We start from the raw sequence: 72,089 nt of genomic DNA on the forward strand, positions 1-72,089 counted from the left end.
TGATTTCTTTGAAAATTAATGTAATGTATATCATGAATTAAATAATCATATTTACTTTCCACCGGATATAAATAATTTAGAAAATCATATTTACTTTCTATAGGATATGAATGAGATATTTATATCTTTTTATTTATCCTAAAATATTGGTCTTTATTGAATTGTAGCATGTAAATACGTTTATGTTTATGTTCTATTTTTTTTTTTTTTTTTTTAATCGTTGTTGTTGTTAACAATTTGGTGTTTATAGATTTATTTTAAAAGTTAGAATAATTTAATAGTAGTTTTGGATTTATTAATTATTATTATTATTATTATTATTATTATTATTATTATTATTATTATATAAAAATTTAATGATAAGTTAATAATATATTTTAATAAAAAAAATTTAATTAAAACATATAAAAATATTCAAGTCACTGTCTATGCAAATGTGACTGTAAATAAGAATTTGTCGTTGTAAATAAATATGGTGTTTGGATTTTACGTATTTTTCTATCTATAACTTTATATTTAATACTTTTTATAGCTAATAAAATGTATTTTACTATGTTTATGTTTATGCATTATTAGTCCTCTCTCAAACATTACCTTTATTTAATTGGAATAAATTTTATGTAAGCTAATCACATCTTGAAATGCAAACTTCGACCCATTAACGTAATATATAAATTTTTTTTGGCTTTCATCTTTTTAATGTACAACCTAACAAATTGTAATAAATGTGTTCCATATATATTTAAGGTGTAATATACCTTAATATGTATTATTCTATACACATTAATAAATCACAATTTTTTTCCTTTAATTTTTTTTAAGAGATCATTTAATTTTAATTTCATATATATATATATATATATATTTTTTTTTTCATTTCATAAATTGTTATGGTATTTCATCATCTTAGGCTATTTACTTTTTCTTTTTCTCCATTCTTATTGTTTTTTATATTTTTATAGTTATTCCATGTCTTATTCTTCTTGATTCCCTTTCTGTTTTTTTTAACTGTTTATTTCAATTTCATAATTAGAATATTGATTTTTATTGGATCGTTTCTCATGTAAATGTTTATGTCTATTTTCACAATAATTATTAGGTAGATTGTAGATATTTAACCTCAAAATATTCTTAATAATATAAACAAATCAAAAGATGTGATTTATTTCTAAAGCAGTTAAGTTTTTTTTACCTTTTAATTAAATTTATTAATTTAAAAAAATGTCATATGAATCTCCATGGTTAAAATTTGTTTTCTTTTTATAAATAATGAAAATTATTTAAAATAAAGTTATAGATAAATTAATTTTTATGTTTTTTACCTTTTAATTAAATTCATTAATTTAAAAAGTGTCATATGAATCTCTATAGTTAAAATTTGTTTTCTTTTCATAATTAATGAAAATTATTTAAAATAAAGTTATAGATAAATTAATTTTTATGTTTTTTTTCTCCATTTCAAATATTTATGATGAAATAAGTGTTTTGATGTTTATCATAATACCAATCAAAATTTATCATCCATTTAATATATAGAGCTTAGGTTCATGTTTTAGTTTTATTTTTTATATATTATTTAAAATAATTTAATAGTTATTTAGATTTATTTCAAAATTAAAATAAGTTAATAATAATTTAAATTTATTAGTTAATATTATTAAATATATATATATATATATATATATATATATATATATATATAATTATTTTAATTAAAAAATAATAATTAAAATACGTAAAAATAATAGAATCAATGTTTATGGAAATGTGATGGTAATTCAGAGTTTATACTTCTAATTAAGTATGTGTTTGGAGTTGCTGTATTTTTCTATTTGTGACCATAGCACACTTAATTTTTTTAGGTTAATAGAATGTATTTTATTATTTTTATACACTATTTGTCTTTTTCCTAGAGTGTTATTTCATTAGTTTCTTTTCTTGGAATAAATATTAGTCGAATTCATCACATCTTGCAATTTAAACTTCAATCCATTAATATGGTGCATAAATAGTTTTATTTAAACTTCAATCCATTAATATGATGCATAAATAGTTTTATTTAAACTTCAATCCATTAATACGGTGTATAAATAGTTTTTTTGTTTGCAATTTTTGTGTGTTATAATAAAACTTCCCAATATATTTTTGAAAATATTTTAATATGTCCTATATATATATACACACATTTATACATATACATTTTATTATTAAAAATATATATTAAATTTTGAACACCATTTAATTTTAATTTTAAATTTTTGTTTATATTTTAACTTTTTTTCATTATACAAAACTCTTATCACACCATTGTATGCTTTATGGTTTTTTTCCTTTTCTTCATTTTTAATTTTTAATAATTTTATCAAATTTTTCATCTCATGTTTCCTAATTCTCTTTCTTTTACTCATGTTTCTTTTTTCTCCCCATTCTCAATTGTAAATAATTTTATCAAAATTTTAATATCTTATCTTTTCTGATTCTCATATTTTACTCTTTCAACTTTAAAACTATTAATTTCAATTTGGCAACATTATTATTCAATATATAACTTTAACTCTCCATCCAAATATATATAATTTTCTACTAATTATTATTCTATTTCCTATTTATCATTTTTACAATTTCTATTATTTTAATTATACTTTTCCGTTGTTAATATTCATGAGACTTCTCACTTTAATACCAAAAATATTTATTTTATTAAATTTTAAAATACATTTTACATTCATATAAATCAAAATAGAATATTAAAAAACTATATATATATATATATATATATGTTCATTATTTATACATTCCCTTTTAAAATAACATATAACTTTTTTTGGAATTTAATATATATGTACATTAAATTTGGAAATTTTAAAAATCTTTATAAATTCGTATTTTATATTTTGATTATATTTTCCGGATTTAAATAAAATTTAAACATTAAACACAAAACCTTGAAAATTAAATTAATATTTTGAATATTTACGCAAGGAAATATATCTTTATATTTTTTAATTTAAAATTTAAAATATAAATCATATAATAAAAATAATAACACCTTTATATTTTTTAACTTAAAATTTAAAATATAAACCATATAATAAAAAATGACACGAAATTAAATTATATAAATACTATTAAAATAGATTATAAGATTCAGCTAAAATATCCACCCATTCACAAAGTTCATACATCGATTTCTGACAAAAGGAATCCTAAAATCGTATCTACGGTTGCTTAGCCTTCAATTTTTTTTACCCATTCGTGCACGGTATATGTCACTCTACCAAAACAATTTATAGAAAACTTAATAAATTTAAAATAAATATAATAAAATAGTAAACCCAATCACTATGTGAAATAGATGATTAAAAAGGTCATTAATGAAATTATGGTTCCATATTTAAAAGTCAAGGGTTGCGCTTGATTACATATGGCTTATTTTAAGTTATGCTGTCAGGGTTGTCTCCACCGTACTTTGATTTTTATTACACCAGAGAGAGTTGTACAATGTTATGGATTTACATTTTAATTGATATTAAATCTACCATGGATTCGTGGCAAGAGCAGACTCTGGCTACCCTCCAGCTGTTTTGCCCCCTCGTTCCTCCTGCCACATCTATGGTGAAAGAGCTAGGTCTAAGATCCGATGGTTGATCTGGTCCTAGAATCCCTCTTTGTTATTCCCTTCGGTGAAGTGTCTCATTTCGAACCCCCGCAACTCGTCTTCCGCTACTGCCTTTTTCGTTTGGGCGAGCTTGACTCTGCACACTGGGTTACCATTAACTCATTTTTACCATGGGCTTGAAGTATGCCATGGCCGTGTCTGTTCAGTTTTCCTTGCGAGCGCAGTTGATTCCAGGTGAGGTGACAAATTTCAGGACTGTTTGATTTTGTTCCCTGATATCTTATGGTTATGCTTTCAATCTCACTTGTTGTCTGTTTTGGTTTCAGGTCGGCCGAGAATATGTTTGAGTCACTCAGTATTCCCTCAGAGGCATTGTGGTTTCTTTCTCGGCTCCACCATCATAAAATTAACTGGTAAGTCTCCATTTTTACCTACCTGAGGGTTGCAATAGCGGATGTTTCTCGCTAGTCTATTGAATGGTGCTTTGGTTTGACAGGATAATTTTCATGGTCCCTATTAGACACTGGTTAGAACATCGGTGAGGGTTTTATGCAAGTGATTGTGTTTGCCAACAGGCATCCTTACTGCCCCTTTACTTCGTTTGCTTTACCCGTGTTATATTCTACAATGTTTTTCAGGGTTGCTCAACGCTTGAATATCTGAGACTGGATCTGGGTTTGCTGCGGTGACTCTTCCAGTTGTAGCCTTGCTTGTCTTTGAAAATCTGGAATGGCTAGCCTTAGAGGCAACTACCCTGTTATGCTATATTTGGTCTAATATAGAAAGTTCTAGAATTTACTTTTCCGTCTATAGCATTGTAAATTTTTTCTCCGTTTGCTCACCCTTGGGGTTGGGCTACCTCTCAGAGTTTGACCATCGGCATGCATGGGCGAAATGCCATTTGTGGTTGATTCTTCATTTTCTTAGTACCAGTTCATGTTTTTTTCGTGGCTTAGAACTAGTTACTTGGTCAATTATTTTAAAGGGATGAAAACCCTCTTTGGTTCAGAACCAGATTGTAGACTTCATTACAGTCTCGGTATCTACTCATATTTTTTGTGTATCTATATCTGATCAACTGTATGTATCATTGTCTTATGTGCTTATTCTATTTTGTATTTGACAGTAAACTTATGTCTTTTAACATTGTTCTCGAGCAATGCTATAAATAGAACATTGGTGAGGGTTTTCTTGAAAATTATACAATTATTTGTAAATGTTTCCCTTTGAAATGTGATCAAATTATGCTTTCAGTGTTTGTACAGTTAATTTGTAAATGTTTCCTCAGGAATTTATCTGGTTTCGCTTTCGTTGTAAGGGGAAATTATTCTTCCAATTTCTCCATTTAACCCCTAATTTCTTATATATATGTATAGTCTATGGTGTGATCGGTATGATGGTGTTTGAGTTTCCTTTTCCTATTCTTTTGTATGGGTTATAGACTCAGCTAGCCCATCAATCTGTATCTAGGTTTGCCAAGCTCCTACTTAATTCTCATGTTCTTGTTAGTTTAAATACAACGAATACCAAACTGTTACAATTCAATTTACTAACATAGGTCTCTAAATCATACACATTGAAGTGTATTTATGATCTACTGCTAAATATTACTGTTGAAAATATATATGGTATAAGTATAAATTACACCTAAACAATTCGAACTGTATTTAATAGAATCATTACAATTTTTTTAGTTTAGCGTAGAATGCTATATGTTCCTGTACATTACTATTCGCAGATACTCATTTCCAGATTCAACAGTTTGAGTCAGCAATTAAAGATTGTTCCAAAATGGTACTTACTTGTACCGTATTAATGATTTAACTCAACTGTAGATGCTACTTGTAATACTTGCAGTATTTCGTTTCCTCCCAACCTTGAGACTTGCCATCAGGTCCAAGTCTCCCCCCAAGCTTGCTCACAAGACCACTATCTTCTGCGAGTCTCTGCACTAAGTATTGTTGTTATCTGATCGTCACCAGACTTAGCTTTTTCACCTTCTAACTCTTGAGCACGGTCCCCCCCTCCCCCACACTCCTTTTTTCCTTGGAGAATTCACAACTAAGGGAGGTAGTTAGGGTTTAGGGCAACTGCCTTTCCTAACTTCCTTGTTATGAGAAGTTACAAGGTATGTTAATCAAACCATTTTCTTTCTTTAATAATTAACAACATTATTCTCTTTAAACAAAAAATAACAATAATAACCAGTTTGTTCTTTACTGTGGTAAAATAAAATATTTACAGTTTTTCTGGGGACATTACATCTCCCCTCCCTGAAATCAAACATCGTCCCGATGTTTCCCAACCGCAAACAGCCCTGGATATGCTTCTTTCATGAGTTGTTCATCCTCCTAGGTGGCCTCATCCAGCCCAAAGTGCTGCCATTGCACTTTAACCTGGGTGATAGCTCGTTTCTGTAGCATTACTTCTCTCCGATCGAGTGTATTCAGCGGCTCGACCAAGAATTCTCCTTCTGGCTTGACCTGAAACCAACAACATTTTGAATTAGTTTTTCCTTATCATCGAAATTATTTGGCCTGCCTAAGATACTATCTTACCTGTATCTCTTTAATGCTGACATATGAAAGACATTGTGGACTCGAATATGGCTTGGTAAAGCAAGCCGGTATGCCACTGGCTCGACCCTTGCTAAAATTTGAAATGGTCCACAAATCGGGGTGCTAGTTTAGCACACCCGATCCATTGTAACGTACTCTTTTTAGTTCGTATTCTCACATATACATGATCCCCTACTTGATATTCTCTGAAATTCCTTTTTCTTTCGGCGAAATTCTTTTGTCTATCTTGGGCCGCCTTTAAGTGGAGACGTATCTTCTTAACCATTTCTTCCATCTCTGTTAACATCTCGGGTCCCAGCATCAACTTGTCCTCTGGTGCCCCCCAACTGGATGGTTTACGGCATTTACGTTTGCACATTACGTCAAACGGGCTCATCTGTAAGGAAGTATGGTAGCCATTATTATAAGCAAATTCGACCAGGTGTAGGTAGTCTTCCCATTTAGATGGTTGTTTCATTACATATGGTCATAGCATATCCTCTACTACATGATTAACCCATTATGTTTGTTTGTATGTTTGAGGATGATAGGTGGCACTGAAATTTAATTGAGTTCCTAACCCTTCAAACAGGGTTCTCCAGAAGGCTGATGTAAACTTGACATCGCTGTAAGAGATTATAGTTTTTGGTAACTCATGCAACTTAAAAATGTTTTGCATGAAAATATTGGCAATCTATATTGCTCTGAAGGTGGACTGTACTGGTATAAAATGGGCTACTTTGCTTAACTTATTTACCACCACCATGATTGAGTCATTGTGTTTCTTGGATTTGGGTAATCTCGTGATAAAATCAAAAGAGATGGTCTCCCACTTCCACTCTGGAATTGGTAGTGGATGTGGTAACCAAGCAAGGTGCTGATGTTCTGTTTTAACTTGCTGACATACCAAGCAACGTGAAAAATATTCTACTACATCTTTTTTCATGCCAGGCCAATAGTACTCCTTTCGAAGTGCTATAATTAGTTTTTGGTATCCCAGGTGTCCTGCATAGGGACTTTTATGAAATTCATCTAAAATCAAACTTTTAATATTATCTTGGTTGGGTACATATAGTATTTTCTTATAACTAAGCATACCCGTGGAGTCCATCGCATATCCTTTTTGATATTCATGACTGGTTGAGGTTTGAACTCGCTGTCCTATTTGCTGATATTTTTGGTCCTGTTCTGCTGCTTTTTTAATCATCTCGTCGAAAGTAGTCTGCCCTTCACTGTAAGAAATTTCATAAAGACAATGTAATTTTCAACTTAAAACATTAGCTACCTAGTTTTCTTTCCCCTTCAGATGTTTAATCTCGAAATCGAATCCACTTAAGAAATCTACCCACCGAGCTTGCCTAGCATTTAAAGTAGGCTAACTGAAATAATTAGTCAAACTGTGATGGTCTATCATTAACAAAAATTTTCTACCCATCAAATAGTGTCGCCACATCTTCAAGGCGTGAATGATGGTTGCCAATTCTAAATCATAAGCGGAATACTTCTGCTCGTCTTCCTTTATTTTCCTAGACTCATAGGCAATTATTTTTTCATCCTGCGTTAGTACTTAACCTACCCCTTCCTTGCTCGCTTCCGTGCACACCACATAATTCTTACTTGGATCTGTTATGCTTAAAATGGGCGCGGTGGTGAGCAGATGCTTAAGCTGCGGAAAATGTTTTTGACATTCTGCAGTCCACTTAAAAGTTTTCCCCTTTTTCTGTAGGGAGGTGATAGGGTAGGCACTCTAGAGAATCCCTCCACAAACCGTCTATAGTATCCTACCAAGCCTATGAAGGATCTTATATCCACTATGTCCTTTGGCACTGGCCACTCCCTTATGGTTTTATTTTCTTTGGATCTACCGCGATTCCATCTTTGGTAATAATGTGGCCCAAGTACTGAATCTGCTCCTTAAAAAAAATCGCACTTGTTGTATTTAGCATACAGTTGATGTTTTTGCAGGGTTTGCAATATTAAACTGAGATGTTCCTTGTGTTCCTCAATACTCCGTGAGTATATTAGTATATCATCAATAAAAAATAGTACAAATTTATCTAAATATTGATGAAATATACAGTTCATTCAACACATAAAGGTCGCGGGGGCGTTGGTTAACCCAAAGGGTAACACTACAAACTCATAGTGTTCGTAACGAGTCCTAAAGGAAATCTTAGTTATATCTTCCTCTTTGATTCAGATCTGGTGGTATTCAGATCGTAAATCAATCTTTGAAAATATCACTGCCCCTTTTACCTGATCAAATAGTTCATCTATGCGAGGTAATGGATACTTTTTTTTGATAGTCAACTTATTCAGTTGACGATAGTTTATGCACATACGAAGGGTTCCATCCTTTTTTTTGACGAACAGCACAGGGGCTCCCCAGGGCGACACACTGGGGCAGATGTAATTTTTATCCAATAGTTCCTGCAATTGCATTTTTAGTTCTGTCAGTTTTGGTGTGCTCATATGGTAAGGGGCTCGGGACACTGGGGCTGCTCCTGACACCAGTTCAATAGTGAAATCTATGTCTCTCTTGGGTGGAAATCCTGGTATTTCTTCAGGGAACACATCTGCAAAATTCTGAACCACTGGAATACTTTCCAGGGTAACAGTCTTGTCCTTTGGATTGGCATATCCCACCTAAATAGCATAAATCTGACATCTTTTCCTAATGCACTTTGCCAGTTGAGAGGCGGTTATTGGCTGTATTTGCAAAGGTCTCAGAATGCCTTGCATCTCCTGTTTAACTCCTTGATCATTCTTGTAACAGATAGTTTTTGTTTTACAGTTTATAATGGACCAGCGTTTTTCCAACCAGTCCATACCTATCAACACGTCATATGATCCAAGGGGAAGTACGTTGAGATCTGCCACCAAAGGCTGACCTGCTATTTCTAAAGGACAGTTATCGACCTTAGCCAACACACGTCTCTTTGCCCCTATTGCTAGTTGTACTAGCCAAGGGTTTTAAAACTTAACAGTCTGTAATTTACATTGCTCCACTATCTTAGGACTAACATAACTTAACATAGCTCCAAGATCAATTAAAACACATACAGTATGATCAAAGATTTTACCTTCAAACTCCACCATAGTCGACTAGTATTCAGCCTGATGATCTTCCAAAGCAGCATTAATTTTTGGGACACTTCAAGCTACATTGCCTACTGTAGATGCTTTATGGATTTGCGAAATCTATTCAGTGCCTTTCTGGTTAGGACAATTCTTAACGTAATGTGGCCCTCCACATCCCCAACATTGTACTGGAGGTCTTGTCATTGCTTCGTTTTCAACTTTTCCTAATTTCTCACTGGATCTAGGTTCATGGGAAAGTCTAAATCTGGATTGGTTTCTATGCAGATTTCTATTGATTTGTCCCTTGGAAAATCCTTTGCTGACAGTGCCACGATTTCCCTTATTTCCCATAACAATCTTATTACCCTTTTTGTTAGCCCATTTTTTTCCATAATTTCTCCCTTCTGCTTGCTTTGCTGATAGTATATCTTGTGCTTTCGTATAACCTCATCCATTTTTTTTAGGTTATCGAATACAATACACTCCCTCATAGACAAGGGAAAACTACTGACAAGTCACTGTACCTTTGCCTTTTCCTCTCATATGTAAGGTACGTAACGAAGTAAAGAGGTAAATCAGGTAATAAAATCATCCATTGTTTGTTGTCCAAGCTGCAGGTCATGGAATTATTTTTCCTTCTCGTTGTAGAATCATTCAGTCAGATATCTTTCCTTGAAATATTTTTGGAACATTTCCTAAGTTATACTTTGTTCACTTACCCCTTGTACAGCCTTGACCTCCTCCCACCACAAGGTGGTCTTCCCTTATAGCTCGAAAATGGCCAAACAAGCTTTTATGCTGTGATCATATTCGTATAGTTGGAAGTATTTATTCATATTAATAAGCCAAGCTTGACCTGCTTCCTCCAACTCCCCATCGAAGAGTGGTGGTTTTATTTTCTAGAACTCCCCTTGCAGTTCTGTCCGCTACCTTTTTGGTGTTGGGTGCTCAGAGGCATTATCTAACTTCTCCTCTTGATTTTCTTCACCTCCTTCTGTTTCCACAAATTCCATGTGATAGTCATGTTCTCTTGACATACGTCCTTGCTTGGGGCTGGGAATCGGGTGGCACTGATTTTGCTTATCCGACAAGATTTTCATAATTTTTTCTTATTCCAGCATTAATCTTGCATTGTTTGCCCGTAGGCGGGCCATCTTGTCCTTTAACTCTTGGACCGTTTCCAATATCGTAAGATTGGTGTTGCAAGGTTCTTCTCTTAACTGCACCCATACTTCAGGATTGCTTTCAAGAAATGTTGCAGGTCTTGGGCCTGCCACGTTTCTGTGTGGAACGCTGTCTGTTCTTCTCATTTTCCACTGTTATTCTGTTTCTAAACCTGAGCCTATACCAATTAGTAAGTTAACACAGATTGAATTGTACTTACTAGTTTAATGCCAGAGGCCACAGTTTGGTAACCTTGGCTCTGATACCACTTGTCACACTACCAAAACAGTTTATAGAAAAACTTAATAAATTTAAAATATATATAATAAAATAGTAAACCCAATTACTGTAATGTGAAATAGTTGATTAAAAAGGTCATTAATGAAATTATGGTTCCGTATTTAAAAGTCAAGGGTTGCGCTTGATTACATATGGCTTATTTTAAGTTATGCTGTAAGGGTTATCTCCACCATACTTTGATTTTTATTACACCAGAGAGAGTTGTACAATGTTATGGATTTACATTTTAATTGATATTAAATCTACCATGGATTCGTGGCAAGAGTGTTGTGGGGAAAAGTATCCGACTCGGAATGACCCTATCCCTACTCTAAGGGTGATAGTTCCTTAGCAACAACTGAAAGTAAAGCTTTGATAGTTTTCCTTTATGAAAGTACAGAGAAGGAAGAAAAGATTGACCAACCGATGTCTTTCGCTTTTGTCGATCCTATCTTCTCTCTTTGCCTCTTGTTCCCAGCTCCTTGCTCCCTTTGCCGGCCCAGCTACACAAAGGTCCTGCAAAAACAAGAGAGGGAAACTACAAGAAACATGTACTCATAACTGATGCATGGATTAGAATGAATCAAATATACAGATAAGAACAATACATCATTGCAATACAAGTATATAGGAGAACATCAAAGCTTTATTGATAGAAGAAAAAGGTTCTGAGAAGGTTACAACCATAAATGGCTCCAATCCAGCAGCACCTCCGCAGCAGCAAGAAATCTCCTCTTCTCCTCTATAAAAGCAATCACCCAATAGCTCTAACTGTAAACCAACAGCACTTCCTTGCTTTGCACAAAATTCCAACTTCCTTAGACCTCATAGAAGAGCTCTATATATAGGAGATTTGGAGAAAGGATGAGTCAGCTTGAGACTGACCTAAAGCTGCCTTGTGTCCTCTCCCACTTTAGTTAATCTTCAGTTCTTGAGTCCACTTGGAGATCCTTGCTTACACATGGAGATCAAGTACCTCTTACTCATCACAGGGTGAATCCCTTGAACCAAGTGTCAGTTTGGAAGCTTCCTGGGCAATTGACACCTTGCAGAATGACTGTGCCACTTGGCCAATCTCGCCCAGCGCAGGTAGCCTTCATTGGAGTTGACTTTCAGTGCAGGTACAAGGAGGAGTAGTTGACATTCAGCGCAGTTGCTCAGTGGAGCAGCTGACATGATCCAAAAATAGCCTGTTTTTAAGTGTTTTCATGTGGAGAACTGATGGGAAGTGCTGTGGTTTGCTGACCTTGTTCTTCTAGGGGTAAGAACAACATGTTTAGGGACTGAGGATCCCTGTAATTATTGACATTTCATGCTCCATGCTACGAGGCACAAAAATGTCTATAACAGTTGCCCCCTAAAGTATGAGGCCGTTTATCGGGTGAAATGCTTTATCTAGAGGGTTCGAAGTTCATTCCAGTGCTGAGGAGGCGCCCTGTAATACAATACAATACAATACATTATTTTTCGTTCTGCTTTCATGATCTAGCTGAGGCGGGCATTCCCATGCTCAGCTTTATAAATACATTTTGGTACATAGAACAGACGATCGTCTGATGGTAGACTGATAATTCTCTGCTGAAATTATCATCCTTTGAGTAGGATGATCATCTGCTGCAATGATGTACATGACAAATGCTTTTATATTTCCTGAATATGTATCACAGCCCGGATGGATGAAACTAGATCCGGGGTCCTCAAACTCGTTCGATCTTCACTCTAAGTACAAGTCGATCCATGTGAGAATTTCGCTGAAGTCGAACATGGAAAGACATCGCTTGATTACGGTCAATGATGAAAACCGTTAACAAGCGCGAGAGGAATCACCGATAATGATAATGACCCTCAAGGTACTGCAGTACAATTCACGTGGCGTGAATAAAGGACTTGGCGTAGAACGCCATGCAAAATCTTCTGGTCGAAGGTCATTGATGTATACCTGTCGCCGGAAGTGAGAAACTTGCCATTGAGGCATACAAGCTTCAAAGTACTGATGGGGTTGTTCCTAGATCAACTTCTTGGATAATGAGCTGAAGTCGACAAGAAGCGATCCGTCAAAGGAGGGCCTTAATGAATCCCACATCAATGACACGGAATGGAGCTAATGATTTTAGTGGAGGTGAAAACAAACTGTGACATATGATTCAGGGTGGCGATCATGAATGGATGAAGGATAATGTATGGCAGTGGATGGGACACGGTTGACACTTTCAGAATGACCTCTCTTGAACATATAACGACACTGATGCGATGGATCGGCAGCATTACCCCAAAATGTGGATGGTTTGGCGAAGACCATGGTGATGAGACCGGTGAATGAAACAACCCAACCCGATGTGGTACGGAGGAAAAGTGTCATGTTCAAGAGTGACTTGCTACCATTAAACTTTGATGTTCTCCCAATTTTTCCCCAGTCATTTCTGACCAGTACCTCTTTATTTTTGTCAAGCTTGAGGAGGATAAGATATGCTTGTTCTATAACCTGCCCTTCGGGCAAGCCCATCGCTATGATTTAACGAGCTTAGCAATAGGGAAACTCGTTCTCGTCTAAAGACAAGTTTGTCGCTATTTAATGAATTTAACGAGTCTAACGACAAGGATAACTCGGTCCTTTTCATTTTTAGAGAGTCTGAAAAGGTACATAAAGTCAACTCCAAAATTCCTTTTTCGTCATCTAATCCCTTAAGTCCGAAAAAGTATAAAACAATACAGAAGGGATGAATTTTCGATTGCTTTTAACGAGCCGAACAAAACAAGCGCTCGATCTTTTTGTGCAATAATCCCTCAGGTCCAAAAAGATTAAAATCTAGAGGAGGGATAGCTCTTCCGGTCGCTTTAACGAGCTGGAAGGCCAGAACTCGGCAAACTTTTCATATTTTACGAGTCAGAAAAGAGCTCAAAGATGACTCGTCTTTTGAGGAACGAGTGATAAACAGGGATAGCAACTGATTCCAGGTACAAATTGGAATTTTCCAATCACGGTAGTGTCACAAGGATGGCTAGGTGAAATCACTCTTCGCAGCTGTTCCTCAAAATGGGTAAACAATCATATGGGGGTGAACGACCGGCCAAATGACGGTGGAGGTGATGGATGAAAACATGACCAAGGTTTTTAAGGCTGATAATTTTACGATCGCAATGGTTATTTACCGGGATAGGTTCATTTTTTACTAAGCTTGAACTCTGGTGGAAACTTTTGCTCATGCTTTTCTATTTTTTAACGAGCATAAATTCCGCAGTAAAACTGCTCGATTCATGGTCAGATTTGATTTTTTACTTTTACTAGCTTTTCTCTTTTCAAATGTCGTACTTCACCTTCAATTGCTGCAACAAACTTTGTTAGAAATGGACAATATTTGCATGAAAATGAGATTATAACCCTAACATTTAACTTTAAACTGTGTAAAAAATCATAAAAAGGTGTTTTTACCTCTCATTTACCATTTCATTTTCATTTTGCTTGTTGGAGCTTTGGAGGTGCCTCTTCTTCCTTGATTTTCACCAGCTGATTCCGGGAGATTCTGTGGACGATTTTCGGCGCCGTTTGGACCAGGTAGGAGCTAAACCTTAGCCCTTCACTTTCATGGTTTCCTTTTTCAGTTTCATGCACATTTTTCAGGGTTTCTGAGCCTCAGGGGTTCCATCAAGGCGCCCTGGCATCAGCGCAGGTTCTCCTTTCGAAACCTGCGTTGCATGTCAGGTTGTCTTAAGGCAGACTGCACCTCAGCGCAAGAGAGAGACTCTCTGACTGCGCTGGGCCTAGAAAAACTGATCCTGCATGTGATTTTCGATGATTTTTCGCTAGTTTTTTCATCAAAATTAGGAACTTACTCCTTCTCTTGTTTGTTTGCAGGGAACTTTGAACAAAATGTCCCTTACATGGCGAGAACGAGAACATGAAGCAGAGGACATGGTTGCACTCCATGACCCGGTCACGGTGAACGCGCTTCGGAACTATGGCCTACTGAAGTTCTTCCGTATCTCTAGCATGAGAGCACAGATTTCTTTACTGCAGTATATGCTTGATGCTTGGGATCCTGTTGACCAAGTGTTCCAGATTAGGGGGAAAACCATCCCCTTGACCATAGAGGACATGTACTTCTTGACTGGGCTGTCAAGGCGGGGTGCCCCCGTTTCTTTGTCAGGTACGGCTCGAGGGACTAATTCCACCAGAGACTATATTCGTCAGTATTGCCGGGAAGGTTCACAGCCGAGCAAAGACGGCAAGATCAATATCCGTGACATCACTGACAGGTCTCTTAGGTCCATTCTGTTTACCATTGGTAGGATGGCCGGTAGCGCAGCTTTACATGTTGCCAACAGATCTTACATGCAGCACGCCTTGGAGTGTCTCCAACCGAAAGTGTTTAACTGGTGTGATGCAGTACTTGTTTAGATGAACAGTCAATTGACCAAGGTAAAGGACGGGAGGCTGAAGAACTTTGGATTTGGTTCTATTCTGACTACCTTCGCCTTGGAGAAAATCCCATTGATGCAGCCTCAGTACATCATACTTGACTTGCCTTCTCCGACCGAGCCACGCATGCAGAGGTGGGTTGACCACATGTCCCGACATGCTGGTCATCCTCAGATTACTTTCAATGAGGCCTTCTTTAGGTGGTTCGAGCGCCAGGAGATGGCGTTTTCTGAGTATCCATATGTGGGTATGGACTACCGAGGTGATCCGGACTTGGTGCTACCAGATGGCGAGCAATGGGGTGCTATCGGTAAAATCTCTGACCATATCACTGTTTATTGTTTTTACTCATGATGTTACTGTGCAAAACTGATCAAACTCTTGGGTGCATGCAGATGTTGGTCCTGTTCGTCCAGCAGCCCGTCCACGATTGCCAGCTGCTGCCCCAGCAGCAGAGCCTGCTAGGAGAGTTGTTATTCGCGACCTTGGTGATACTGAGATACTTGCAGCTGTGCAGGAGCAGGTTGAGAGCCTTACTCGTGGTATTCTGGATGTACAGATTGACGAGTTACCTTTACAGTTGCAGCGGCACACTATTGGCGTGCCTAGACGATGGACTCGTCTCTTGCGCATGATTGCACAGACCGTGACGTACTATCATGAGCACCACTAGGCTAGGGTGCCGCCTAGCATCTTTTTGAGTTCTAGGTCATACGACCAATTTTGTTTTGATTACAGCACATCATGTACAAACTATAAACAACTTTGTATATTTTGATTTTCGGGGTTTATTCTGGTTTATTTTGCGATCCACTTGCATAGCACCGATGCATCTCTTTTTATATATGTCGTAAATGTCTATCTAATACATAGTTTGCTAATGAATCTGTTAATGTGTTCAAGTTTCTGGAAATATGTTGGTATTGAATCGAATCAAACTCTCTTTCCAAAATCTTAACCCTTAGAAACATTCGATAAATAGCTGGATTGCGGACTGAATATATACCAGTGAGTTGTAGTATCACAAGCTGTGAGTCTAGCCTAACAATTAGTCGGCGTATACCATGAGCGATGGTATCAAAGAGGAGTTCAATCAACGCGCTATACTCAGCGATGTTGTTCGTTGACTGCCCAATACACACACCTCTGAAACTCACTAACTCGCCGCTTGGATCAAAAATGGCCCAGGCTGCGGAGGACAAATTCCGCGTACTACGACTCGCTCCGTCGGCATATCCTACATATGTCTCAGAAAAATTCGACATCTGCAACAAACGAGAAGGGTGGATTACTAAACCGAAACAAACACTTTAGCGAAAACAAAATACAACAAAAGCACTCAGGTTACTATTCAGGCATAGTAACGCTTGAGGTACAACCCGTTGCGGGGTTGCGCCAGTGGTATCCCGTCATAATCCATTAACTCATAGGCTCCTTTTGCTAACACCCTTTTAACAATATAGGGACCCATCCATAAGGACTTAAATTTTCCTGCTCCTAATTTGTCGGATTCTTGGTCGTAAAGCAAAACCAAGTCACCTTCAGAGAAGATACGAGGTTTGACATTCTTGTCGAACTGTGCCTTGACTCGTTTCTTATGGGCTTCGTTCGCCAAAGCGGCATCACGATGGTTTTCATCCAACTGGATCAATTCCAAGAAACGAGCCTCTTCTTCTGAGGTTCCGGGGAGGAGGTCAATTGCGAGTTTAAGAGACGAAATTTCGCACTGGATCGGTAAGACTGCCTCCAGGCCATACACCAATTGGAATGGTGTGAACCCAGTGGCGTTCTTTACCGAGGTTCAGTAAGCCCACAATGCTGAGTACAGGAGTAGGTGCCATCTTCTTTTGTGAACCCCGATCATCCTTTGTAACATACGCTTCAGGACCTTGTTGATTGCCTCAACTTGTCCGTTGGCTTGTGGATAATATGGGGTAGAGCTGTCGTGAGATAGCCCTAGTTTGGCAGCTAATTCAACCATCATGTGATTGCGAAAATGCGATCCATGATCTGTCACTATAGCCTGCGGAACGCTGAACCTGGCGACTACATGATTAAAAAAGAAAAGGGCAGCTGTTTCACCAGTGTTATCCAATGTAGGTATCGCCTCAGCCCTTTTGGTAAAATAGTCAACAGCGACTATAATATACCCATGCCCCCCGGTCGAGGTGGGGTTACATTGCATGAAATCGATGCCCCACTTGGCGAAAGGCCCAACAGCAACTATAGGCTGCAAAGGTGCGGGCGGTCTCCTGGTTTTGCTATCAAAGATCTGACACGCATGGCAACTTCTGACAGCTATTATGCAATCTTTAAACATAGTTGGCCAGAAATATCCTGCTCGTAAGATTCTTTGTGCTGTTGCATATCCAGATTGATGCCCCCCGCACGTGCCTGAATGACAATCATTCAGGGCTTTCTCGGCCTTCTCATGGGTAAGGCACCTCCTCAGAACCGTATCGACACCACGACGGTAAAGTGTATCACCGACGATCATGTAGTCTTTAGATTGGTATTGTACACGCTTCTGTTCCGAGTGCGAGGTATTAGGCCTAAATTTTTGGGTTTGGAGATAAACAATGATGTCTCCATACCACTCATCGCTTACTGATATCAGAAACAAATTTTCATCCACGATTGACTCTTCTGATGTTTCATCGTTGGACGACGATGGGAGATCGCATAATAATTCCGCGAAAACTAGAGCTTTCTTCGATTTGGATTTTACAAAATCCAAATCAAACTCTTGAAGGATCGCTATCCATTTTGAATATTTGCCCCCAAGCAACTGTCGCGACAGTATATACGTCATGGGGTTGCAATCTAACAGAATGGTAGTTTTCCTAAAGAGGACATAATGTCGAAACCTTTGAATCGCTTGAACAGCAGCAAGCGCTAGTTTTTCAACATAGGAATATTTACTTTCTGTGTCATTTAAGTTTTTACTTAAATAATAAATAGGATGTTCAATTCCATCGACTTCTTGCACTAAGACCATCGCAATGGTCGTATCTGCTGCAGCTAGATACAGGTTAAAATCTCTTTGATAGTCCGGGGCGTACATTAATGACGCTCTTACTAGGGAATCTTTCAGAGCGTCAAAGGAAGCTTGCGCAACCTGGTCCCAGACAAAAGGTACATCTTTTTTCAAAAGACGAGTATAACCTTTGGCAAGTTCTGCGTAATTTGGAATGAACCTCCTTAGAAAGTTTGCTTTCCCTTGGAGTTTCTGAATCTGAAGCAAATTTGAAGGTGGAGGCAAATTAATGATTGCCTGAACCTTACAGGGGTCGAGACGAATCCCATCCTTAGAGACTACAAAGCCAAGTAAACGACCAGAACCGACGCAAAACACACACTTGTGCGGATTGAGTCTTATCTTGTAGTGTCGGCAACGTAGAAATATTGCTCTCAAATGCCGTGGATGATCAGTCCGCTTCTGCGAATGAGCCGGAAGATCGTCGAGGTAAGGTTGAACGATGTTCTTGATGTCATGGAAGGCATAATTCATTGCCCTCTGAAACGTCGCCCCTGCGTTCTTCAAACCAAAGGGTAATTTTCGATAAGCGAATGTGCCCCACGGACAAATAAATGCAGTCTTAGACTGGTCCTGTGGGCGGATATTTATTTGATTATACCCGGAAAATCCATCCATAAAGGAAAAGATTTCACATCCGGCGCATTCATCAATTATCTGGTCGATGAAGGGTGTAGGGTAGTTGTCCTTTGGACAAGCTTGGTTTACATCCCTATAGTCGACGCACACTCTTATCGTCCCTTGTTTTTTCATAACAGGGACAATATTCGATACCCAATCGGTTAGAGGAACCAGGTAGATGAATCCAGCATGGAGAAGTTTTTCAACTTCTGCTTTAATGGCAGCGGCTTTCTTGGGGTGCACCTGCCGAAGCCGTTGTCTTACTGGTTTGACATCAGGATACATTTTAATCTCATGTTCAACTATGCTCGAGTCAATGCCTGGCATTTCATCATATGACCATGCAAAGACATCTCTAAATTCGCGAAAGAGAGCACCATATATTTCCAGTTCTGAAGGGGAACAACTTTTGCCGACATGAATATTCTCTACAACATCAGGTTTTGTCGAGATGTTTATGGCTACGGTCTCTTCAATATTGGATAGGTTTCGCTCTGAATCCACCGTATTTACAGTATTTGTTAGGAATTCAAACACTGAAGGGTGATATAGGTCGTGTTGAGTTTCTTCTTCACACTCTAGAAGAAGGGAACGATGGTGGTGATCATTCCATGGTGCCCCCTCAATCATCATTGATTGTAAGATTCCTTCGTCAGTCCCGTGAACTTTTGACCATGGATCTAATGGGGTACCGTATTCTCCAGACCTATCTACCCAAACGCTTGACGAGCGTTGATTTGGGCTCGCCTCCCATGCCTGAAACATTGATTGCTACAATATTTCTATAGGGCTAGGTGGCAAAACCTCTTGATAATCCATGACGACTTTGTCTCCTGCGACCTTCGAAGAAGATACCATGTTGCATGTTGCTACAAACGGGATATCCCCTACATGGAAAGGAGGTGGCAACGCGAAAGTTCCCATCATTGTGGGATCTTTTAGCAAACCTACTCCGATATCTTGCACTGAATGGTCGCTCCCATGGATCATGGGAATGCTTCCAGTAACTTGTGAACCATTGGGGAGGAAATTCTGTTGGTCGACGATCGTAATCCCTCCTTCAAACGGGAACGCGATCTTCCTAAAATATGTCGACACTACAGCTGCCATGGCATATATCCATGGTCTTCCCAGTAGGATGTTATAGTCAAGATTGCCATCAATGACTTCAACATCAATTTCCACTGTTTTTCCTCCTAGTTCAACCTTAAAGTTATTTAGGATACTGTACGGAGTGTACATCCTACCGTCAAATGCTTTCAATGTCGTCGAAGATCGCGACAAGGTCGGAGATCCAAGAGTTTTCCAGCAACTCATCGACATGATACATGTCGATGCTCCCTCATCAATAATCGTTCTATGAATAGTTTTGTTGAGTGCTTTCACTTGAATAAGGAAAGCTAGTTGCGCTGGTAACCGAGGATCATATCCTCTGTGATCAAAGGATACAAGATTGGAATCTTTAGGATCCACTCCACCAATTGCTGATAACAATGCCTGCCTTTGGGATGGACAATTTTTCAGTACCTCAAGAGTCGACATAGTAGATGGCGATTGGGCCAAATCTTCCACTATGTTATAATGCTGCGCCACTCTGGCGCGAGGATTAAATGTCGACTTGTGTACTACTCCCTTAGGTGGCTTTATTGTTAATTCATGCGTGAGGGGGGGTACAGCTTCTGCCGAAGTTGTTGTCGAACTACTGGGTTGATCTTTCCCTTTGTCGTTCGACACCGGCGGATTCCCATAATCTTTATTCCTGGTCGAGATCAAAGCATCATTTTGCTTAGAAACCGACAACATAAGCACTTGTGACGGGGAAGCATTTCCACTATCAACCATATTTTGACCTGGGGTGAGAAATGGATCAGTCAACACAGCTGAAGTCTGGGAACTTTTAAAGAACCTCTTTAACTCAGCCTTGAACGGACAGTTGTTTGTCGAATGATCCTCATCGCATATATGACATGGATAATTTTGTTTCCCTTGTCCAGGAGGGTTCGAAGAAGTTTTTTGAGGGGATGAGTCACCCTGTTTCTTCTTCTTCCCTTTGTTTTGTTTCTTCTTGCTTCCTGGTTGATTGGAGTTTTTTCCTTTATCCGTAGATACAGCATTTACCTCCGAAGCAAGAGTCTCTTGATTTGCTTTTTGATTCGAAGTCTTACGGGCTTTCTTATTTGAATCCTTTGTCGACTTAGCGTTTGCAGTTCCAATCACGCCATCACCGGCATGAGAGTCACTATTCGATCCGGGAGGAGGAGGGATTGAAAATTCCGGTCTGGGAGCATCAGGTATCTTATCATAGAGCGTGCCCGACTGAGTATATACTAAGTCCAAATATTGAGCACGAGCAATAACCTACTCCTCTGTTACGACGCCTCCCTTGGCCACATCTTCTGTTATAGCAGGAAGAAGCGACTTTATGAACCACTCAGCTAATAGCTGATCTGGAACATAGGTCTTTACCATTCTGCGATGACGACGCCACTCATGTATATGATCTGATATATGTGTGGCCATTGTCTGCTTGAAATTGGTCAAGATCTCTGTTCCAGTTTCGTACCTTATAGGTAACTGAAAGTGTGTTAAGAAAGTCGTGGCTAGGGAACTAAAATTGTCGAAAGAGGCTCTAGGTAATTCAATATACCATTTAGCCGCCGGACCAGTCAATGTCCTCTGGAAAAGGCGAAGCCTTATCAAATCATCATTCAAGGTATTTGACGAACACCACAGATGGAATGTCATCACATGATTCGACGGGTCTTCGCCAGGATTTCCATTGAATTTAGGAATGTCCGAAGGAAGTTTGTGAGGAATCGCTGGCCACCAATGGGCATAGGCAATTGGATCGTTCGTCAATCGATGTAAATCTGGTAATTCTAGAGTTGCCACGAATGGCAACTGCTGACTCAGGTTTAGCGAGGCGTACCCAGGATACGATGGAATCGCCTGAGCAGTAGGCCTTTGCATACCAGCATAATGCAACTGATGTTGATATGACTGATATGGCTGGTGGGCTTGGCCACTGTAAAGTGGTTGATTTAACCTGTTCTGAATATAGGGTTGCCCACTATTCGCAAAGATCTGTTGTTCAGATCCCTGGTACACCTGTTGAAACTGAGGTTGTTGGTATTGCACCATCCATGGTTGCGAAGCCATGTTTTGCTGTGCGATACTAACCGACGGACCAAGATGCGGGGTTATGGTTCCCATTTGTGTTTGTGTCGTCTCGGCAGTTGGCGATTGTGGTTGTGTTGCAGGTTCAATGGGCTGTTGCATTACAACTTGGGGTTGACATACAACAGGCATCGATTGAACTTGCGACACGGTTACAATCGCTGGCGTCGTCGGGATACTAGACATAGGTACACACTGTTGCATGGAATATACAACTCTTGGTTGTTGGGGTAACATAGGTACCCAACCACTCGTCGTTACTTCAGTCAAACCTGAATGTTGTTGAAAACTGCCGTATGGGTATCCCCCCGGAAGGGGAAGTGAAAGGGCATATTGCCCCCCATATGGTAACAATCCGGAACTCAAGGGTATAGATTGCCTTTGAGGACTGGATGGCCCAAACTGATTTCCAAAAGGATCAATTTGTCTAGTTTCAACATAAGAATTACCGGGTATTATACCGGAAGAACAAACTGGAACAGACCAAGTTGTCGTAATAGTCCCTGGGTGGACTCCTTCTAGCTGATGAGAGCTAGTCGGGACAGCTGGTATGCCGACAAACATCGTTGGAGTGACAGCAGGAGTTTCTGCTGTCGCTGTGTCATTTGGCACAGTCCTAGATGTCGACGGCTGCTCAGACATTTTAAGTCTATCCAATAAACTGCCTAACGATTCTACAGGAACTTCCAGTGGCGATGGACAAACTTCTGATGCAGAAGGAAAAAGAGTGGCGCCTACTCCAAAATGAGTTGGAGTATTTGCTTGCTGGTCCTCTACGATTTCCTCTATTGCAATCAGACCAGGAGGAAGAGGAAGACCGTCAGGTCCGTAAAAGATTTCTGGTGCCGAAGAAGGGGTTGCTTCGACAGCGACAGTTGTTTGAGCAACAAGACTCTGTGGACCAGTTTCAGATGGAACTGGTTCAGTTATGCAAGTACTTGTCTTCAGACTAGGATCAGTACAACTGTCCCTCTGTTGCTGTTGAACTTCTTCAATAGAGGCAGGGATTCCAGAAATATTAGGAGTGACCAGAATCTCAGATGTTGTCGGAACTGTTGTTCTAACTTTAATGGGAGATTTTGACCCGGTCAAGCGAGTTCGCTTCGTCCGTACTATTCTCGATTCCGGAGACAAAGATGGTTGACTCGCGAGTCTCCTCGAACGACGGAGTTTTAATTGACTTTCCTCCATGGTTGCGGATTACTTGATCAACTAAAATACAAAAAAGGGATATTATGTTTCCGTATTGAATGAATTTTATTAGACGCTTTTAGACACAACTTTGCTTTTTCATGTTTTAAGAGTCGAGAAAAAGCTAAAGATGACTCTAGTCGCCTTCGATGTATTAACGAGCCCGAAGTGACAAATGCTCGGTTGGACTTTTTCAGTTATAGAGTTTGAAAAAGGCCAAAAGAAACTGCTCTGGAGATCTAGGCAGAGGGTGTGCCAAACCTTTCGCGAAACCACAGAATACGTTTTACGGTACGGGTGGTCGATCTTCGTGAATGCTGTGTTCACTGCATCGCGATCAGTAGGGCGGCCGACACGGCTTCCTAAGGATAAAGGATAAATGCCTATAGGGGTCTCCCAATATACGCGACGGTACGCGGGAGCACAAGTCCGTATTAGTGCCACCGACTCTCAGGAGGAATCACCCACCTTCGTAGAGATCGACAGTCACTACGTTTAACGACGCCGGAACACGTCTCTACCTAGACCTCTATTGTGAGCATTATGTTACAAAGCGTTTTTAGATTCATTCAATATATTTTAAGTTGATCTTGTTTAGTAGTTTGTCTTTCAGGATCACCACGAGATGTATTGGTACAAATTCCTAAATGCAGCTAAAATGATAAGCAAGCTTTACAATCTTTTTAGCTTTGAAAATCCTAACTACTGAGGGGAGAGAAAAACATTATCTTTCCACACAGAGCACAAAGCACAAACTAATGCACTTTCCCCTAGATCAATCACGCAAACTTATCAAAAACTGCAAATGCAAGATGCATGTATTTCTTTTCTTTTCCCTTAATGTTGATGTAGACAAAAGGAAACTGTCGTATAATTTTCGAATTCAATTTGAAGCGTAAACAAACAAGTTTTGTCTAAAATCAAAAGACACCTTACAGGTACTTGTTTCGACACTAAAAATGTATGAATTCAAACCATAAAATGAAAAACAAACAAACTCAAACAGCCATGAACAGTAATAAAACTAGCTCCTAAGATCACAAAGACACTTTTACAATTCAGGATCTAAGAGGCCACAGCTATACTGGTTCGCTTTTCACAATGGGAAACTGTAACTGAAACAAGAAATACTGAAAGAACAATCACAGTTTCATCACACAACTGAGGCGGAATAATGTCAAGGAAAGTTGTTTACAGCAAGTACAAATGACAAGCAATCAGCAGCAAAATAACAGTGAAAACAGGGCCAAGACTCAGTGGGAAACCTCAGGAAGACATAGCCTAACTGGTTCAGCGCAGGCTCTGGTCTGTCAAACTGACTCTCAGTGCAGTTCCCGAAGGGAGTACCTGCACTGAAATGCAGACTGCCTTTGGACAGCCTGCACTGAGACACGAGAGTTGTGTTTACAAGGGTTTCCGGGTCATAAAAAGCTCAAAAATTCACTGTTTTTGCTGAAATAAAAAGCTATAGGTCAAGTACAAGCTAAGGGATGATCAAGAGGATGAAAAGCTATCACAAAGAGCACAAGAGTCTTTTGTAGATCAGCTCTTCAAATCATGAATCTACTCAGAAAATGAGCAAGAGTAGCAGCCCCTCTACTTCGCTTTTGATATAGTCAAAAGCTTTTCGATTTGGTACTCTTTTCTTCAGGAAATGAATAGCAAAGATACTACAAACACCAACAAGATACTAGGTTCCCCAGCGGAGTCGCCAGTTTGTTGTGGGGAAAAGTATCCGACTCGGAATGAACCTATCCCTACTCTAAGGGTGATAGTTCCTTAGCAACAACTGAAAGTAAAGCTTTGATAGTTTTCCTTTATGAAAGTACGGAGAAGGAAGAAAAGATTGACCAACCGATGTCTTTCGCTTTTGTCGATCCTGTCTTCTCTCTTTGCCTCTTGTTCCCAGCTCCTTGCTCCCTTTGCCGGCCCAGCTACACAAAGATCCTGCAAAAACAAGAGAGGGAAACTACAAGAAACATGTACTCATAACTGATGCATGGATTAGAATGAATCAAATATACAGATAAGAACAATACATCATTGCAATACAAGTATATAGGAGAACATCAAAGCTTTATTGATAGAAGAAAAAGGTTCTGAGAAGGTTACAACCATAAATGGCTCCAATCCAGCAGCACCTCCCCAGCAGCAAGAAATATCCTCTTCTCCTCTATAAAAGCAATCACCCAATAGCTCTAACTGTAAACGAACAGCACTTCCTTGCTTTGCACAAAATTCCAGCTTCCTTAGACCTCATAGAAGAGCTCTATATATAGGATATTTGGAGAAAGGATGAGTCAGCTTGAGACTGACCTAAAGCTGCCTTGTGTCCTCTCCCACTTTAGTTAATCTTCAGTTCTTGAGTCCACTTGGAGATCCTTGCTTACACATGGAGATCAAGTACCTCTTACTCATCACAGGGCGAATCCCTTGAACCAAGTGTCAGTTTGGAAGCTTCCTGGGCAATTGACACCTTGCAGAATGACTGTGCCACTTGGCCAATCTCGCCCAGCGCAGGTAGCCTTCATTGGAGTTGACTTTCAGTGCAGGTACAAGGAGGAGCAGTTGACATTCAGCGCAGTTGCTCAGTGGAGCAGCTGACATGATCCAAAAATAGCCTGTTTTTAAGTGTTTTCATGTGGAGAACTGATGGGAAGTGCTGTGGTTTGCTGACCTTGTTCTTCTAGGGGTAAGAACAACATGTTTAGGGACTGAGGATCCCTGTAATTATTGACATTTCATGCTCCATGCTACGAGGCACAAAAATGTCTATAACAAAGAGCAGACTCTGGCTACCCTCTAGCTGTTCTTCCCCCTCATTCCTCCCGCCACATCTATGGTGAAAGAGCTAGGTCTATGATCCGACGGTTGATCTGGTCTTGGAATCCCTCTTTGCTATTCCCTTTGGTGAAGTGTCTCATTTCGAACCTCGCCAACTCATCTTCCATTGCTGCCTTTTTTGTTTGGGCGAGATAGACTCTGCACACTGGGTTACCATTAACTCATTTTTACCGCAGACTTGAAGTATGCCATGGTCGTGTCCGTTTAGTTTTCCTTGCGAGCGCAGTTGATTCTAGGTGAGGTGACAAATTTCAAGACTGTTTGATCTTATTCCCTAATATCTTATAGTTATGCTTTCAATCTCACTTGCTTTTTGTTTTGGTTTCAGGTCGGTCAAGAATTTGTCTGAGTCACTCAGTATTCCCTCAGAGGCATTGTGGTTTCTTTCTCGACTCCACCATCATAAAATTAACTGGTAAGTCTCCATTTTTACCTATCTGAGGGTTGCAATAGCGGATGTTTCTCACTAGTCTATTGAATGGTGCTTTGGTTTGACAGGATAATTATCATGGTCCCTATTAGACACTGGTTAGAACATCGATGTGGGTTTTATGCAAGTGATTGCATTTTCCAATAGGCATCTTATTGCCCCATTACTTCGTTTGCTTTACCCGTGTTATATTCTAAAATGTTTTTCAAGGTTGCTCAGTGCTTGAATATCTAAGACTCGATCTGGTTTTGTTGCAGTGACTCTTCCAGTTGTAGCCTTGCTTGTCTTTGAAATCCGAAATGGCTAGCCTTAGAGGTGGATACCTTGTTATGCTATATTTGGTCTGATATAGAAAGTTTTGGAATTTACTTTTCTGTCTATAGCATTGTAAAATTTTTCTCCATTTGCTCGTCCTTGGGGTTGGGTTGCCTCTCAGAGTCTGGTCGTCGTCATGCATGGGTAAACTGCCATTTGTGGTTGATTCTTCATTTTCTTAGTACCAGTTCATGTTTTTTTTGTGGCTTAGAACTAGTTACTTGGTCAATTATTTTGAAGGGATGAAAACCCTCTTTGGTTCAGAATCAGATTGTAGACTTCATTACAGTCTCGGTATCTACTCATCTCTTTTGTGTATCCATATCTGATCAACTGTATGTGTCGTTGTCTTATATGGTTATTCTGTTTTGTATTTGACAGTAAACTTATGGCTTTTAACACTGTTCTCGAGCAATGCTATGAATAGAACATTGGCGAGGGTTTTGCATGAAAATTATACAGTTATTTGGAAATGTTTCCTTTCAGAATGTTATCAAGTTTTTCTTTAAGTATTTGTACAAAACAGTCATTGTAATTGTTTTCCCTTCAGAATGTTATCTAGTTCTGCGTTCGGTATTTGTATAGTTAATTTGTAAATGTTTCCTCAAGAATTTATCTGGTTCCGCTTTCGCTGTAAGGGGAAATTATTCTTCCAATTTCTCCATTTAACCCGTAATTTCTTTTATATATATATATATATATATGTAGTCTATGGTGTGATCAGTATGATGGTGTTTGAGTTTCCTTTTCCTATTCTTTTGTATGGGTTATAGACTCAGCTAGCCCATCAATCTGTATCTAGGTTTACCAAGCTCCAACATAATTCTCATGTTCTTGTTAGTTTAAATACAACGAACACCGAACTGTTACAATTCAATTTCCTAACATAGGTCTCTAATTCATACCCATTGAAGTGTATTTATGATCTACTGCTGAATATTACTGTTGAAAATATATATAGTATAAGTATAAATTTCACCTAAACAATTCAAACTGTATTTAACAAAATCATTATAATTTTTTTGGTTTAGTGTAGAATGCTATATGTTCCTGTACATTACTGTTTGTAGATACTCATTTCCAGATTCAACAATTTGAGTCAGCAATTAAAGGCTGTTCCAAAATAGTACTTACCTGTACCATATTAATGATTTAACTCAATTGTAGATGCTACTTGTAATACGTGCAGTATTTCGTTTCCTCCAACCTTAAAATTTGCTATCAGGTCCAAGTCTCCCCACAAGCTTGCTCACAAGACCACTGTCTTCTGCGAGTCTCTGCACTAAGTGTTGTTTCTATTTGATCATCACCAAACTTAGCTTTTTCACCGTGTGACTCTTTAGCACGGTTTTTCCCCATTCGCTTTTTCCTTGGAGCATTCACAACCAAGGGAGGTAGTTAAGGTTTAGACAATTGCCTTTCCTAAGTTCCTTGTTATGAGAAGTTACAAAGTTTGTTAATAATCAAATCATTTTCTTTCTTTAATAATTAACAACATTATTCACTCTAAACAAATAATAACAATAATATTCAGTTTGTTCTTTACTATGATAAAATAAAATATTTAAAATTTTTTTGGGGACATTACACTACAGAAATTCTGCAGAACAGAACAGTCATAGTCAAAAGAAGAACTCCAACAAATAGTGCTACACCCCTTCATGGCTTTGATAGATGTTCCTAGTAGAATTCCTAGCGTTGATAGATGTTCCCAGTAGAATTCCCAGACCACTTTTTTTGACGATGCTCATGTAATATTCCCTGATAAGCACCTCCTTGAGTGCATTGTTGAGGTATGGGGGAGGTTCCATAAGGCCCTTGAAGATGGGATGACACATGATGTTTCACATATCGGCTATGCTGTCGTCACTCATCATCAAACTTCCACGAATAATGACTTACAGTCCATCAAGCCAACGTAGCGCGTCATGCGGTCGCCATGGGTGGCGTCGTTGAACTGAAAGGCAAGCATGTTCCTCAAGAACACTTCAGTCTTCAATTTGGACACGGTGATCTGGGGTGATCTGGGGAAGATAGAGCATGCCCGAGTATTTGTCGAATTGGATCTTATGATTCGATTTATCCGAGAACGATTTGAATATAATGCCGCCCTTTTCCAACTCCCGAGTGTTGTATGAGTTCAAAATATCATGTTGGCCTTCAATAGATGGATGCCTGACGCAGAAAATCGTGAACACTGCTGCAACGACCACTTCGACGGCCTGTTCGAGGGAATGCTTCATTCTTTGAAATACAGCCACCCCTGACCCCTCCATTACTTCTATCTGCAGCAACGGCGAAAGGAATGCGTGTATGCAACCCAGCACATGCGGCTGGTCACTATCACTATTTGTTACGTCGAATTGATAGCTAAAAGGAGACAACACCGCATTGTACTTTCTTTTCCATAGCTGACTGAAGTCCCGTTGGCCTGTATTATTTATAGCTTCTCTCAATACAAACAACGGGATCTGATTCTCCAGCTTCAGAATGTCGCACTTTATAGAGACTTCAAGCCTCCTTAAACGTTTCATGTCTTCATATGATGATTCAGATGGACTGGATAAGAAACGTAACAGAAAGGATGAATCTATGGCCATCATGAGAGCAAAGTTCTCCAGGTACTCGCCATCCCTAGCAATTGGCCAGTCATAGAATTCCTCAATCTCTATCATTTTCTCGATTCTTTTGTCGCAATTCCAGTAGAACGTAGCCGCTGACTGGACTTTCTACCCCTCCACGATTGACATCTTCAGCTCGCGAACTTCGTAACTATCTCCCTCAGACGAAGTGGCTGCAACTTTTTTCTCCAGTTTGGAGTGGTGATACGGTCCCAGCGAGACGAAGTGTGGTATGTATGCCTCTGGTTTCGCATCCAAGAGAGCATTAGCTATGCGCAGAATCTTACCCACGTTTGCTAGAGATTTATTATTATCAATAATCTCTATAACTTGTTCCAGCCATTCCCTCCTGAACACTGGCGGTGCTTTCTCTTCTCCCATCGCTCAAACGAGCACTGAACAGCTAACACTACCTCTTTGTTCTCAGATTTCCGCCTGCATGCATCTGCACATATATTGCACTAAGGTGCAGGTATGTTCAGAACTGAATGGAATGTGCAATGAATATGTAATTGAAGCACATCGCCTTGCATCCTTTCCAAAAGTAAAGTGATCGAATTCAGCCCTTTCAGATGCTCTAGATTTTGTGTGAAGCTTTATATTCAATGGCTTAGTTTGCTCTTTCACTGGGGGCGCTTCTCAACCTGTAAATTTGCCAAAATGCACTTTATAATATAATTCAAATAAGAGACTTTGGATGGCATATTGAACTTTTGAAATAGGAATTCAGTCATTCAAAACTATCATCACCATGATACATAAACTGGCTTGCATAAATTTAAAACTTGCCTATGGTTCATCAGTTGTAAGGGGCAACCTTTGTGCACACTACTACATGTAGGGGGGTTTTAAGACAATATTTAAGACAATATTTGAGTCAATTGTCTTAACTTAAGACAAAAAGAAACTCAAATATTGTCTTAAATATTGTCTCTAAGCAGTGTCTCAAAATATAATGTCTCAAAAATTTGTCTCTATAAAGACAATATAGAACACATATTACTATTGTCTCTATACAGACAATTTGTTTTGTCTCTCTAGAGACAATTTCATTTGCGTCTCTTCAGAGACAATTACATTTTTGTCTTTTTAGAGACAATTCCATAATTCAAATTATTGTAGGCAATATAAAAAATTATTTAAAAAAAAATAAATGTCCATAATTCAAACTATTGTCTCTCTAGAGACAATATAAAAAATTATTTTAAAAAAAATAAATGTCCATGATTCAAACTATTGAGTTAAAGATGTTTCAAACGCATGAAAATATGAAAGCAAATTCAAACCGAGAAAAAATTTAAACTGAATGACTTGGGAGAAGATCAGTTATTTCCCATGGCACTTACTTTTCCTCTTGCTAGGGCGATTGTTAGGGCACTATATAACGCATGGATAGTTGCCAACGTAAAGATGAAGTAGTGGAGCTGGTTCATGCCACTGAGGGAGACCAGAGGATACTTACCCTTGAATCAAGAGGGAATGAATAATTATCAAACTATCATAAATATCTTGAATCATATAAAATGGACTAACACGATCTAAGTAACATCTAATAGCATTGGGAAATTCGAATTCACAACATAGAGTTTGGTGTCCACCTCAGAACAATGATCGATAGCAGGAGCCATTGATTATTCCTTTTGACATGGAAGCATACTATAAGCCATTCCTTTTGGTATACAAATCTTAGAAATGGGCTTCTCTTCAGTGGTCAGTAGAAACGAGATGAATCCCATAAGCATCAGTTTTGCAATCCAAAAAAGACCATTTAAAATGTATTATGTCAGCCAATGTCATGTGATGCAATCTCATTCTGAAATTCTGAGAGTTGCTAAAAGATAGACTTGCTACAACGATCTGAATACTTCTTATGAACAACTCTCAGCTTATTTCCTCCCGTATTTAGGTGAAAATCAACCATGAAATACGCACATTCCCTGGAACAATGCACATAAATGTTATTACGTCAATGTATAGAGTTAACAAAATGTGCGTACACCTCCAGGGGCTTAGTATGCACATTAGTATTAGATAAAGATTCAATTTAGACAGGGTGTTAGTAGTTGAGTTCCAACATATAGTTGATCAAGATACAATGTTCTGGTCGTAGCTGATCAACAATGCCTGCCTGTAATTGATGAAGAAATCTAAAATGTCTAGGAGTATGATTTCTTTAGAAGGGTAAAATCAGTAAAAGCATGATGCTTCAAAAATTTTAAGGCTTACATCAGGTCTGCTTTAGAGTAGCCTGTATGAAGGGTAAGTGTTTTGTTCCAACATGGATCCTTCCTCAAAGTGCATCGATCAATGTAGACAACAGCAGCAACAAGCATTGATGGATTGTAGATAGTCCATGCACTTTATGGACATATCTTTCCATGCCAAGCACTTAATGTCCAAGAGGCTTATAAAGGGATAAGAGGCAAAAAGAGGAAACAGGCATATTCAATAATAAAATAATAGAACGAACGAGAAGTGAAACACAGCCAAACCACATAGCCTGCAATTCAAATATAAATAGACAATACTGGCATCCGTTGTATGATTGCAAACAACGTGAATGTTTTCATGTCATTGTCAATAAAATTGAATGTAGGCTAAGAGCATCATGCTTTGAATTCCCCGAGACTCTAACCAAATATTTTTGTTGAATTTACAATTTCTTTCATCCAATTTACAATTTCTTTCATCCATTAGGACATCAGAACATGCTGGAATAAGAACACAGGACATACTATTCATGTTCTTGAATATAACTTTAACACCATGTATAATCATAATTCCACAAGGCTTGGTAAGCAATAAGAAGCACTATTTCTATACAGTTAAAAAGTGGCCATCAAAAGGTTTGACACAAGTTAGCAAGACGGATGGTCCAAATGCACAATTATTTTGCCAAATTAGAAAATACACATCTTTGGGGATGCACACTACTGCAAATCTAGAAATATTTACATTAATCTAGGTGAAGAGAGAAATTCTCCTAGTTAAGTAGATAACTAACTCTCAAAATTCTTCTATGGCATCTCCATCATTGTCTTTAAAATTTGATAATTGTCGTCAGTAATACTTCCTTGTTTCTAGTGTTTTAACATCTCCAAGGCTGCTTTTGGCTGATCCATTGGGACCATATGACCTGCATCATGAACCTGGTGCAGCAAAATAGAAGATTCCATAAGGAAGAAATTATCTACTTGTACAACGAAATCAAAGATGATCATTGAGTGCCTTTTACCTTGAAAAAACTGAGTGGTCCATAATTGGTTATTAAACCTGCTTCCTTATCGTCTACAAGGAAGGATTTTGTAGGTGCCTTCTTTAAATTCTCACTTCCAGACCAATCCATGGAATTCACCCATCTTGAATTGCCTGAAAGACACATAATTTGAACAATTAACTTTTCAATTTTGAAGATTAGACTGAGAAGCCTGAAAAACACAACTGCAAATACGTTAATAACAGACTTAACACCTAAATCATAAAGTCATTCTCCAAAAAAAAACAATATGTTATATGTATACAGTATCATTACCCAACCAATTGCAAATGAGATCATATTCTCCTGCATAAACTAGCAACTTAACACCATCCTCCAAGAGTGTTGGAATGCCAACTTCCATATTCCGCATCCAGTCAGTAAGCATAGCTTCATAAACCAAGGGGCTACAGGAGACAAATTTTCGGCTGCCAACCCCTAGGGAATCCCTAACGGAACCCTGGTTTAAGTAGTTCTCCATATTTGAAAAATCATAACATAGGCCGCCATTGCACTCCTTCCGAATATCATAGTACTGTAAAATATAAAACAAAATAATGAAAACTAATATCGTAAGATATATAAAACAACGATGACAAACTACATTTTAAGATACAAAATGCTGATAAAATAAACATAATGTCTGGCTGTCCAATATTTAGAATTTAAGTCTTACATTGATATTCCTAGCTAATGCCATAATGGAATTGAAAATTGAGGTGCACACCAAGTATGATGCAAAGCATGTGACAGTCCCTTCGGTACCTGACAAGTTATCACACCTGCTATAATCAGAACCTACATTAAGAACCTTCGATAAAGGATCCAGAATAACATCAGCCGTAACCAGTTACTTAAAACACTTCACAAATGGTAACTAAGGATCATAAGGCAAACAACATTTAGCCATCAAGCTTCTTGCAATTTAAAACATAGTAACAAGATTTCAATATGAACACATACAAATCTAGTTCAGTATACAAAGTATACATCTCATAAATATGAAAATATGCATTTTGTTCCAAATTTTAATAGGATTTCAGCCCCATGAAAAAATATTCCTTGAAATTTGATGACTAGTTTATATTTATAGGTGTCTATTTTTGAGATTTTTGGGCTATTTTTTATGGATTAAAGGTCTACAAGTATCAAATACATGAGATATATTATCAAAAACGATAAAAAGTGGACCATACTGCAAAATGTTTGTAAAAACACATAATAAACAAGAATGAACTAATTAGAGGAGGGAAAAGCATCACCTATGCACAATATTTTGAGATCTAGATAAGCCTTCACTACTGTTATGGAAAACGCTTGTACAAACAACTTAAAAAATACATTGAATATTTCAAAAACCATATCAACAAACAAGCTTTCCATAGCGGATAAGTGTTCAAAGCCCTTAACACAAATTTTATGGATTGTACTTGCTCATTATGTACTGAAGCAAACACAGTTCAACCAAGAAGAATGCTAGATTTTCCATCTGAATAATAGATAGTACGACTTATCAGTACTGTTACACTAAAATTTGTCACCATGACTATTTGCAGTTAGTATGGCTCCATCAACTGTCATACTATCCTCCTTGGCAAGTCTTATACCTCTGCTCTTCATGTCAAACTCCAAGAAAGAGAGAAAGTCCTTAAAAAGTCAAATAACTTTGGGTACACAGTTTCTCTTAGCCTTACCTGCGTGTACGCACCCCAAGTTCACAATACCTGCGTACTTGTACGCTCTGTCTGTAAAAGGGTGGGTGCGTACTCCTGTAAAGGTCAAAAGGCGCAAGTTTCACTTCAAAAAAGTTACTTGTGGTCATTTCTAGAGCATTCTAGAAGCTTGTTTGACGTGTATTGAGCGCCTCCAGATGGTTCATGTATCCCTATGAAAGAGGAACTTATCCCATCAAGAGGGGAGCTATCCCATTCAAAGAGGGGCTTATCCCATTGATGGTGGACCTGATTAACTTCCTCTAAAGCACTATAAATACAGGCATTGGGCCAGAGGGAGGGGGAGGTTGAAAGCTGAATATTCCTAAGGGTAGATGTTGCTGGAATTAGGACTCCCTTGTAGAGCTTGAGAGGAGAGATTCCTATCCTTTCCTAGCCTTATTTGGAAGTGGGTGAGCTGATCAAAGTAAAGGAAAACTCTTGCTGGACCCTAGGAGGGACCTGCACAACACCAAGGCTCAGGTTGTAATGGTTTCTTTTGTTTCCACTTAATACAAATGAACTCATTTTTCTCAACAGATTGTTATTCATGATTTGTTTCATATACTCCTTGGTCTATATGATGAATATGTATTATTTTATAAGTTTATCAGGTGCTATGTAATCTTTTGGCTTGTTAGTGAATGCAGGTTTCGAAGAGAAGGAGGAGCTCATCCGGATCGGCGAGGCTGGACTACTACAAAGCGTTGGACTAAAGATATGTTATAAACACCTGTTTACTTGTATTCTAAATGCATATTTAGAGAAAGGTAGGGTTTACTTGTTTTGTTTGTCACTAGAAAGCCTTAGCTTCTAGGGAGGTCAGTTTTGTCCACAAAATTGACTCTTTCCGCATGACAAGTACAACAGGGTATTATTAGGAATACAATAAAGAAAAGTAATTTAAAACATGAATGCTAGATTTTATGAGGCATTTTCAAAAGTAGATTTGATCAATGCCACACAGGCTGCTTTCAACAATATAAAAAGTGGTGTCATTCAAAACTTTACCACTTTGTTGGAATCATCTGCCTTTAGAAACCTGAGGAGGAATACATATGGCCGAGTGGGCACTGTAAGCTTGAAGTTCAATTGCTTTAAGCTCCTACAAAGAGTTATTATCAATTGATCAGTCAATATAAATGTTTGGAGACTATGTTGAAATCAATGACAAAGAATTATCAGTTAGAGATAATTACCATGGTCACTATCTGTTCTAACATGCATTCATTTGGGAAGATGCGGATGAAGTCATTGACCTGTAGCCAAGTATAAACCAGTTCTTATCAATATTGTGTTACCTATTATAATATAATTTTTGTGATGATTCCAGCATAAAGCGTAATCTTCTGTAGGAGTAGATATTGCTATTGTATGTACTTTTATACAGCCAACAAAGTGTTCTTTTAATTAGATATATACACATCCTTTCTTACAGATGTCAGCAAGTCATCATACCTGTGGAGGACAGACTTCTTCATATTTGCTAGCTATAAACATTGCAGCGATAGCAAGTAATGGAAAATTCTTCCTTGCAATACTCTAAATAGAAATGTATCTGTCAATGATGTTCACAGTGAGATACAACGTCTCTGGCATTAATTCCAATTCCAAATGCACCTGAAAATTTTAAGATTTTGATGTCAGGCCTAAGAGATAAACCATATAAATCTCTTTTAGATCTAAGTTTGACAGCAAATGGAACTTGGAACTAGCATAGGAACAAAGTTGTACCTCCACCAACCAATCAATCACAACTGCCCTCATCTTTGCGTTGATTTTAACCTGGTTTCTCATATAATCTGGAGGTACGCAACTCACATCCTAGGCATACATGAAGGCCAAATTTTAGTTAAGGAAAATAAAAATTTACCTTCACCCTAACAAGAAACTGCAATCATTGATAGAGAAACATACCTTAATTGTCCTGTAGAATTTGTATATATCTTCAACATATTCAACAACTACCAATTGGTTTTCAATGTTTCCATCATCAATGCTAGGAAGCACCTGATGGGAATCCCTGAATGCATCCTGAAATACATTCATCAAGATTATTAATCATTTTCAGCCAACTTACATCATAAATAAACACAACACTAACTTGAGGCTATCAAGATAACTAATCATTTTCATCCAACTTACAACATGACTAAAGACAAAGCTATCTTAAGGTTATAAAACTTGCTAGTAATTCAGAGTGGACATGGATACTCTTTGGTTTGTGTATATTTGTTGAACAAGAACAAGAAAAGTATAGGAGAGTGACACAGACCTCACTTTGAGATGTTAGCATTGCAGTCTTTGGTTTGTGTATATTTGTTGAAAAAGAACAAGAAAAGTATAAGAGAGTGACACAGACCTCACTTTGAGATGTTAGCATTGCAATCAATGATGGTGCAGTGTGTTTCTTGGCTTTCAGTTAGCTAGGTCTTTCTAATCCCCCTTCTTGTGCACTTGAGTCGATGTTATCACTAATACAAATGACAACGTCATTGCTGGTGGTGCAACTGTCATCGTTGGGTAAGTTGGAAAGGCATAAAAAAGCAACATAGCCATGACATGGATCTGAATACTTCTCATGAACATATCTCAACTCATTTCTTCCTGCACTTAAGTGGAAGTCAACCATGAAGTTTGCACATTCCCTGGAACAAGTAAATCAAATGTTATTCCTTAACAACGCACAGGGTTAACTAAATGTGCACACACCCCAGACAGTTTGATGTGCACATTTGTCAATCTTTCCCATATGTAGAATTATATACAATTTCAGACAGGTTGCCAGTAAATTAGTGTTGTAGCAGGTCCACTAGGTTTTGGATATATAATCTACAGATTGCGTAATTCATGGAAATTCCTAAGATATTTAGGAGTAAGTATCCTTTGGAAGGTTAAACTCATTAAAAGCATGGTGCCTTGAGAACTAGAAGACTTACTTGAGATCTTCTTTTGAGTAGCCTGTGTGATAAAGCTGTGGTAGCTGAATAGATGCGGTGGATCTAGATTGGGGCACTCTACATATTTTAACCCCTTCTCTATTGACATTACAAGTTTATACTTGTGTGATTTTCCTCACCCGTCCAATGTTATTGGCCACAATATTCTTGGCATGATTTATGTCTTCCTTTGAGTGCTACATGTCCAGAATAGTGGAAATTGAGGCACCTCTTAACCAATATTACAGGCCTGTATCTTTTGAGACCTAATGATTCAACACCAGAAACTATTCCATAGTAAACCTACTTTCACAATCCTCGATCCAAAACTGGTGTGATTTACACATGAATTGGAGTTTAGCTACAATGTGCTCAAAGCAGTTTCTTTTTGGCATCATATTTATCCAGATTCTAATCTATCACCAGGAAATTCGTCCAAATTGTTGACTATCAACCAAAGAATCAACAATGTGAATCAAAACAATCAGGAGATTGTCGTGGAGTTAGCTTCCTCAATAGTAATAGCACCATAATCTTTTCTTCATGAAAGGTGTGAGTAAGCTTCCGCAAATAATAATGCAGCGTCTATGAATGCAAGAATGCTCGCATTCAAGGTTTAGAATCTGAAGCTAGATAAGGTTACATATTAACATGAACAATAGCAGGTAAAGGATATGCCATTGTTTTTCCAGAGCCTGTATCAACAATACTAAACAAATTTCATTCTTTGAAAGCCATGGGTTGCAAATACTGTTCCATTGTAAGGATATCAACACCCACAACACATGTGTCGTTCATTGTTTGCTTTATCTCTTTATCAGATTCTTCAAGACCCAACATTATGGAAGATTTGGTCACCATTTCTTCCTTGAATCCCTTCACATGCTTCAATATAAGTAAGCTCTGGTCATACCCTCATCAACATATCTACATTGATGAATTTGAGCAACAATGGCCCTCCAACCTTATGGTTGTCAACATCTTGATGTCGGATTAGCTAAACACTTGCACACCTTTTAGGATCACGATGAATAAGCTGGGCTATTTCTGGTTGACCACATGGATTTACAACTTCCTGTCCTCCTTGTGTTGTAACAGCTGTAAGTTGAAACCACAAGCTGTTAGCGGAGGGGAGTACTGGTTGTAAGTGGTTTTTATGAAGGGGCCTCTATTGTTTACCATGTAGTGTTGTTTACTAAATACTAATCAGTATAGATAGGTGTCCATGAGGTATGTATAATAATTTTCTTTTAAAGGATCCATCATAAGGTGTAGTAGGGTTGAATTTATGGGTTTATATTTTAAGAAATACCCTAGTATTTAGAAACCTTAATCTTAAGTATTTGTTCCCTATGATTTGATTTCTAGGGCATGGGATAAACTCTAGAATGACATAAAAGGAAAAGAGTATGATCTAAGGTTTGAATTTAAGAAACCCTAAAAAGGCCTCTTGATTACATAAAAACCCTAGAAAAGTAACTTGACATCATGTTTTGGAATAATATATTGCTTGGGTTACTTGTTAAAATAGTATTGTATTTCCAAGAAGAAAAAAATGGATGGGGTGATCCATTTGAAGGCATGATGTAGCTCTTCGTAACACCTCATAAATCATGGAGTCGTTGTGCAAAAAATTTATTAAATATATGCCCTAGATTTCTCAACAAATAACATAATCAAACTCACACAAATAAATGGTTGAATCTTACATTTTGCATAACATTAGATGTATATGGGGGCATTAATGATCCCTGCATGCCAACATTGGTTGTATTGAGGGGCATAAATGAATCCTGCATGCCAACAAAATGCACGCTTAGTAAAAACACAAATATTAATAAATATATATAGTGAAATAAGTTAACTAAATGCACAAAAATATTGATCAAGTTTTACCACTATCATTACCTTAGATGTATTATAAGGTGTTATAGGGGTTGGAATGACTTTAACGATTGCCTGCATTCCACAAACATAAATTAGATAATACAATAAGGAATATAAGATAATTGAACATATAAAAGACAATATTCAAGCTTACCTCATGCATCATCATAGCAGCGTCCTGCCCTCGTGCATTTGTTAACATTTCCATAAAAGTAGTGAATATCATTGAATCCCCCATAGTAGCATCAGTAACACCCATGGGTACATTCTTAAGAAAACACATAATAACATAAAAATAAGAAAACCTTGATCAAAAAACCGATAAGAAAATAGAATCGGTAACACCAAATATATATGTCTTTCAAGTAAAACCTTAAACATTCAAATTACTTGATGTTCATTACAATTAAAAACTCAATACTTAACTTGTAAAGAAAAATTATATTTCAGTGAATCCTTATAACCATCTTAAAGTAAATATAGTGATCGAAAAATGTCATCCTCACAAGTAAAACATTAAACATTCAAACTACTTAATGTTCATTACAATTAAAAACTCATATGTCTAACTTGTAAAGAAAAATTATATTGTAGTGAATCCTTAAAACTATATTAAAGTATACATAGTGATCATAAAATGTCATTCTCGGATGAAATCTCCTCATGTAATGGCATATATACCCCATCATTAATAGACCCTAAATCCACAAATAAATTAATACCATCATTTTCATAGTCTTCATCACCTTCAACTACAGGTAAATTAAAATCAATGAATTCATCATCTTCATGGATTTGATGCCCATGTGGTTGCTCATGTCCTTCAAAAACTTCAATAAACTCGTCTTGGTCTTCATCTTGGTGATATGCATCATTGACAATAAATTCTTCATCATCTCCATCTTGGCCATCTATGTCTTCAGGGGGAACTTCTGCATCTTCAAGTAAATCATGGTCCTCTACATCTTGAACAAATGTTACTCTTTGTCCTCTTGGATCATAATCAATCACAAATGACCAACCAGGTTGTTCTAAATTTGGAATGAGAAAATTTTGGTCACATTGACTTGGAAACACATAAGGTTCAGAAGTGGCTTCAAACCTAGATGTATTGATCATGTGGAATCCATTATCATGGAGCAAGATAGTTTTTTCTTCTCCCACTTCAATAAGCTTGTACCATTCAACACGAAAAATAACTTTCTTGAAAGACATAAAATCAAGCTCAATAATGTCCTCCAACACTCCATAGTAGCGAAGTATTCTTGTGATTGATTGTCTATCATTTTCACGTGAACGACATTCCACCTCAAATGATGCTGAAACTCCACAATCATAAGTTTTTCTCTTTTCATCAACTTTTCTGATGCGAAAATGATGACCAAAATTCCACATTCTTTTGTAATATCTTACCTAAATTCATATAAATATCAACTAATTAGATTCAAGGATATGAAATCTAACAAAAAATTTATTAAATATATGCAATATATTAATATATATCACCTCCCCATTTATAGATCCTTTAATGAAATTCAATTGTTGTTGTGTTACTCTATTATTCCCTTTTGTTGCCTCATGTTCAATATTGGCCTTTAGCCAATTCCACGAGCATCTCTCTGGCCACTTTCTTTTATGGCTTGCAGGCAATCCTCGAGTAGTGTTTTGACCATGTCTATTATATATATTGGCCCATGCATTTTCATCTTCTAATTTCTTTTTTTCAGCGTACTTCTCCATCCATTCCAACATAAAGTCAGAATTGTATGCAACATACAAATGTAATGCCTCCCACTCCTTCGCATCTACAATGAATTTTTTTTTCGTTCAATGAATTAATAATTATTTAAAGCCATGTAATATAAAACTTAAGATACAAATAACTCCTAACATTTTTTTATACCTTTTATCCTATTTGAAGTCCCTTCTCCGTCTAATTTTTCTCCTTCAAATGATTGAGATTGGTTATAATTCCATAATCGTGAAGCTTCAAGATGCAATTGAGGTAAGTACTCACTCAAATGAACCATGGCCTGGAAAACCATGTACCCCTCAACTATGGACCCTTCTGGTCGAGCCTTTTGCCTCACAAATTGTTTCAAGACCTTCATATATCTCTCCATGAGCCACATTGTTCGAATATGAATAGGACCACACTGTTCAATCTCTTCTACTAGGTGTACAAGGTAGTGCTCTTGAGAATTAAAGAAGCTTGGAGGGAAGCACATTTGAATATCACAAATCAAAAGTGAAACATTCGTCTTCCAATACTTCAAGTCATCCTGATGTATCTCTTTAGATGAGACCCACCTACAAGTATTACAATAAAGACTTGTTATTTCTTGTAAACCAAAAGTAGAAACTCATATAAAGGCATAATCAATGTTGCACTTAAAATGATAAGAGTAATGGAAGAGTATGCATGATGGATTGAAAAATACCTCAGATATTTACATAATTTGTAAATAGTCAAAGTGACAGTGTGGTCAAAAGTACTTGGTATTGCTGCAGGCAACGCATACTGCATGACCATTGACAAATAACCATGTTCAAATATGCATGAACTGATATTATCACTAGGCTATACAATTTTATAATTAAGTTTCCAACAAATATAACATGTGAAAACGTTGCCTTTATCCAATTGTTCCAATCATGTGTTTTTAGGCCTGAGAACTCTGATCCATCTCTTGTGAATAAGTTTTTTAATGTCGCACCAAAGCTAGAAGGAAATCTTATGCTTTTCATAGTAGAAATTATGTTTTCTTTCTCATTTGATGTAAATGTCCATGGAGAATGAACATATGAGTTGTCTTCGTGCAACCACATGTTCGGCATGATATTGGAAACTCGAAGGTCCTTTCTTAACTTTATTTGTGCTTCAATGTTATTTCCATTTAGATGTTTCCACAAGCACTCTGCCACATTTTTCCCGATGTGCGTAGTATCAAATAGGTGGGCTATTGGCAAGCTCTCATAATATTATAATTTGTAGAAAAAGAGAGTCTTTTCATTCCTAGGGGAAAGCCTGTCCCTTCTTTTTTTTCATACATCGCTTTCAACCTAGCAGGGTTCATCTTTACTGGCTTCCTCATTTCCACTTCCTTTCCATTGAACATATGTTTATCACGCACTCGATAGCGATGATTTTGTGGTAAGAATTGTCGATACTCATCATAGACAGTTTTATTGAGATCCCTTGACTGCCTATGCAACAATTTTGGCCCACATGATGGACAACCATGTTTCCCCTTTGTTTGTAGTCCTAAAATAAGATTGGAACCCATATTTAGTAAATGCTAAAATGAACATAATAATTATAAATGTAATTTATATTATATTACCACAACAAATAGAGAGCCCCGGGGCATCATGAATTGTCCAGATAAGAATCGCATGAAATAAGAAGTTTCTATCATTGATAGGTCTTGATACATCAAACATATTTATACCATCCCATAATTCATGAAGCTCATCAATGAGGGGCTCCATGTATACATCCATATCCTTTACCTGATATTTCCCTAAGTGAACAAAGAGTTATTTATTAGGATTAACTGAATTGAAATATTTTTATATAATCTTCAAGAAGACATTGCATTCACATGTTCTAGTACCTGGTATGATAAGAGTTAACATTGCATGTTCCTTTTTCATTGCCATCCAAGGGGGGAGATTGTTGTTTATAATTAACACTGGCCAAACAGAATATGTTGTTCTAAGATCTCCAAAAGGATTTATGCCATCCATTGCTAGAAAAATTCTTGCATTCCTTGGCTCATTTTTGAAATGTGGCCATTTTACCTCAATATCTTTCCAACATTTACTATCCGCAACCATATGCATGACACCATCTTGGCTCCTCCCTTGTGCATGATGATCCATATATTTTTCCAACTCGCATTTGAACATTCTCTCAAACCTTGGCTTTAGTGGAATGTGTCGTAATACTTTATAAGGAACCTTCTTGGATAATTGATCTTGACGATACCTATTTGTGTGACACTTTGGGCATTGTTGTAAAATTGCATTATTTCCATAGTACAATATATGGTCATTTGGACATGCATCATATGTCTTGTACTCCATTCCAATGTATTTCATTATTGAAGATACTTCTCTATGAGAATGAGGCAACTTATTGTCCTTTGGAAGTATTTTGTTTGCCAAAACTCTGCATAGTGCAACAAATGATTTTTATAAGTATACACAATATTCAAAACTTTTAAGACATCTAGAGAATTAATTTATAGGAATATCAATCCAACCTTAATATATCAGTAAAGCATGTGTTTGTCAGTCCATGTGTAACCTTCAAGTTCAACAACAACATAAGTGTCGCCAATATAGAAGATTCAACATTTGCATAAAGAGGTGTCCTAGCCAAATGAGCTAGGGGTGAATCAACAACTTCTTCAAAAGATGTGTAGAAGTCTTGGATAAATTCATTGACACCAGCCTCATTTATCTGCAAAGTGGCTTCTTCCATAAATGTGTCTTGTCCTTCATCTTGAGAGTCGCTATTATCAATATCATCCATTGGTTCTTTACGAATATTGGGAACTAGAAGTGGCTTTTCATAAATTAAAAAATCAAATGAAATGATCAATAATAATGTATTAAATAATGTGCATATTTATTTATTATAAGAATAACAATTTGTTACTTATAATGTACCTCTTCTATATAAGCTCCATGTTCCAATCTATGGATACCAACAAGCCTTCGCTTCTTTAGTTTCCTATTCTGGCACATTTTGCAACTGCAATATATCATTTCATTGAAGTATTCATCTGTACCTGGAGTAGGTCTTGTTTCCTGTTCATCTGAATATTCGGATGACGATGTGCTATTTCCATAAATGCACCACGTTTTTTAAACAATAAGACTGCAATTTTTAACTTGGGTATTACTTATTTTTCAAGAGAACATGACCAATGAATAAACATAGGGAGTGAATCTATGAATATGTAGTTTTTCAATGCATTTTTTGGCTCTTTGATCACTTTATTGTTTGTACTTTTGTTTTTTTGTTGTTTCAAGGTAGTGTTTAGTGCTTCTGTAGGAATTAGATATGAAAAAAAAATTGAGAAATAGGTTCAAAACCTTGAACAAAACTCTACCAATGTGTTGAGTGAGCATTGAAGATCTGTCCAACACTTTAAGGCAAGATTATCAGAGTGTTCCAACAAGCATTTAACTAGTCACAAACAAACTTTTGAAGTATCATTTTAAAGTTATTTCTAAAAACAAATCCAACCTCTAACTAAATCAACAACATAAATAATACAAATACCAAAAGCAACATAAATACCTGGTCTGCCATTTTGTATAGAATAATGTAATAGAAATCTGCAAAGAAACGTTTGTGGACACTAGTTAGGATCATTGCTTATGCTATAGGAATAAATTGCTGCATTCATGGACATCTGAATTGGATTGTTTAGTGATCTTGGTGGATCTTAACTGAAAACAAAAAACATCAAACGAAGACCATCTCGAAGCCAAAGGATTTATTTTCAACGGAATTTGTATTACGTGTTTCAATTTGTATTTTTCAATTCATTTGGATAGGACGGTACACAATGGATAAATGTACCACAGAAACAAATGGAAAGGTTGTCGGTTATAGCAATTTTTTTCAAAGACCCTAGTCATCGTTTATGGCTGAAGATAGTCCATACTTTATTAAGTACACTCTCCATTTTGCAGGTAGAGCCTACTATCAAATAATTGTGAGACAACATGATCATTTTATTTTAAAAACCATTACCATTAAATGGGAAAAACATTGTAATTGTTTAACAAGTATGAAAGTTAAGGTCAACAAGATTGTAAAGTTCATTCATGTGTTATGGTTTCGGAGGATGGAACCTGAAGAAATTAAGTTCTCTTCTACTATTTATAATTTCACTTGATAGTGGTGATAACAAATTTTTGTTATGCCTGTCACTCAAAACCGAGAACAAACTGAAAGTTGATGTTACTGCAATTCAAGAGCATGTCCACAACGTGGAATTATTAATAGTAAACTACTTGTGTTGAATTTAACCTAAATTCATTGAAGGTAATAATTCCGGAGTTTGATTTAAGTGGGAAGTCAAAAGGAGTAACCCATCTAGCTCAGTAGTTAAAGCCCAAGGTTCCTAATCTTGTAGTTGTGGGTTCGAACCCTACGTTTGGCATGTTGTGTTCATTTAATGCATATTTTGAAATGAAATATTTTTGTCTCTGGATTTCTTATTCTCTGAGCTCCTATTTGTTAGAACCGTCGGGATTTATTATTCTCAAGCCCCTGTTTTGGAAAAATAATAAACAACGATTGCTAAGTTTAACAGACAACAATCATCTCGCGTAGTGGGTTCAAACCCCATGCTAGGCGAGTGTCCTTGTCTATCAATCAATTTCCAGTTTGGGAAAAATTCAAGAAAAGCATCGTAGGGTGTGGATTCGAATCCCATGGTATGCGGGTGTTTGTTGATCATTTAGATTTATCCTCATCCAAGATCCCTGATTTGAACCCTAGGTAGGCGGGTGGTGTTAACTATCAAGCTTCTGTTTTGGAAAAATACAAAACGAGCACAAAACAAACATCGGCTAAAGCCAAATCAAAGGCGTTAATAATGCTCTACAGGATATAAACATTATTCTCCAAAATTACCACCAAAACCATAAACCCTCACTAAAAACCCTAGAGCTTGTAAAATTACATTCACAATCAGCTGGACAAAATCATGTCGATCATGAAAAGAAATAAACTTTCACAATACAAGCATAAATTCTTTAAAATTTCTTCTTTGAACAACTTCCAGCAACATTATTTTTTTTTAGAACGAAAAAGCATAATTGTATTATATTGAGGCAATATCAAGAGAAACAGATAGTACATCCAAGAGCTTTTGAAAGTTGTAGCAAAGACAGGGCGGAAGCCTGGATACCCTGTGCATACTGGGAAGCAGTAGGGACTGACACACCAAATACAGGATTTACTTGAACAAAATTCCTAGGATATAAAACAGATTGGCAAAGAAGGTCACTGATTTATACACCAAACCTATACAGGGACATATATCAAAATATAAAAAAAACAGAGCACACCTGTAAATTTTCAGAGCATTAAAACCTAGGCCGAAAGGAGAAAAAGAATCAAGCTCCGAAAAGGAAGTGGAGGATAATTTTGATTCAAAGAATTCTTACCTTGAACTGAGGTAATGGGATTCGATCCCTCTAAAGTCTACGCGCTATTGGAGTGTGGTAATGGGATTCGATCCCTCCGAAGTCTGCTCACTATTTGAATGCGCGGAATGCTCCGGAAGAAAGATATTTGTTATTGAAACTAAAAGGGCAGGGTAGGATGGGAGGCATAAGACCCCCTCCGTGGAATGTGCAAGCTCACTATTGGAATGCGCGGAATGCTCTGGAAGAAAGAGATTTGTTCTTGAAACTGAAAAGGCAGGGTAGGATGGGAGGCATAAGACCCCCTCTGCGGAATGTGGCTCTATCTAGAACCTACGCTAAAACTTATGCTAATGTAATTACGTAAGTCTTTAACCATAAAATCCATTGATATTATGTTAACTGTGTTCTCATTGGTATGAGTGTCTTTTACATTAATTGCTTCTTTACACCTTGAGTACTATTATTTCTGATATTTTTTTTTTTGTTTGTTTTTTGTTGGAAGAGTTTGGTAATACAAATTTTTTAATTTTAAGTTAATAAAAGTTTTATTTTAATGCAAAAATGAGTTTATTATAAATATTTCATTTATAATGCTAGTAATTTTATAAATTTAAAATTATTTTTCTCAAATTTCAAAGTGAATGGTACAAATACATAGTCTTAAGGGTCAACCTAGTTAGTTGAGTTCCCATTGTTAAAAAATATTTTCTATTAAAAGGTCACTTGTTTAATTATCTTGACGTTATTGGAGTAAGACCTCATGGTCGAGCTTATAGGTTATGATCCTTTCAAGTAGATTTGCCTGGTACAAATTGATACATATTTTATATGTTTTATAATGTTGATAATATAATTATGTTGGAGTGGAAGAACATGAAGAATTGTCCATGTTCTCTTGATGGTTTCAGTGAACTCGTGGTTTTTCTACAAACGGAAAATGGATCATGGATTAAAATTCGGCTGCCACAGTTAACCCTGAGATTAGATCAGCTAAATCAATAAATTGAGTTGTCACAGCTAGCCATGAGACAAAGGATCGATACATCAGCTCAATTAATCAAGGTATCTGTCACATTAGGGATTCAGGGCACTAAGCTAGGATTTTGGATAACAGATCCTACTTTCTTTTACCAACTCGATACCGCCAGTGGTTTTTCCGACTCGAGAAGGAATCGAAAACTTAGACTTCGAGTAAATTTTATTAAATCTTAATACCATTTATGTGGGTAGTTTAGTATTGAGCATATTTTGTTTTGTTCAAAGCGAAATTCGATGATTTTTACGAATGAATGAGGGATTGTTCTTTTAGGGCTTCATCAAGGTTCATGCGTTATTTTCATTTAGGATATTTAGTGAGTGGCCTCATCCCAAAATGGAAAACAAATCAATAGTAAATGTTAAAAATGACAAGGAAATCTCATATTTTGTGGAAACAAATCATTTGGGCCAAGTCAAAATTGCCTCAGCAAACACAATATCAGGGTAACTGCAAAACAATATCAGGGCATTTTAAAGCAGAGACTTGCCCACTTTAAATGGGAACAAGGAAGAAGAAAAAATTCCTAGAGAAACTAGTAGACATATAATAAAAGTAAACAAAATCTTTGAAATGCAAATTTCATCCATGGAACAATCCCTCCCTGAAGATAACATCAAACAACTTCGAAAAATCTACAAAGTAGAGGAATAAATTTGAAGAGAAATGTCTCCCCTCCTCCATGATGGCACAAGTGTTGAAGATATAGTTGATGGTTTGATATTGAAGTCAAAATCCTTCCTGAACCCTTGAGCCAAAGAGGTCTCTAATCGTATCAGCATATATGAAAGTGACAGAAGAGGAATTGATGTCCGAGAAATCTTGTCAGTAAAACTTGTCGTGTTCTTCTTAGTCGACTACACCCACAAAACAAAGAGCCCAACAAATCGTTGTCTTTATATAAGATAACATGAATGGTAAGTAAAATAACAACCTCGGTATAGGCGCAAGACAATAGCTGTCTACAAGCTGGCCGGCTTAGGGTGCACTGTCACAATCAATTTTTCAGTTGTAATTAGATAATATCATCTTAAATTGATATGTTTGTGTCTTAATTGTTAATTGTAGTAAACATAGGTTTTTTTTTTCTTAGTATTGATCTATTAATATAATACAAAAAAAGTTACAAAGAAACCTGATCTCAGAGATGTTAAGCATCAGTCATCATCACAAAATGCAACTATTGGTATTGGAATGCCCCAACGGATGGGAAACCAGTGCAAGAAGATTTGAAGACTGCCCCTGTTATGGGGAAACCAGCCATTGAATGAGAATAACTATTTCAAAGTAGACCTTGGTTTTCCAAAATGAACAAAGAGGAATGCAATCCTGAACCAAAAAGATAGGGACATAACCAAGTAACAGTATGCCATTTTCACCTAGTAGAGAGTCAACCAGAGAATTCAAGACACTTGGCGTGAAGACAAAACACATCCAGACCACAAAACCACGAATCATAGAAACATATCCGCCTGGAAGTCAGACACCTTTGTGAGAGACCAAAAACCATAAAAAGTGAGACGAATCCACCTGGGAGCTGGAGACCTTTGCATGAGGCCACATGTTAGGCTGGTGGTTCCTCCAGAGTTGGCTCTTCCTCAATCCAGTAGGCAAACTGATACCAATCGTCATCCACTTCAGATGCGCCACGACCTTGAATAGTTGGATAATCTACAGTGCCTTCAGCATCCATCTGTCGCTTACCAGCATCCCCAGCTTTATCTTTATCATGCAGAGCCTTACTGCTTTAACCTTGCTGCTTGTTGCTGATCCCATGACTACCTGTCTCTTCCCTGTTCTGGTTGTTCCCATGACTGGACAGAGTAGCTTGTGTTGCAGACTCTTCCTTGAAAGAAATTGTGATGGTAGCAGTGATTGTAGGCCTATTTAGTGAACTGCAGAAATGAAATTGTGTGCTGTGAGGGCCAAAAAGAGGAGGGAGTGGGAGATCCACAGTGTGGACAACATTGTCCCTCCAACCTCTCCCACTCCTAGTATTTTGGTAGCTATGAGTGGGGTTAATGAGCGAGTTGGGCAATTCAGTAGTTGAATCCAGGGAGTCAGAGGTGGAACTAGTAGAAGCTCGCGAGCGGTTAAAACCTCCACGCCTACTGCGCATGCGGTGCCCGAGGCAAGCCATGGCTGAATTGACACCAGAAGAATTGGAATGAAGGTGATGATGAGTGGGAGCAGGGGTGGGCGAACCACAATCAAGAAGACAATGACAGGAATGCGAAAAATGAAAACCATTACCAAAATTCTGACAAGGGAGAATTAGGCAGCGAATGTCTATAGCAGTTCTGAAACACGGTTCAGCCGCTTGTGGAGGAAAAATGCCATGGAGAAGGGGAGGAGTAACAAAATGGTTTACAGGGGCCATGGTGTTGAAGGAGGTGAGCTCGTCACAACTTTTGGAGTCAATAAATGTCACTTGCAAGGTGTTTTTAATCCATCTGCGGTGAGCTCTCAAGACAAAGCACTTAGCCAGATGGCTTCCCAACCCGCCGGTGATCCGTCTTGTCATTTAAATGTCATTGTTGACACCCGCATCCGGGTGCGCTTCCTCTGCATTTTCCCTTTCCTTTTGCACTAGATCATTGAAATCCTGCAATTGATGAATATTGGCTATAGTGCTAAGAGCTCCTAAATGAAGAGTCTTACCACTTTTAATGCCAATGTTTGCTAGGAGGTCTGCTACTTTGTTACCATTCCGATGAGTGTGCCTGATGGTCACTGCTCTATGAATGAGTAGCCACTGTTCAATCTGTTCCAGCCTTTATGCCAATCTCCAACTGCTACCCACCTTATGTGCTGGAGTTCCCTATAAGATCTGGTTGATCATGTTAATTAAGATCTGAGATTCCCCTTCAATTATGAGTGGGAAGAATCTATTGTTTTGAGCCAGGAGAAGTCCTTGCCAAATTCCTTCTAATTCGGTTGAGTTGTTTGTATCCCAACCTATTGATCCCATGAATGTTTGGAGAACATTGCCCTTGTGATTTCTAAATATTCCCCCAAATCATACTTTACCTGGATTTCCATTTGATGCTCCATCAAAGTTGAGCAGTACCATGTGTGGTGGGCGTGGAGTCCATTTGTCAAGTGTATCTCCAGAGGGAGGGATTTTCCTTAGGTGTACCTGCTCATGGTTCCACTGAAGGTTCCAGTTCAACCATATATTTTGTTCCTGTGGTGTGGATGGGAAATCATCATCAAGCCATGTTTGGAGCATCAAGGTTTCTCGTATGTTTTGACATATATTGATCCATAGAACTTCTATGGGAGAGGAATGGTCTTTGAAGATGCGACTATTTCTCTCTTTCCAGATTGTCCACATGAGGAAACCTGGTATTTTCTTCCATAAGGTGTTTAAGATTTTGCTTTTATAAGGGTGAGGTGCCTAAGAACGAATAGTGCTGGTTAAATCCTCCTTATTTCGTCCATCTCTTTAACATCTGAAGCTAACCTTATCCCAAAGTCGGGTTGCTAACATACATGAGTTTAGGAGATGTTCCTTAGTTTCTTCTGCCTGTTTACAATTTGGGCAGATGGAAGGTCTGTGAAAACTCTGTTTCCTTAGATTATCCCAAGTAAGGATTCTATTTTGGTACAACAACCAGAGAAAGGTGGAGATTTTTGGTCAAATTGGTGGTTCCCAAACTTTTTGCCAGAGGCTATCCTTGACAGTATGGTCCCTTAGTATTATATGATATGCTTCCCAGGAAGTGAAGGTACCTCTCGTTTCATAACCCCATCTGATGATGTCTTTCTTATCTGATTGGTGAATTTTCCTGTTTGAGAGTTCCGTATCCAGGCTATCTTTGATGGATTGTGTGGCTTGCCCAAGAATGAGGTTCGAGCATAACCATTGCCTATAACCTTGGTTGTGAACTTCCTCCCAAAGTTGATTTACTTTGATCGTCGGTTGCTCTACCCAATCCTAAAGCTGGTGGGGCGTGAGTAGGTCCTTCAATTTTGGTCTTTGCTGCCAGGAGTCCTCCCAAAACCTCGCATTATCTCCATTCTTGATTTCCCAAAAACTGTGTTGTTGGATTAGATCTTTATGTTGTTTAGCAGCATTCCAAATTAGAGAGCTTGTGCCAACTTCTTTGAGCCGAATTAAATCATCCACTGGTCTATTATGAGCATACTTAGCTGTCCAGAGGATTGCCTAAGGAGTATATGGGTTCGAGAGCCATCTCCACCAGATGTGCGCTCCCATGACCTCGTTGCTGTGCTGAGGATCCTGTAATCCAGTGCCTCCAGAGGATTTTAGGTGACAAACTATTTCCCACTTTACCAGAGCCCATTTTCTTTTTTGTTTCGTATTCCCCCATAAAAAATCCCGTTGAAGATTTTTGATTGCTTTAAGAACCCATTTGGGTGCTACCAGGACCGTGAAGAGGTAGAGAGGCATAGATTGTAGCACTGCCTTGATTAGAACTAGGCGACTCGCCATATTGAGAGCTCTTAAGGTCCATGAACAGATATAGGCTTCTAATTTTTCTAGGGGAATTTTTAGGATGAGTGCTTTAAGGCAGAGGCTGTCATTGGAGCTCCCAGGTCTTTGGAGTGCAGAGATGCAATCGAGAAGCCTAAAATTTTGGCTATGGAGGCTTGAGTGATGGGAGGTGTGTGAAAGAAGGAGACTTGAGATTTTGATTTGTTAATGCAAGTTCCAGAGGCATCCGAAAAGTCAGATAAAATTGATTTCAGCTTACAGGCTTCCTGGACCGAAGGATGACCAAATAACATATTGTCATCCACAAATTGCTGGTGGGTGAAAGCAAGGGTATTCTCGAAAGAAAGGCCACATAATTGCTGGTTTTGAAGGGAATCTTTGATGTAATGTCCAAGACCTTCCGCCATAATAACAAATAGAAAGGGTGAGAGAGGGTCCCCTTGTCGAATACCTCTGGACGGGTGGAAGGGGGTGGAGGGGGTCCCATTGACAAGAATTGAGAAAAAGGTAGAAGTGATGAGACTCATAATCCATCTTACCCAAGGGGGGGTAAAGCCAAAGGCTAGCAATATTTTTTGAATATATTTCCAGCTTAAAGTATCGAAAGCTTTTGAGAGGTCGATTTTAGGAGCATACCTGCCTTTTTGGTTTGCTTTAGGGAGTGAATGATTTCATGAGTGAGAATTATGCCATTGATGATCTGCCTTCCTTCCATGTAACTTGATTGCTCTGGTGATATAAGAAGAGGAAGTAGGGGCTTGAGGCATGTGGCGATCACTTTGGAGACAATTTTATACAATACATTGCATTGTGCAATAGGTCGGAATTTGTCTGGAGTCTGGCTGTTCTCCTCCTTAGGGATGAGGGCGATGTAGGTGACATTCAAGGATGGAAGCATCCATCTGCTAACTCTGGACTCCTCGACTACTTGCCAGACTTCCTCCTTGATTAGATCCCAGAAGTTGTGAAAGAAGTCCTAAGTGAAGCCATCTAGTCTGAGTTCTTTCCCAACATTGAGCTATCGCATAGTTGTCTCCACTTCCTGTAAAGAAATAGGCCTGAGGAGTATTTAATTGTGTTCCTCAGTTACGATCTTAGGAATAATCTTGATGATATTCTCTATAGCTAGTAGCCGATCAGTCTCCATTTCCTGATGCACCCTCCGAAAGTGGGTGAGGAGCTCCTGTTCTATATCTTCATGCTTCTCTAGATGTTCCCCTTGTCGATTTTGGAGGAGAGTAATGTTGTTGTGCATTCTCCGATGGATAGTGGTATGGTGGAAGAACTTTGTATTGTGTTCACCCTCTTTAAGCCATCGGATTCTCGATTTTTGTCTCCAAAAAATCTCTGTCTGTCTTGCTCTTTCTGAGATCTACATTTGTAGTTGACGTTCCTGTTCTGCTATGGTTTCGGATCTGCCTTCAGCTATGATTCTCTACTGTAATTTTTGCATTTCTTGTTCAAGAGTGTTTTGCGCCTGAAAGATATTGTCGAAGGTAAAGCGATTCCACTATTTTATTTTTTCCTTGATATGTTTTAGCTTTTGTTGGAGCTTGTACATTTTTGTGCCTTCTAGTGGTGTGAAGTTTCTCCATGTCTCTGTTACTAGGTTATGAAAATCGGGGTGATTCAGCCAAAAGGCTTCAAAGCAAAAGGGCCTGCGAACATTGTTTCCTGGTCTTTTCCAGTGAAGCCTAATAGGCCAATGGTCCGAGCCAGAGAGTGGCAATATAGAGGCCAAGAGATCCCCGCCAAGATGTATTGTGTTATCAGAGATTAGGAATCTGTCTAACCGAGATGCAATTTGGTGGTCATTTGCACGCTTGTTGTTCCAAGTATAAATGCCATTATTGAATTCCATATCTATAAGCCTGTTGTTATGAATGTAGTTTTTGAAGTGCGTACTTTCACAGTCCAGCTTGATTTGTCCTCCTCTTTTTTCCTCCAATCTTGTAGTCATGTTGAAGTCCCCTCCTGTGATCCAAAGTGGGTGGGCTATTTCTGAGTTGATCTAAGTTAGGGTGTTCAATGTGTCTACTTTGTTTGTTGCCTCCCGGGGCAAGTAGACATTAGTTAAGTGTCCATGAAAATTTGTCCCTGTTAAATGAAACTTGGCATAAATAAAGTTCTTATTGGCATGTATGTTGGTAAGTGTTATAGCTCTATCATCCCAAATGATGGCTAGCCCTCCTGAGGCTCCCATGGCTTCCACCGCCACTTCTTTGCTTCCTGGCCATGCTTTGGCAAGGATCTGATCCAACGTTGTGGAATTACACTTGGTCTCCTGCAAGAAGAGAATTTGAGGCTTTTCCTGTTGTAGCATGTTCCTTATTAATCGTCCCTTCCCCGGGCTGTTGAGCCCTCTGATGTTCCATGAGATGAGCTTCATGATTCACGATTGGGAAGGGGATTGTCTATAATTCTTATTCTTAGAGTTTGATCATACCTAACTTACATTGAGATATATCACCACCTTCCTGGAGAAAAATGCATATGCCATATCTAAATGTTGGTATTTTTGTATTCAAATGCTCCACCTTATTGTGATATCAGAGATATTATTTTATTTCTTCAAAGATTCACTTAGCTCTCTTAAGACACTCATAACTTATGAGTAACAAGTATACTTAACTACCTTCTTAGAGATTAACATACACCAAGTTGCTTGCCTCTTACATCCAATCGTCCAACACTACTAGGAAGAGGCCCCATGGCTAACTTCAAAGGTTACATAAACAAAATTTCAAAAGCTTAAATTACTCCCTTGACATCATGATCATTACACTTTTCTTTATGGCCTTAAATGTTAGAAATGCATCTCTTAAGCAACAGGAATACCTCTTTCTTTTCAAGCTTCATTATCATTACAAATATGTTACCTACTAATATACACCTAATGATTTTTTCTTCATATTTCTTCTTTTAAATCATTTTTTTCTTTATTTCTAGTGTATTTTAATATTCACATTCTCATCTCCATATATTCATTCTTAATAGTTTTTTTAATATTCACATTCTCATATCTATATATTCATTCTTAATACTTTTTCAAACCAACAATAGTTCTTATAAATATTAAATATAAAAGTGGTCATTGTATTAAATATAAAGTTTTGTCTTAAAATATTTTTGTCTCAAAATTCTTTTGTTTTAAATATAAAGTTTTGTCTTAAAATAATTTTGTCTTAAATTGTTTTTGTCTTAAAATAATTTTGTCTTAAACTGTTTTTGTCTTAAAATAATTTTGTCTTAAACTATTTTTGTCTTAAATATAAAGTTTTGTCTTTAAATATTTGTCTCAAACTACTTTTGTCTTAAATATAAAGTTTTGTCTCAAAATATTTTCATCTTAAATTATTTTTGTCTTAAATATAAAGTTTTGTCTTAAAATTTATTTGTCTCAAACTACTTTTGTCTTAAAATATTTTTGTCTTAAACTATTTTTGTCTTAAATATAACGTTTTGTCTTAAAATATTTTTGTCTCAACCTATTTTTGTCTTAAAGTTAATATTTAAGACAAATAAATTGATATTAATTTTTAATATTAAATAACTAAAATAAAAAAATTATTTTTTGAGACAAAATATTTCTTTTGTCTCAAAAAAATGTCTCAAAAGTGCCCTTGGTGTAGTAGTGGAAATTGGTATTTTGGGCTTTACCTCCTCCTCCATTTGCTGTTGTAGCTTTCTCATAAATTGTTTCTCTTTCACTTGGCCTCTTTTCTGCAAAACAAAAGATGTTATGTTTCTCAAGGTATACATAGACATTGGTTTATTGTGAAACATTTTACTGCCCAATGACTCTAGCAATAATTGTATAACCATGTCTAGTTATAGGTACAAGTACAGTGCTGGACACATGGTCATAACAACCCATAAGTGCATTATTTAAATTAATTGAAAGGGTAAAGAAAAGGCTATTATCATAATTATCTTTCTATCTATGTTAGTACTCTGAATAAGTGCATTATTTAAATGAGTTGAAAGGGTAAAGAAAAGGATATTATCATAATTATGTTTCTACCTCTGTTAGTAGCCTAAAAGGTTGTGGAGAGGTGATCCTGCTTGTGCTCTTACGCGGTGTTGAATTTTTGGAGGAATCATGACTCTGAAACAAATGTGAAATCATACTATGTTTATCAGTCCGAATTCATAAAAAAATCATGAAAATCAGTTCAAATAATCTGAGAAAACTCAGTTCGTTCTAAATAAAAGCTTTTGCTCTGAGATCCAATAAAAATTCCTGGAAACCAGAAAAGAAAGGTAGATAGCGTATATCAATGATAAAAGAGAAACAAAATAAGCTCACCGATAATTTTTTGCTTCCCCTTCCGCTTCCATGACTGCAAAGAAACAACAAAAACTTAAAAAAATGATTCAACAATAGAATACAAGAAATTATTAAACATGAGCATCTTTAACTCTTTAAGATAAAATGAGAATTCAGAATTGCCAAAAATTGGATCTTTCACGATTTTGCATCTTGAACAAAGCAAATCTTGTTGCTTAGGCAAGGAGAGACACTATTTCTGTCTTTGCGACAGATTACCTGCCATCAAACTACGAACGGGATAAGGGAGGGAGAAGAGGATACAAAAATGGATATTGCTGTTGTATCCTCTATTTCAGAACGATGTATTCTTACATTATTTAAACTGAGCCGGTTAGACTGGGATGGGAAATTTGCAACCGAGTCCTTTGATTGGTTGCTACAAATTTTGTAGCTTGCTGTTCGTATTTTCAGACTATTGTTCAATATCTATTCATGGAGGGATATAATTCCTTCCAAGAATCTTGGAATGGGCATGGGCATGGGCATGGGCATCAGTAGTAAAAAACACCAGCATAGGGGATTGATACTTATTTAAGGATTACGCTGTGACTATATTATATGGTTGTGAAAGAGAATGCTATGTTATTCATGTTGGATCCGAGATGCAATGTCTTTCAAGGCTGTAATAAATCATATATAAATAGCTATCAATAAAAACAAAAGATTCAACTATTGCAGAGAATATAGTATTCAGAAATGGAAAGAAATAAGCAAGCTATGATACTTACTTAGAACCAGCAGCAGTAGACTACTCGTTTGAAGATCAATACAATATTCACCTACTTTTGGATTTGAGAAATTTTTACTTCCAAAAATTAATTGCCTTATATCTATTTTCCAAATAAAACCTAAAACATAATTTTATTAACTTATACATATTCTCAAAATAAAATTTAAAATATCTTTATTTTTATACTTAAAAAATGATATGTCGTTACCAATTTTATACCCCATACATATATATATATATTTAATATTAAAATCTATAACGCTCATGATAATAGAAAAACTGATGAGAACAGGTGCTCATACAACCGATTTCCATTTTCCAAAGATGAGCTACGCCACTGATTCCACTACACGAATAAAGTATGATTCCACTGCACGAATAAAGTATGCACCTGCATGCACTGCTTGCAAAATCAAGCGAAAAATATGTTCCGAAAAATGCGTGTTAGCTCCATATTTTCCTCCTGACAATATTCACAGGTTCCTGCTGATACGCAGAGTAACATAGCATAACAAACAACTCCCTTTAGATAATCATGGCATCCTAACACAGAAGGTTCTTGGCAGAGCTCTTAAATTTTTGCTTTATCTTCCAGGCAAAAGTTGTATTAAGTGGCAGAGCTCTTAAATTTCTACTTTATCTACGAGGCAAAAGTTGTATTGAGTGGTTATAACTATAAAGTGGTTATATCTCATACAATTATAGATGTTAAATTTGCTTCCCTGGAAATAAAATATTCTGCACTATAATCGACTTCCGCCTGGTGCCAGAGATCTAAAAATGCCTGCAACCTGTAATATTTTGGGAGTATTCCCCAGAGTTACTTTAATAGACAAGGATCCCAATTATATAGATATCAATAGTCCACATCTTATAATATAAAGCATAACTGGTAATAAACACACATTGAACAGAAAATCAAGACAGTGGTACAAAGATGAAAATCTACTAATTGCTATTGTACATACCCAAATTAAAGTATTCTTTTCCATTTTTGTTCTCCCTGTTATGATCCATCTCAAGATCAACCAATGCCTTCCTGTCAACATTCCTCAACTAAAATATTTGGTATAAGAAGTGCCCAAATTATTTGCACGAGCATTTATATATGTCCTTTATAAAGCTACCACATGAGATTTTAAAATTTTCCGACAAAAGCAGCAACTGCATCAATTCTTTTCCACTGGCATCCGTCGGCTATTGCATAGTATTCGTCGACTAATTCGGCGGAAACTTAATCGACTTAGCTGCTCATTATACTCCTCTCAGTTGGGAGACATCAATCAACCACGAATATAAACATGGGATTCCCAAAGAATCCACCCGGCCTACATGCAAGCCCTCTAATACTTAATCTACAATTTTTATATTTTTATTAGGTTATTTTTAATTTAATTTATTATTTTTCATTAAATTTTTTAATTACAAATCCAATGTTGCGTTGTTATCCGAATAAAAACACGAGGTTGCCAAAGAATCCACCTGGCCTACATGCAAGCCCTCTAATACTTAATCTAGAACTTTTATGGTTTTATTAGGTTATTTTTAATTTAATTTATTATTTTTCATTAAACTTTTTAATTTACAATTCCATTGTTGCGTTGCTATTTGAGTGGCAAGGAACAAAGCCTATGCATCCATATTTATCATTCTCATTGCCTGACATTGGTCTCTAAATGGATTGAGTTAATCCTTTTGGCCTGGAAATTGCTATGCTTTCTTATCTCCACTGTGTTGTGGGTCGTTTTTAGCTTTGTGTGGATGGAGGTGTGGGAATTCCTTGGACTCGCCATCACACTTATAACTCAGGCCTTCATATTTTTTATTGCATTCAACACCTTGAAGAATGAGGTCATTTGGTTGTTTGTCATTTATTTCCTCTGTATGAGGCCTTGTGAAGATAGGGTTGGGGCATCGAATCAGCAATTATTTTTTCAAATGGCTAGGAATACCATTTTAGTGCTTTCCTAAGGATTGACTAATTGAACATGAGTGAAGGATTGACCATGAGTGAAGCGCTTGTTGCCCCAACAATGTCCAGTACGAATGCTAGAGCCAAAGGTGTTTTTTTTCCATTATCAAGTCTTTGTTGCTCTCCAGAGGTAGTTTTCAATTCCACGTTTTTAACTTCATAAATCTACATTTTTTTTCTCTGAGATTACGTTTTAATGACATGCATTTAATTTTTCCTAAGATTTTAAATTTTGGCTTGGTTAAATTTCATGAGATTTTTTTGTAATTCGCAGTGTATATATTATGCTATCAACAGTATATTTTTTTTTGGCCATGAGCGAGTGCATTCCTATTCTAATTCTATGCAATAATAATGATTTTATTCTTATTCTATACAATAATAATGATTTTCAAAACCCTCTCATTTTTCGAGAGCAAAGACAGAATTGAGTAAATGGCCATGGACATATTCGTGCAGGGTGAACCCTAATTCATTCCTGGCAGCTGAAGAAATCTTTGACTGCGTCAGGCACAATAGATTTGACCGGGCAAGAAAAAGCCATGAAAAAAACAATGGAGGTGCACAGGAAAATCAATTCTATTTGCAGGTAGAAACATCGCCATGGTGAAACCAACCAGGCAACAAAAACTACATGTAGCGTGTAATGCAAACAAGCAGCTAAGCAAAAGTTTGAGACAGCTGGAGTTGCATGCACTGCCTCCACATGTTTACAAGTTTTTTTATTTATTATATTTCTTATTTTAGTTTTTATTAATATTTTTATTTTTTCCAAATTTTGCAGTGGTGCAATGATTATTGAAAAAACAGGACAAATACACCACATAGGGGTATCCATCAAATTCCATTCCCAACGGTTTTTGCACAGGATTTTCAGGAAACCTTCATGTATTGGACAAATAGATTCCAAAAATTTAGGTGGTTACAGTAAATTTAGGGTGGTCACACAGAGAAATATATTGGATTAACCTATTTGTATCACAGCTTTTAAGTTCTCGTTGTCTAGGAAAAAGAAAATTGATTTACCTTGTTGTTGCTTTCAAGCTATGAGGGATACCTCAGCTACCCACAAGGTCCCATTCCAACTTGAATTTCCTGCGTGTATGCCAATGTTACAGTCTTGGGAAGGAAACAAACAACATCTTTTTACTTCAATGGAAAACTTGAAATGGAAATATATGTTTCAATTAATTGAAAAGAGATTTGGATTGACATACCACTATGACTTTTCTGAGCATATATCTGAACACATCTCTGAAACTTCTCATATAATTTGCTTTTGCATACGCCTGAAATAGTTTTTTTCCCTTTAGCAGACGTAGGGTGTCGTACCTTGACCGTTTCTCCTTCGAGCCTTGACCATTTCTCCTTCGAGCCTTATCGACAGTGTCCATGAAAAATGGTGCGTGAAAAACCATGGTGAACATATGGTGAACGATGGAAGATGCACTCTGCTCCTCAAACTAGCTGGTCGACACTCTGGAAGATGCACTCTGCTCCTCTGCTCCTCTGCTCATCTCCTCCAGAGAAAGCATTTCTTGGATGCCTCTGCATACTTCAAACATCTCGCACTTGCAGCGTGCAGGACACGAAGAATAGGCACATCGGACCAAGAACAACTTAGGATAAATTAAGTTGTGCGCGCATCAGGCCAAGTGAGGTGGGCAATAAGAGGGTGAATTGAAAACTTTGGTTAAAGTTTTCTGGCGGACAAAGTGTCCAGCATAAAGTTTGGTTAAACAGTGAATAACCCACAGAAATTGATGGTCAACGCGTAATTTAATAGCAAGTCAACGCCCTATCGAACGCTATAGTCCCTACTATGTCGAAGGGAAGGACTAATAATTGTACCTCCATCAAAATGCATTAACGAAAATTCCCTTGAATGCTCCATATCACCATGCCAAAAGCATATTAAACATGACAACTAATAATGATACCTTCATTAAAGTGCACATACCACATACCGTCCTTCCACCAAATTGTTTGTCATCATAGGTTTATATATATATATATATATATATATATAATGTCATTTTTTTGCATGCATTCAATAACTAGGACTTCCGGAGAGGTCACTTATCCCATATCACCTCAGGCTTAACCACACATAAGTGCGGAGTTTTCCCCACAATCAAGTCTACTTAACTTGCTACTCCATTTGCAAAACCTTAGCAAGTATTATGCCTCATCAATCATTCAAGTAGAGTTGCCTTCACTCATTAAATAAAATATTAGGAGTTTTCAAATATCAACTATTTGATTTTTACTTTTTATGACATAGGTTTTAGGGTTTCAGTTTTTTTATTTATTGAACTTGTAATTTAAGAATCACTACCAATTGCTGACAGATTTTTGGATTGCGGTGAGAGACGCGAGTCAGCGCTCGTCGAGTTCAAGGCACTGATCGTAATAGTATAGCTGCAGGGGTAAGAAAAATGTTTTTATGTACTAATCGTATCAGTAGCTTACATACTGGATTTGTAAACTGTGAAATCATTGACGATGCAACTGATCCTGTCTTTCTGTGTAAAACGTTTTCAGCCAGGAAATGTTTTCGCATTGTACGCTAATTATAATGTTTCCTCCGACAATCGCAGAAAAAACACGGATAAAATCTAAAATCTTTGCATAATCTTGTTCCAAATGCTTTAACATGGACTTTCCATATTACTACAAATATTTTCCAAATACAAAATAGTTTTAACATGTATTCTCCAAATGAGAAATTTGATGTACGGGATCTTCGTCCCCTCTTTTGAAGGCGTTATTAGAATAAAATGATTTATTGTGTATTTAGAGTAATAAATTTCTCCACAACATGTGCAATGTGTAATTATGCCAATAGCGTATCTATTTTAGATTATGGATCGGGATTTTGGATTTTTTTTAATGGATGGATATTATTTTTTTAATATAGATTGAAAATTGGCCTTGTAAAATACATTGAAAATAGGTATTTTAGCTCACAAGGTAAATAGATTTACATTTAGGGTATTAGGCTATCATACCCTAATATTGACTGTGTTGCGTTTGAACCACTCACAATTGCGAATTGCGTTATAGATATGTGTGTTTTCTGAAACTTTTCAAAATAAGAATTCCAAATTTAAAATTTAGCTTCAATGTTTTATACAAAATTTCTGAAATACTCATAACATTCACCATTATCTATTGTAATCTAAGTAGAATAGAAACTACCTTTTTGAAAAATACTAAGACTTAATTGGTTGGTGGAGAGAAGTCTCCAGCAAAAACATATTAATTCAAAAGAATAATGCAATACATAACAATATTATGCATGCTTCTTTATCTAGAACTTATTAGTTCACAAGAATAATACTATAAATGTATTGATAATTCAATGTTACATGTAGTTTCAACGAAGCATGAAATAAGTATAGGAAAAATTGTATGTTTTTATTTCATGATGGATGTTGTATTTGATTACTATTAGCACAACCATGGTTGATGTTGATATATGCTTATAGGACAAATATTAATAAGAATATTATTATTAAAAAAATTATATAATATGAATAATAATAATAATAATATATTCATAATATTACTATATTTATTGATATATTTAAATATATATTAATTTTGTTAATATATTAATATAAATATTATTATTGATATTAAAAAATATATTAATAATAATAATAATATTCATTTAATTAAAAATTGTGTAGTTTAGTTTATGGGGTCTTGGATAGATGGTGATTGGGCGTTTTGTTAAGGCACTTCTTGATGTGAAGTTACCGGTTCAATTCCCCTCCCTGATCGGGTTAATATATTGGACATGATGGACATGATGAAAATGTAGTCCTCCCAAGGTTACAAAAAAAAATGGCATAGTCTAATTTATGGAGGAAATGACTTTTTTCACAATTATTTTTCTGATTAATTTTAATCAAAATCCGGTAGAGATTTTTAAAATCTTGAGTTTAAATTGTTTAATCTGCATAATTAGAGTGCCCTAAGCGTTTTTTAGGGTGTCGAATCTATTTATGCATTCAAAAATGTATTTTAAACAACAACAAACACTTGAATTGCATTGCCGTATTTTGGTGAATTCTAGTGAAAAAACTCTTTCGTTTTTAAATTAGACTATGCCATTAAAAATTAACAATATTAATACAAATATAATTTTAAATGTAAATTTAAATATTATTTTTAAAAATAATTTAAAAATATAATTTGCATAAAATTTTAACTAGCACCACCACTTTAAAAATATTAAAATGGTTGATATACCCCAAGGTTTCATTTGTATCTAGATAAATCTATAATTAATAAAAATAGTATTATTACAATACAAATACAAATATTATTGTTATTATTATAATAATAATTAATTATTAATTTATATTAAATACTATTTAATGTTATATTAAATTATTTAATATAATATAGTTATTTAATAATAATATTAATTGATAATAGTAGTAATATTAATTAAAAATTATTTTTTTTTGGTATGTTAGACGTCTCTTCCTAGTCTAAGTGATTAGAAGGTCTACGTGATTAGAAGCCAAGTGAGGTTTGAACACATGCCATTTTATTGAAAATTGTTTTTTTTTTTTTTTTTCCAACCAGTTCTGCTAGAAAAACTCAACATATTAATTAAAATTATTAACAATAAGCTTATTAATAACAATAATTATTTTAGTAAATGTAGTTGATATATGCTCAAGGTTTTATGTGTATCTATCACTCAATCCATTAAGAAATATATAATAATAATATTTAAAAAAATATCAATAAAAGATAATTAATAATATTAATAATAATAACAATTAATTAAGAAAAGTTTTTTCGTAGAAATCACATAAGAGAAATTTGTGGCCGATGCTTTTCGAACCAATAAGTGTGGTTTATCATAAAGACCAAATGAGGAGGCAGACTGTGGCAAAGGCTTACATAGAGAGGAATGTAACGACTATATTTGAACAATAATTCTCAAATTATGATATTAATTTATTAATATATTAAAAACAAATATTATTAAGTAACGACTATATTAAATGACTAGCTTTTGCAAAATAATATTTAAATTATGATATTAATTTATTAATAAGTAACGACTATATTAAATGGCCTTTGCCATGGTTTGTCTATTCATTTGGTCCTGATGATGAACCACACTTTTTGGTTCGAAATGCGTTGGCCAAAAAATTCTCTTATGTGATTTCTATGGAAAGACTTTTTTTAATTCATTATGGATCACGAAAGCCTAAATAGAAAAAGAAACCAATTAATTATTTCATTTTATAATAATTAATTAATTAATTAATCATAATTAATTAACTAATAATTAATTAATTAATTAATTAATAATTAATTAATTTTTAATATTTTTAATAGAAAAAATCTAAATATTTTTATCTGATTTAATTTTATAATTTATAAACCCTGATATTAAATATTAACATATTAATTATGTAATTAAAAAATATAATTAATAAATATTAATATGTTAATTAATATTAAACTCAAGGGATAATTATTATAGGCCCTTCAGATTAATATTATAAACCCAATTGACTAATACTAAAACCCTACTAATACTAAAACCCTAAGGGATTATGAACCCAAAGGAATAATATTAAACCCAAGGTATATAAACCTTAAGATAAATATTATAAATGCTAAAATAAGCATGGTTTAATATGAACTCTTCAAAATAAACCCAATTGATTGATATTATAAACCCAAGAGAATAATAAACCCAAGGGATAAAAATTATAAATCCAAGGTATATAAACCCTAAGATAATTATTATAAAGCCTAAAATAAGCATGGTTGACCATTGTTGATTTCCATATTGAGACAATACTTGTCACAATGCGATGTTGGACCATGGTTGATTATGATTGATTTTCATATCGAGACAATCTTTGTGACAATGTGACATTAGACCATGGTTGATTTTGATTTTGAGACAATATTTGTCACAATGTGACTTTTGACCATTGTTGACCATGGTTGGTTATGATTGACACTTGTTGACCATGATTGATATCATAAATCTAAGTGAATAATAAACCCATGGGATTGATATTATAAACCCAAGGGGATAATAAACCCAAAGGATTAATACTAAAACCCCGAGGGATTATGAACCCAAGGGAATGATATTAAACCCAAGGGACTAATATTATAAACCTGAGGTATATAAATCAATCATGGTCAACCATGGTTGACCATGATTGAATTTCATATCGAGACAATCTCTGTGACAATGTGATGTTGGGTCATGATTGACCATGGTTGATTTTCATATTGAAATAATCTTTGTCAAAATGTGAAATTTGACCATGGTTGACCATGGTTGGCTATGATTAACCATTGTTGATCATGATTGATATTATAAACCCAAGTGATTAATACTAAAACTCCAAAGGATTATAAACCCAAGGGAATGATATTAAACCCAAGGGACTAATATTATAAATCTATGGTATATAAACCCTAAGATAAATATTATAAACACTAAAATAAACATGGTTGACGATGGTTGATTTCATATTGAGGCAATCCTTGTCATAATGCAATGTTGGACAATGGTTGACCATGCTTAACCATTGTTGATTTTCATATCAAGACAATCTTTGCCACAATGTGACATTCGACCATGATTGACCATGGATGACCATGTTTTATCTTATAAAATATGGTTGACCATGATTGACCATGATTGACCATGATTGACCATGATTATCATATTGAGACAATCTTTGTCATAATGTGACATTGGACCATGGTTGAGACAATGATTGATTTTTATATTGAGACAATCTTTGTCCCAATGAAACGTTTTACCATGGTTGACCATGAACCTAAGGGAATAATATTAAACCCTAGGAATATGAACCCTTAAATCAATAAAACGAAGGGATTGATTTTATAAACCCAAGAGATAAAAATTATAAACCCAAGGTATATAAACCTTAAGGTAAATATTATAAATGCCAAAATAAACATGGTTGACCATGATTAATTTCCATATTAAGACAATCCTTTTCACAATGTGACATTGGACTAATGCTCACCATGCTTGACCAAGATTGACTTTCATATTGAGAAAATATTTATCACAATACGACGTTGGACCATGCTTGATTTTCATCTTGAGAAAATCTTTATCACAATGCGATATTTGACCATGGTTGACTGTAATTGATATTATAAACCTAAGGGGATAATAAATCCAAGGGATTGATATTATAACCCAAGGGAATAATACCAAAAACCCAAGAGATTATGAACCCAAGGGAATGATATTAAGCCCAAGGGACTAATATTATGAACCTAAGGTTTATAGACCCTAAGATAAATATTGTAAACACTAAAATGATCATGGTTGACCATGGTTGATTTTTATATTGAGAAAATTATTGACACAATGCGACGTTGGACGATGGTTGACCATTCTTTACCATGGTTGATTTTGATATCAAGACAATCTTTGTCATGATGCAACGTTCAAACATGGTTGACCATGATTGACTGTGGATGACCGTGTTTGATTTTATAAAACATGGTTGACCAAGTTTGACCATGATTAACCATGGTTAATAATGGTTGACCATGATTAACCATGGTTAGTAATGGTTGACCATGATTATCATACTGAGGCAATATTTGTCACAATACCACATTCGAGCATGCTTGAGATAATGATTGATTTTTATATTGAGACAATCTTTGTCAAAATGCGATGTCCGACCATCGTTGACCATTATTGACAATGGTTGACCATGATTGATATTATAAACTCAAGGGAATAATAATTCCTAAGGATTAATACTAAAAACCCAAGGGAGTATAAACCTAAGGAAATAATATTAAACCCTAGGAATATGAACCATGGTTAGCCAACCTTGATCATTATTGATTTTTCGTATTGAGACAATTTTTGCCACAACGTAATGTTGGACCATGGTCGAACATGGTTGATTTCCATATTGAGACAATCTTTGTCACAATGCGACATTTGACCATGGTTGACTATGATTGATATTATAAACCTAGAGGAATAATAAATTCAAGGGATTAATATTAAAATGGTTGAGATCAAAGTGTGGAAAAAGCTCATTGTGTGAAGCTCTACACTCCCATGTAAAAAACTATTTTATTAGGAATTATCCATATGGAAATGTGTTATCATGTCAGTCTTTATGATATCTTTGACTCAACTAAGTTATAAAACAAAAAAGACATTTAATTTAGAAATTATATCAATACAAGTTGTGCACTAAAGTATCAAATTTAAATTAGATGTATTTGAAAAAAATTCAAGAGACATTCCATGGCTGGTCATCCAAAATCCATGGGTGATACCAAATGCAGTCAAGTATTTTTTGATTAAGCTAAGTGCACCGTACGAACTAGAAGAAGAGGCTCCGTATGCAATCAAGATAATAGAATCTAATGGTAGAACATTTACAACTTCTAAGCCTGTAGTGGGTTTGCTGGATGTGCGTGGAGGTTGATTCAACATATGCAGTTCAAGTCTTTGGACGTGCTTATTTATTTGTTTGGCATGGTTGGATAAGGGTAGGTACTCATTTTCTCACTGCTGGCTTGTTCATTCCATTGGCGACGACATCCTTTTATGGCCTAGAAATATTGAGTGGAAACATACTACTATTCCCTACCCAAAATATAGAATATAGTAATCGATATTTGTTGAAGTCTCTGCATATTTTAAATCAATCACTTTACTGTACTATCTATTTAACTAAGTTTTCTCAATTATGGTAGTTCGTTATGTTATAGAGGGTGCTTTTGCATGATTTGTTATTTATCTGCATAAATAAACCATCTTTGTAATGCCTTCTCACATAAATTCTAGCTGGTTGTCTGCTTTCACTTACAAATGATATATGCCAGTTGCATCACATTATAGCCAACTTTTCTGTCTGGCAGTCATGTTATGATGTTGATCGGCTCAAAATGAGATTTGCATCTTAAAACACTGGATCCTAAATCCTAGATTACAATAAATGTATGCCAATTTAAATTAAAAAATATTATTAAAACACATATATTTAAAACTTATTTATAGATTCATATAATGTATATTATAATTTAAATAGTCATATTTACATTCTCCTAAAATATGAATCAGATATTTTTATATTTTTATTTATCCTAGAATATTGATCTTCAATGAATTGTAGTATGTAAATACTTATATGTTCATGTTTTAAATTTTATTTTTTTAATGTATTATTTAAAGCAATTGAGTGTTTATTTGAGTTTTTTAATATATTTTAATGAAGAAAATTTAATCAAAACATACAAAAATAATCAAATCAATGTTTATGTAAATTTGACTGTAAGTAAAAGTTTATCAATGTGATTGAGTATAGTGTTTCTATTCTAAATAATTTTCTATTTATCACTATATTATATTTAATACTTTTATGGTTAATAAAATGTATTCTACTGTGTTTATATACATTATTTGTCCTCTCTCAAGCATTACATTCCTTTGTTTAACTGGAATAAATCTCATGTAAACTCATCACATCTTGAAATGCAAACTTCACCTCATTAATATAATATGTATATTTTTTGGTTTGCACCTTTTTTGTGTACACCCTAAGAAATTGTAATTAAATTGTTCCATATATTTTAAAGGTGTAATACATCTTAATATGTATTATTCTATACACATTGACAAATCACATCATTTACTGTATTTTTTCGTAATATGTATTATTCTATACACATTGACAAATCGCGTCATTTACGGTATTTTTTTTTTAAGATCATTTAACTTCGACTTCAAGTTTTTACATATACTTCTAAATTTTTTTGTTCGTTGCACAAAGTGTCATTGTACCCCATCATCATATTCTATCGTGCTACCCCATCATCATATTCTACCGTGCCACATGGTCGTCGTTGTTTTTTTTTTTTTTCCTCTCTCTGTATTGTATTCGATATTTTTATAGTTATTTTATATTTTATCTTTTTTGTTTTTTATTTTTTGTTTTTGTTTTTTTTAAATTATCTATTTTAATTTTATAATTAAAATATTAATTTATATTGATCACTTTTTATATGAGTATGTGTTTATCTTCGAATAAAGTTTTATTAATTTAATTTAATTCCTAATAATTATTAAGTGGATAGTAAAGATTTAATCTCAAAATATTTTTAATAGTATACACAAATTAAAAGATGTGATTTATTTTTAAAGTAATTAAGATTTTTTTACCTTTTAATTAAATTTATTAATTAAAAAAAAGTTATATGAACAAGTTTCATATGAATTGAGTTATGTTTTTTTGGACATGTGGTATTAGTAATCCATGGTATTGGCCCATGATATTGTAAGATATCTTATTTTAATTAATAAAAAATATTTAAAATAAAGTTATAGATAAATTATTTTTTATGCTTTTTTTAATTTTAGAGATTTATGATGAAATAAGTGTTTCGATATTATCAATGGTATTGCCCCATGATATTTTAAGATATCTTATTTCAATTAATGAAAATTATTTAAAATGAAATTATAAATAAATTATTTTTTATGCTTTTTTTAATTTCAGAGATTTATGATGAAAGAAGTGTTACGATATTATCATGGATACCTATAAAAATTGATTAACCATTTAATTTATATAACTTATGTTTATGCTCTAATTTTTTTTTTTTTCTATTACTAAGATCAAATTAATAGCTATTTAGGTTTATTTCAAAAATTAAAATAATTTAATAATTATTTAAATTTATTAATTAACATTATTAAATATACAAAATGGAATATATAGTAATTTATTTTAATTAAAATTTTTAATTAAAATATGCAAAAATAATCACATCATTGTTTATTCAAAGGTGATGTTAATGGAAAGTTTATACTTTTAATTAAGTATGGTGTTTGGATTTTATGTATTTTTCTATCTATGTGCTATTTGTGATCATAGCACATTAATACTTTTAGGTTAATAGAATGTATTATACTATCTTTATACGCTATTTCCCCTCTTGCTCGAGGTTAATTCATTAGCTTCTTTCCAATGATCAGACTTGATACTTTAGGTTAATAGAATGTATTGTACTACCTTTATACACTATTTTCCCTCTTACTCGAGGGTTAATTCGTTGGCTTCTTTCATTGGAATAAATATTATTCAAACTCATCACATCTTGAAATGCAAACTTCAATCCATTAATATAGTGCATAAATATTTTAATATAGTTTTAAAAACATTTTAATATAATTTTAAATAAATTTTAATAGGTATTATATATATATATATACATATTTATTAACATATATTTTATTATTAAAAATTATGTTAAATTTTGAATATTATTTAATTTTAATTTTAAATTTATATATATATATATATATATTTTCATTATATAAGGCTCATGATATCACATCATTTTATGTTTGATGGTCATTTTCTTTTTCTTCAATCCTAATTTTTAATATTTTATCAAAATTTTCATATCTTATTTTTCCTAATTCTCTTTCTTTATTCTCTTTCTTTACTTCTTATATGGTCCTCTTCTTTAGCTCCTGTAACACATCTATCTATCAACTTATATATATATATATATATATATATATATATATATATATATATATATACATATTAAGTCACCCCATAATACATATATAAGTTTAACGAAAACATAAACATGGATTAACCATTATGTATGACTTTTAAACAATCATAATAATTGACATTATCGAATTTATACATATGCAATGGTTGGACTTTACATGCTATGAATTATTGAATAATGAATGTAGCGATATTATTAGAAAAACACGACATTTAACTTTACAATGGTTATAATTCTATATAATTAATCCTATGGGTACGATGCTGGCCTTTGAATTAATATTCACAGGCCATATCCTTGAAACTCACTCAGGAAATGCAGGTGAATTTATTACTTCGGCTATCTGGATCCGGGTGGCTTCCTGGAGGTAATCCAACTGTCCTTATCCCACCTAACCCTAAGGATGGGGTTCCTCCATCAACGATGCACCTTAGGTTGTTGGATCAAACGGTCCTCACATTATCATTCCTTCATTTCTCAGTAGTGAGGTTTCAACCTGTCATTGTTTCACTTTGGTCTTTCCAAGCGGTTCTGGCTCTGCTCTGCCCTTTAATGGTTGTCTTTGTCTGCTATCTAGGTTCACTGGACCATGTCCACTGCATTCTGACAACTCTGACTTCCCTGAAGAACCTGAAACCACTTTAATGCTCAGGAATTCATTCTGGGGAGGTTGGGCCTGGAATGTCTTCTCCAAAGGTAAGCTTTCAGATCTTCTTTCTACATAACTGTTTATGTATTTCAGGGTTTAGAATGTTTATTATTGATTCCTATTTCCATTGCATGATACTAATACCATTTCTCTGTTATGGCGAAAGGTCTGGCTCTCAGGATGGAAGATTCATCCTGGCGCTGAGGCAAACCCTCCTTCTGGTTTCATTGTCTGCCAACAACTCCGGGTAATACAAATCTCTCTAATTCTGTCTAGAATAGGGTTTTTGGATAGGCCAACAAGCTGAAAAGGCTATAAAGAAAACTCTAGATGGGTTTTCCAAGTCTGGTGGAGTCATGGCTCCTCTGATAGCTTTTCTTGTGTTTGATTCCAGAAGTTTGTATGTGGTCCTTTTATAAGGCAAGGAGGCCTACGACTACAGCTGAGTGTGGAGGCTTATTGGAAAGGGGCTCTCTGGTCGCCATCCCTGATATTATATTGGAACACTTAAATATATTACTGGAGTTTATCATTGAGATGAGGTTTCATATTTTGTTGTTGGGTTTTTTGATTGTTTTTCAGAGTTTTTTTATTTAAACACAAAGTTCTCTCTTTTTTGGAAGACGAGGGCTATCCTTCCTCGAATTCCTCCGAGGGTTTATTCTACACTTTGTTTCATGTAATATGGCTTGGAAAAGTGTAATGATTTTTGCATAGATTTAGCTCTAGTTCAGTAAAATCTCAGTTTTTTAGACTTACAAGAAAGAATGTTTAAAATGTTCTATTTGGAGCTCGTAATGCCACAATATGCAATGCCTTTCTAAGACTGTAATCTTTTGTATTTCAATGAAACTTCCAGAAGTCACTACTTCTGTCTTACATGACTAAATTCGTGAGCTTGTTGAATTTCTTGTTTTTCGTTGTGACTATTCAGAATTAATTTATGTTTTTATTGCATCCACAGAGTTCTTATGCA

At 35.9% G+C, this 72,089-nt stretch overlaps 1 protein-coding gene across 1 annotated transcript; it reads right to left on the reverse strand.

Moving 5' to 3' along the window:
* Positions 1 to 29,977: 29,977 nt before the first annotated feature.
* Positions 29,978 to 39,350, reverse strand: LOC149249782 (serine carboxypeptidase-like). The gene is made up of 10 exons (XM_089453472.1): positions 39,303 to 39,350; positions 39,170 to 39,220; positions 36,240 to 36,356; positions 35,781 to 35,864; positions 35,522 to 35,581; positions 35,365 to 35,427; positions 33,287 to 33,421; positions 32,887 to 33,145; positions 32,590 to 32,723; positions 29,978 to 29,998 (listed from the first exon to the last, which is right to left on the reverse strand). Exons 1-10 carry the CDS (start codon positions 39,348 to 39,350, stop codon positions 29,978 to 29,980), a joined length of 972 nt encoding a protein of 323 aa, XP_089309598.1.
* Between the last annotated feature and the right edge of the window lie 32,739 nt (positions 39,351 to 72,089).

Source organism: Pinus tabuliformis, chromosome 7, assembly GCF_031772625.1.
Source record: "Pinus tabuliformis cultivar Carrire ecotype Pingquan chromosome 7, CPIR1, whole genome shotgun sequence".
NCBI classification, from domain to species: Eukaryota; Viridiplantae; Streptophyta; class Pinopsida; order Pinales; family Pinaceae; genus Pinus; species Pinus tabuliformis.

Bases quoted from the DNA above. Each gene is read 5' to 3' on its own strand.
- LOC149249782 (XM_089453472.1), bottom strand. From the start codon at position 39,350: ATGTTAACAAATGCACGAGGGCAGGACGCTGCTATGATGATGCATGAG. The intron at 39,221-39,302 runs GTAAGCTTGAAT...TGTGGAATGCAG, and splicing joins CTGCTATGATGATGCATGAG to GCAATCGTTAAAGTCATTCC. The intron at 33,422-35,364 runs GTTTCTAAAGGC...CCTTTATCGAAG, and splicing joins CCATATGTATTCCTCCTCAG to GTTCTTAATGTAGGTTCTGA.